The sequence below is a fragment of the Momordica charantia genome (assembly GCF_013281855.1).
Source record: "Momordica charantia cultivar OHB3-1 chromosome 6 unlocalized genomic scaffold, Mcharantia_2.0 BLBB01000006.1, whole genome shotgun sequence".
Lineage (NCBI taxonomy): Eukaryota > Viridiplantae > Streptophyta > Magnoliopsida > Cucurbitales > Cucurbitaceae > Momordica > Momordica charantia.
The window spans coordinates 18,641,042-18,712,923 of record NW_028275164.1 but is presented as its reverse complement, the minus strand read 5'-3'; the positions used below and the strand labels follow the sequence as shown (position 1 = coordinate 18,712,923).

Below are 71,882 nucleotides of genomic sequence, written 5' to 3'. Positions count from 1 at the left end.
TATTCCAAATTTTAGAATTTTACCATATTTGATTCTCAATTTGGCTATATTCCAAATCGAGATTGGGATAAAAATTCAAATTCAAGTTTTCTCTCATACAAGTTAAAATTGGTAGATTTTTAAATTTGGGTATATTCCAAATTTTAAAACTTTACCAAATTCGAATCTCAATTTGGCATATTCCAAATCGAGATTTGGATAAAAATTCAAATTCAAGCTTTTCTGTAGTTAAAATTGGTAGATTTTTAAATTTGGGCATATTCCAAATTTTACAAATTTACCAAATTCGAATCTCAACTTGGGAATATTCCAAATTTTACAACTTTATCAACTTCGAATCTCAATTTGGTCATATTCCAAATTGAGATTGGGATAAAAATTCAAATTCAAGTTTTATCTCATTCAAGTTAAAATTGGTTTAATTTTTTATTTGGGCATATTCCAAATTTTACAAGTTTTATCTCAATTTGACCATATTCCAAATCGAGATTTGGGTCAAAATTAAATACTAAAATATATTCAAAATTCATCAATAACTATGTTTGGCATAAATTTCGAAAAAGGGGCATTTGTAGAACCATAAATTTTAGATCAATCATAAATGGCTACGTGACTATCTATTTTATTTAAGGATCAATTATAAATTAACCTTAAATTAAAACTAAAGACAAATTGACAATTTGAAATATGTCACATGTCTTTCATTGGGCCCCTGGATTGAATTTAATTGTTTAATTGGGTCGTATGAGTATTGGGCATAGAATCAATTTGATTCACAAATTCATTAGATTGTATTTTGGCTCAAAACCTAAATTATCATAAGACTAGGTGAATTAATATTTAAATAAGTTTAAATTCATTTAAAGAATTGAGTTAGGTCCAAATCACCCAACCTAATATCTTTTGAAATTAAATTAGGCTTGTAACCCAAATAGAGCCCAATCCATGGGTTGAGTCCAAAATCACTCAAGCTCAAAAGCCCATTTGGTAATTGAAAAGCTCTTACTTTGATAATTCAAATTCTCAACTTTGGTAAATCAATTTAATCTCTATTCTAAGTACAGATTTTAAATTTCAAATGTTGTTTTTTTTAACATGTGTTTATACTAATTTTTTCAATATTATTAGATTGCAAAGATGAATATGGTGATTGACGACCTTAGGTCTTTTCAAAAGTGTTGGATAATTAAGGTTATAAGCTAGATTGATCATAATGCTACTTCTGCCTACGCTTTAAATTGTTCTAATCATGTTTTTGGTAATGAACCAATTACTTATGATGAAGCAATAAATTCTGATCACAGTGAAAAATGGTTTAAGGTTATGACTGAAGAAGTGGCTTCTTTGTACAGAAATGGTACTTGGGAATTAAGTGAAAAATCTACGATCATAAATTAGTTGATTGCCACTGGATATACAAGAGCCTCTTTGTGGGTCGAGCCGAATTACCTAAAATGGGTCATAAATCATGTCGAGTTGACCATTAAGGCTCTACCCGTGGATAAGAACGGTCTTCCTAAAATAATTGGGATTTCCTTGTTAACTTCGTAGTCCAGGATGATGAAGTCTGCTGGAAAGATGAATTCATGTGGAAACCCTTATAAATAGAGGGAGTCTCCTTCATTTTTAAGGATTCAAAATTTCAGAATTTAGCGAATTCACACCAAATTGAAGACTCCCTGAAGACTTGAAGATTGGAAAACCAACATGAAGACTTTGAGAACTTGAATACTTCCGAATAACATAAAACTTCAATCTAAGTTCAATAACAAATATTGCAATCTTCACATCAAGTTTAAGAGAAAGAGTTAGATGATAAAGACTAGAGATTGAACCCACTATATAACACATACAACATTGAAGTTCAACTCCATGAAAATATAATTTCTTCGAAAATCTCGTGTGAACAACAATGTTCACAGATGAAATTTGAAGAATTATAAGGAGACAAGTTCAAACAACGAAGCACATTATTAAGAACAGAGATATTAGGATGTTCTAAGTGGTTATGACACAACGAAAAGGAAACTCTTGTACCAATATGAGCAACCAGAGATTCAGGTACCAAAGAAGAATTTGGAGGGGCAGTAGATTGATTGGGTAAAGGCCATTTATGTTGGGCCTTGGTAGAGCTAGTACCTTGCTCGAAGACTTGTCCTAAACATAGAAGTGAGTAGAATAAAAAAATAATGACACAATTATTATAGACACATAGACGATGAACCGAAAACAGATTGGAAGATATAGTAGGAAAATGTAAAAGGTTTGACAAAAATTGTACCACAACTTGTTTGAGAGATTGTAAGAAATTGACCACTTCCTACACCAATATGGTCTTCCCCATAATATTCAGTAGCATTGGTGAACTGACTTAAGTCGGCAGTTACATGAGTATTGCAACCAGAATCTGCCAGGCATGAAGAATTGGAATTGTCAGCAGCAAGGTGTGCATAATTTTGACTGGCCATCATAGCAGCCAACTGAGTATGTGGATGCCTTCCTTGATAGTTATAGTTCATTCTATTAAAGCAGTCAAAAGCGGTATGGCCAACTCATTGACAAATCTGACATACAAGGTGCTAAAAAGAACAATTAGAGTTTAACTTAGCAGGCGCAACAAAAAGAGGCAATTGATTTGGGGGAAAAACCATGTCCATGAATGGAAGAACCAAAATTTGCTTGTTTATTACAATTGAATAATTTGGTCTTTCTAAAAGAACCTCGACCACGCCCTAGATTAGGACTAATGTTCTGATTACGAGATGAATGCTGATTAGCAAGAAGTGCAGTTGGTGACGAAAAGGCATCATCACGTTTGGACTGCTTGTCAATTGCAACTTCTTCTGAAACAAGAAGAACGTGAAGTTCATCAAAAGATACTGGTAAAGATCGAGTGCGTATAGAAGTTCTAAAGGTATTGTATTCAGCAGGTAGACCATTCAACGTATAAATGATTAGGTCCTCATCATCAGTAACAACAGAAACATTTGCCAACTTATCTTTAATTTCCTTGACTCGCTGAATAAAGTAATCAATAGTTTTTGTAGACTTCTTCATTACAGATTGCAAATCAGATTTAAGATTCACTACATCTATTCGTGAATTTTAAGAGTAATGCTTTACAAGAGTCTCACAAATTTCTTTCGAAGAATGACAGCCAATAACATATGATAGGGCTGTAGGCAAGAGAGTTACATTAATTAAGGTCATGAGAGCATGATCCTTAGTGATCCAGTCTTCATAAGCTAAATTTGTAGTCGGAGTTGTAGCAGATTTAAAGTTGGAAGACGAAGTTGCACGAGAAGACTCTGGTTTCTTGACAAATCCATCAATGAAACCAAATAGTTTATGAGCCTTCAAGATCAATGTTAACTGAAACTTCCAGAGAACAAAATTAGAGGAATCAAGGCGGATTGACACCAGATTGCAGATGTTGGATAAAAGAAAGATCAGAGAAGCAAGACCCTTGGTGGTAAGAGATTCCGCCATAGAAGCATTGTAAGAGAAGAAGAAGCTAAACAAGGAACACATAGGGAAGAGGGTCGATCACGTGAGTCAAAGAAGCTCTGATACCATGTAACAATCTCAATTGAGAAATAAAGTGTGTTTCCCTTGGTGGATAAAATAATGACACACGACTATTTATAAGCTACAGATTTGATAATAATAGACTATATAAACATAAATGGTTATTCTGCTCCCAGATATTTGTTACACTATTTAACAAGAAGTAGTTTTAAAAATCCAAATAGATATTATACTGTTAGGAATAAGGGGTTTAAGTATAAGAAATTGGTTTGGATGCCCTTCACACATATACATCTTTACACTTCTATATCTAGATGAAAATGTTATAATCGCACGCTTAAACTTTCAATTTGTGTAATTACCCCCACCAATTAATCTAAAAGTTTTTGTTTGAACTTTATTGTTATAATTTCGTTGATTAGTATAGAGAGATATTGACATCAACATTCGTGGAACTTACTTGTCACACTTTCTTCTAAGAGCAAGACTCCTCACATGTACATTGTGGCAATGTGAGTGTTTTTCACATGTCAATGAATCTGGTATTCCACTTTGAAACCAAATGCATTGAAATGGACTACCAGTTTGTTCGACAAAAAGTAGCTCTTAGACACCTCATTAAAAAATATATTCCATTGATATTCTAATCAACCCCTCTAGCCAAAGTTATTTTCAAAGATCTTAGAAACGAGCTTGGCATAGGCTTGCTCACTTCAATTTTCTCCATCTTTAGAAATGATCACTACAACAAATATTACATTTCATAAGATAAAAATATTATTTTCTAAAAGCTGCTATAAAAAACATCGCCAAATGCGCATTCCTTAAAAATAAAATAACAAAAGGGGCGTTAATGATTTTTTTTTTTTTTTGTGTTAGCTTTCTAGATGGGAGCACTCTACCTTTATTTCATATACGAAGAAAAGTAGACTTATATCCTCTCTAGTGATCTCTTCATCTTTATAGTTGGGATGCTTCGAGCTTCTAGGTCTTGGAAACTGCAATGGAATCACTCTCTTCTTCTCTTCTCTTTGTTGATTACTGATATATTTGCACTTTTTTTTGTGAGTATGACTTTATTTTTATCCATTAGTGAAAAGAGTTCGTGCCGTAAGCAATCTATTTGATGTTCTTTAATTTTGTTCTTAATATATTTATTCACACTTTTCATTTTTATTTGAAGTAATTGATCTCTATTTTGTCTACCACCGATCTCTTTCTACTAAAACATTTGGAAGTGTTATCTTTACGAGCTTCAATCATACTAATCATACTAAATATTTTGACGATAACTGCAAGGGCGCATTCGTCATTTGACTTATATATATAAAAAAAAAATTTTGAGGGTGGAGAGTTGGAGGTCGGTCGAATAAGCATAGGGTCAGAGACATGAGGTGGTGGAAGTGTGGTGAGGGTTATAGTGGTAGGGTTGGTCTGAACCTCCTCTTCCTTCGACTGAGCACCTAGTTGCTGCTCCGTATCTGAAATAGGGGTCAAGCATGACGTAGATGCAGCAGGGGGCTTGGCACAAGATGATAATGGAGTTCTTGGGACTTCTATTGCTATTGGCTGGTCATCCGCATCGACGAAGTCCTCCGACGAACTGTCAGTTAAAGGGAGCTACATTAACCTCTTTCGGTTTGCTTTTTGTTTGTAGCGGGGCATTTTGCTTATCATGAAAAGGCGCTAGGCAAGGCTATTAAAGTAGAGGGGTTGGGGGTTTAGCGGAGCAGTTTCAAGGATGGAGGAAGATGAAGGGGAAGATGATCGTAGGTGGTTGGTTCGGGGTCGTAGGTCTTAAATAGGAAAACTTAAAGGTTACCCCGCCCACGATTTTCCTTTCACCTTAAATTTAAATTAATTTGAATTTTAAACTTACCTCCAACCCAAATAATTACCGCTTCCCTCTAAAAAATTTACTCCTATCGCATTTTCTTAACTTGTAAGGGAAATTACCCCCTGCTACCCTGCTTGAATGCATGCCAGCTACCCCATTGCCACTGCCATGCACCTGCCGCAATCATCACTTTACTTTCTTTACCTTGCGATTTAATTTCTTGTCAATCCCGTACCCACTTGTCATTAAAAAATCAAATCAACTTTTCAGAAACTAAAATTTACCCTAAAATAAATGCGAATTAAAGTAAGGAAAATGAGAGCTTTGTAGAATGTGAAAATATAAAGACTAGCTCATTTATTCCTGGATGCTTGTGATTCCACTTTACGCAGGGGCTAGCTGGTGTGCTCCAGCATCTCTTGCCACATATTCTCCCCAATAGTACTTTAACCGCTGCCCGTTTACAGTAAACTCTCTGTCCGTTTTTGATTCCTTGACTGTTATTGCTCCATGAGCAGAAACCTTCACTATTTGAAATGGTCCTGACCACTTAGACTTTAACTTCCCAAGGAGTAACTTAAGTCATGAATTGTGGAGGAGAACTCGCTACCCTACTTCAAATTTATAGGGATGTATGTGAGTGTCATGACATTTTTTTGTTTTTCTCTTTGTAAATCTTGGCGTTTTCATATGCATCTCTCCGAAATTCTTCCAGCTGCTGAAGCTGTAGCCTCCGAATTTCCCCTGCTGCAGCATGATTGAGATTCAGTTTTTTCATTGCCCAAAAAGCTTTGTGTTCCAGCTCCAATGGTAAGTGACATGCTTTTCCAAATATCAGCTTGTATGAGGACGTTCTCAATGGAGTTTTAAATGTCGTCCTGTATGCCAACAGTGCTTCGTCTAATTTGAATGTTCAATTCTTTCTGCTGACGTTCAATACTTTTTCTAGGATGCTTTTGATCTCTCTATTCGAAATTTCTGCCTGGCCATTAGATTGAGGATGGTAGGCTGTAGCAATTTTGTGCTTGATGTTATATCTGGCTAGCAGTCTTGCCACGACTTTATTCACAAAGTGTGATCCTTCATTACTTATGATTGCTTTTGGTGTGCCGAATCTGGTGAAAATGTTTTTCAAGAGGAATTTAGTCACCACTTTAGCATCGCTCGTGGGGCACGAAATTGCTTCAACCCACTTAGATACATAGTTCACTGCCACTAAGATGAACAAATAACCGTTAGATGGGGGAAGCCCAAGAAGTCCATAACCAATATGTGAAATAACTCCACCTCTAAAATATATGTGAATGGCATTTCTTATTTCTTCGAAATATTCCCAACCCGCTGACATTCATCGCAGCTTTTGACCAGCTAGTGAGCATCCTTCAAAATTGATGGCCAAAAGTAACCACTCTGCAACACCTTGGCTGCTGTCCTCTGTCCACCGAAATGTCCCCCATAAGGAGCAGCATGACCGCTCTTCAATATCTAGGATGCTTCAGATTTGGTGACACATTTCTAAATTATATTATCCTGTCCTAATCTATATAGAAAGAGGTCATCCCAATAGTATCTACATTCATGAAAAAAACCGTATCAATTGCTGCTTTGTCCATCCTTCTGGGCGTATTCCTCCTGCTAAGAAATTTGCAATATCCGCAAACCAAAGCTCTTCCTCTTTAGCATCCTTATGAGACAAGGTGAGCAGCTGCTCATCTGGAAAGCTATCTCTGATGACTACACTTCCTTACCGTCGTCTGCTCCGACGATTCTGGACCAATGGTCAGCCACCAAGTTCTCAGATCCCTTTTTATCTTTTATTTCCACATCAAATTCCTGTAGCAACAAAATCCACCTAATCAACCTCGACTTGGCATATTTCTTGGTCAGCAAATATTTCAGCGCGGCGTGATCAGTGTGAACTATCACTTTCGCTCCCATCAGTTAGGCTCTAAACTTTTCAAAAGCGAATACCACCACAAGTAACTCTTTCTCTATAGTGTTATAGTTAATTTGAGCATTTATCAGTGTCTTGCTGGCATAATATATTGGGTGTAACACTTTATCCATCTTTTTCGCTAACACTGCTCCTACTGCAAAATCACTAGCGTCGCACATTAATTCGAACGAAAGCTTCCAATCTGGGGATTGAATAATTGGGGCGTGTGTGAGTGCATACTTCAATTTAGAGAATGCATGCAAACAGTCAATAGAAAAATCAAACACTCTATTGTTTTCTCGCAACGAATATAAAGGTTTTGCGAGTTTAGAAAAATCCTTTACAAACTGTCGATAGAACCCCGCATGGCCTAGGAAGCTTCAGACTCCCTTTACATTAGCTGGCAGTAGCAACTGCTCAATGACTTCTACCTTGGCTTTATCCACGTCCAATCCCTTTTTGGAGACTCGGTGCCGCAACAATGTGCCCTCTTGTACCATAGAATGGCACTTTTCCCAGTTGAGCACTAGGATCGTTTCTTCATAACGTTGTAGCACCCGTCGAAGATTTGATAGACATTCAACAAAGCTTGCCCCGAATACTGAAAAGTCGTCCATAAAGACTTCTACCACTGACTCGACCAGATACGAGAATATGGCCACATTCAAGAGTTCCATACAGGCATGTAAATGTTGTTTTGTGTTGGTCTTGATGTGCAATAGTGATTTGGTTGTAGCCACTCTATCCATCAAGGAAAGAGTAATACTCCTGCCCAGCTAATCTGTCCAACATTTAATCAATGAAGGGCAACGGAAAGTGGTCATTTCTTGTAGCTTTATTAAGCATCCGGTAGTCCATACATATCCTCCAACCAGTAACTGCTCGAACGGGAATTAACTCATTTTTAGCATTCTAAACCACTGTCATTGTAACGCCCAAGGAATTTCACCATTTCCAAACAGGGACCGTTACTAAGCCTACCTAAAATTTTCACATAAACAAGAGAATTTTCTTCACAACAACACGAAGCAATAAAACTACTACGCTTCTGCTGTGCTACTCTGATTCCAACACTCACGAGAGCTTGAACAATTAAAACAACAACACTAATGTTTTAAGAGAAACTCACATCCTATACAGATAAACCATTTAATACAGACTTCACATTAACCAAACCCTTCAATGAAACCTTACTAACTATAAACCATCCACTAAATGAATATTAACATCTCGAATGGCAATGAAGCAAAAGCTAATTCACGTACGATCAACTTAAACAAATGTATTCATAAATATCCTAAGTGGATTACTGTAACGCCCCGCGTTCTCTGACTCATTTATTTTAAGAGATAAATAATGTCTTTGGATTTTTCCCTAAGTTGATAACTTTAATTCTTGGATCATCTAACTTTGAAATTCTAATTTTTTGACTAAATTAGAATTAAGTTTAAATTCATTGGATTAAGATAATTTAAGTTCTCGACCTGTGTAAGAGATTTTTTCAGTTAAATCTTAAATTCAGGGGTTTTAGGATTTTCCTTCGTAAATTCTACTCTTCTTTGAATTATTATTCTTGGCTATTAGAGTTTAAGTTAGCTATTTTATTTCGGGTTTCTTGTTTTGGGCCGTTAGAACTATTTGAAAATAGAATTCTAGTTTCCTTTAACCCATGGGCTTTCCATTAGAGTTGGAAATTAGAATTTTGGGCTTTTTGCTTTAAATGCAAAATAAATAAAATAAACAAAAGAAAACCCTAGTTGGCCCTCTCTTTCCCTCTTCTTCCTCCCTCTCCCTTGTAGACGCCCCCCCCCCCCCCCCCGATTTCTTCTTCCTCTTCTTCCCCAAATCAGCCGCCGGACCCCGTGGGATTTCTTCTCCGGCGAAGCAGAACACAGCGGCGGCCCAACTCCGTGCAGCTCTCCGGTGACTCTCCGTGCAACGTGCGACGTGCAACAGTGGCATTTTCCCTCGTCGGCTGCTCGAGCAGACAGCAACTCCGACGTCGATTGGCGGTGCATCACGAGCAGCGGTGTTGAATCGCGATTCCGGCGCCATTCCACGGCTGCGCGGCGTTTCCCCCACGAATTTGCAGCAGTGTGACGTCTCCTCCACAATCGCACGACCCACGGCGCGGTGGCTCTCCGACGACCCTCCACGACCAGCCGACACACTCCACGAACCCACAACCAGCACGTGAATCAACGCTTCGGTGACCTGTTTTGTGATTCCGAAGCGAGCAAAAGTATTCCGATGCATTTTGGCATTTACCCATACCAAATTGGAGCTCGATTCGTGATACCCATCCTTGTTCGAAGCTAGATTTAAGTTACCCATTACTTTTCGGTATCAAACCAGCAAGCTCGAAGCTTCTAGAACCCGGTTTCGACAGCTCAAGCCTCCTCGGCGTCTACCCATTTCAAACCCAAGAGGTTTTATGGTGAGATAGTAGGTAACGGGTCATCTAAATTTACTTTCGAGGCAAACTAAGTGTTTCTAACATGATTTCTAATCAAGTTTGGTTTGCTTTTGGATTTAGGAACCCTTCGGCGAATTTGGTAGCGCATTAGAAGTTTGTTGTAAGTAGTTCTTACTTGGGGGATGTTTGTTGATTGAATATGTATGAATTGTGTGGTGCTTTCGGTGTGTTTATTATTTATTAATATGTAAGTTAATAGGTGTTATTGAGATGGTTTCGTGCTTAACTTTGCTATACTGGAATATCTCATGTATTTAGAGTTTGTTGGGCATCATTTGAGGACTTCTAGTTGTTATTGTTGGGTTGCATCCTTGTTGTTTCATTTGTTCCTTTCCTTTTACATATTAGGAAAATATCTGGTGTCATGATTATTGGATGTGCCTTGAGAGTTGCTGCTCGGTATGGTTGAAAGTGATTAAGCTTTGTTGTTTGAAAGTATGTCTTGGGATTGAAAATGCACGTGATAGTTTTATGTTATTTAGTTTATGTTTGCTTAGTTGGAAGCTACGGGATTATTTTCTTGTTTTGTACGATGAAGAGCATGTTGGATAATTGTGTTTTGATTAGATGTGTGAATGGCTTGTCGATGCATTTGAAAGATTGGAATTGGTGGCTTATCGAGTAATGAAAAGTAAGTAGACGAGGGGCGGGTGCGTGCGTTGATGTTTATTATTTGGTTGTCGTTGTGCTGTTTTATGATGTTTAATATTGACTTCCAAACGTTATTGTGCAGTGTAACTCTTGTTTATGTTGGTTTATGTGCCTGAGTAGTGTTGCATGTCCGTCGGTGATAATAGTCAAAATTTTGTATTGTTGAGCTGCTGAGATCTGATGTGGAATGATGTATGTTGCATGGAATGCTCGTTAAAGTGGACTTATTGTGGAGATGTTGTTGTCTGAATTTTGCATAAGATGTTTGGCGTGTCTGATGTGTTTATTTATGTCTAGCAATGCTTATTGAATACTGAAGTTGGATGATTTCTTCGAATGTTGGATATTAAATGTTTGGATGAATTGTGTTGGGCGTGTTCTTAAAAGTTTTCTGAACCGCTATGTGAAATGTATGTTATGTGAAGCATGCCATATGGTTATTTGTTGAAGCTTTTGTGTGCTCTATGTTGTGATCAGGTTGGTTGCTGTCAAACTTTGTGTTTTTGAGATCTGTGATGCATTGAAATCATACTAGTGGTTGTGTCGTGATGGGCGCTGTGGTGGTTGCTGCTATTAGGGAAGTAGTACTGAAATCTTGGTTGGAGGCTAGAAATGTTATGTGGAGTTATGAAGTGAATGGGTGAGTGTCAGGGCCTCGGGTATAAATGGTCGAGGGCTGATACGTCACTAATTTGGTATCGAGGCCTCGGGTATAAATGGTCGGGGGTCGATACGCCAATATTGGATAAAGATGAGCGTCGAGGCCTCGGGTATAAATGGTCGGGGGTCGATGCGAGAAGTCTTTCGAAAGAAGAACTATTGGGGCCTTGGGTATAAATGGTCAAGGGCCAATAGATTGTAAGACATCGAGGCCTCGGGTATAAATGGCGAGGGACGATGCAGAGTTCAAGGCCTTGAGTATAAATGGTCAAGGGCCAATAGATGGTGAAGTCATCGGGGCCTCGGGTATAAATGGTCGAGGGCCGATGGAGCAGTGTCGGGGCTCTGGGTATAAATGGTCAGGGGCCGACTCTGCTCGAAGGAGTTAACTGTGAAAGGCTAGAGTAGCTGTGATAAGTGTAGAGGTACTTGAACGTTAGGGAGACTAGAGGTTAGTACTGGAAGTTAATGTGTTCATGGTTGTGGTTGTCACTGAATTTTATAGAATGTGTCTATGTTTGAATGCATGATGTGATGAAAAGCATGACTTTGAATGTTTCATGATTTGGTTGAACATAATGTGTGTGTGTTGATCCTTTAATAAGCATGACACGTTGTTCCTTGATAAGCATGCTGTTTGTGTGTGACCCTGCAGATAAGGGCTGCTTACTGAGTACTGTGGTTGTACTCATCCCTCTTTTCCCCTCCAGTTTGCAGGTATCGAGCTAGCTCTTGGGACGATGATGGCGAGGAGGAGGCTTGATCGGAAGGACCATTAGCTATGCTGTGTACAATTAATTTCTTTTAGTTAGGATAGTTGTGGCCATTTAATGTTGTAGTTGAGTTGGTAGTGGCTGGTTTTGTTTAGTTTTATTGTCTAAAGGATGTTGTAAGGTTGCCGATTCATTATTCTTTTAGAGCATTAATTTTGTTAGCCTCTTGAACTACGGGATTGTAATCTATTTAGGATATTTATGAATACATTTGTTTAAGTTGATTGTACTTGAGTTAGCTTTTGCTTCATTGCCATTCGAGATGTTAATTTTCATTTAGTGGATGGTTTATAGTTAGTAAGGTTTCCTTGAAGGGTTTGGTTAATGTGAAGTCGGTATTAAATGGTTTATCTGTATAGGATTGAGTTTCTCTTAAAACTTTAGTGTTGTTGTTCTAATTGTTCAAGCTCTCGTGAGTGTGGGAAATCAGAGTAGCGCAGCAGAAGCGTGGTAGTTTTATTGCTTAGTGTTGTTGTGAAGAAAATTCTCTTGTTTATACGAAAATTTTAGGTAGGTTTAGTAACGGTCCCTGTTTGGAAATGGTGAAATTCCTGGGGCGTCACAATTACAATCCCGTAGTTCAAGAGGCTAACAAAATTAATGCTCTAAAAGAACAATGAATCGACAACCTTACGACATCCTTTAGACAATAAAACTAAACAAAACCAACCACTACCAACTCAACTACAACATTAAATGACCACAACTATCCTAACTAAAAGAAATTAATTGCACACAGCATAGCTAATGGTCTTTCCGATCAAGCCTCCTTCTCGCCATCACCATCCCAAGAGCTAGCTCGATACCTGCGAACTGGAGGGGAAAAAGAGGGATGAGTATAACCACAGTACTCAGTAAGCAGCCCTTATTTGAAGGGTCACGCACAAACATCATACTTATCATGGAACAACGTGTCGTGCTTATTAAAGAATCAACACACACACATCATGCTCAACCAAATCATGAAACATTCACAGTCATGCCTTTCATCACATTATGCATTCAAACATAGACACATTCTATAAACTTCGGTGACAACCACAACCAGTAACACATTAACTACCAACCTGTAGTCGCCCTAACATCTCAAGTACCTCTACGCTTATCACAGCTACTCTAGCCTTCCACAGTTAACTCCTTCGAGCAGAGTCGGCCCCTGACCATTTATACCCAGAGCCCCGACCCTGCAGCATCGGCCCTCGACCATTTATACCCGAGGCCTTGAACTCTACATCGACCCTCGACCATTTATACCCGAGGCCTCGATGTCTTACAATCTATTGGCCCTTGACCATTTATACCCAAGACCTCAATAGTTCTCCTTTCGAAAGACTCCTCGCATCGACCTCCGACCATTTATACCCGAGACCTCGACGCTCATCTTTATCAAATATTGGCGTATCGACCCCCGACCATTTATACCCGAGGCCTCGATACCCAATTAGTGACGTATCAGCCCTCGACCATTTATACCCGAGGCCCTGACACTCACCCATTCACTTCGTAACTTTCATAACTCCACATATCATTTCTAGCCTCCAACCAGGATTTCAGTACTACTTCCCTAATAACACCAACCACCACAACGCCCATCACGACACAACCACTAGTATGATTTCAATGCATCACAGATCTCAAAAACACAAAGTTTGACAACAACCAACCTGCTCACAGCATAGCACACAAAGCTTCAACAAACAACCCTATGACATTCTTCACATAACATGCTTTTCACAACATAACAAATCCTAATCACTTCCAACCATACAATATCAGTAAGTTCCTAAAGTTGCAGACAACAAACATGAATACCAGTCATATACATATCCAATATATAAAATAACCGCAAGTTACAATAACAGCATCGACCTCACAAACCTGTCCAACAATTAAAATAATAAGAGAAACATGTTTATAATGTAAAATCACCAAGAAAATTTTTGTTTAACACACATCAACGCACACACCCGCCCCCGTGCTACTTACTTTGTTATGTCCCAAAATTCTCATAAGAGTCCTACTTGCTACTACGCCATGCCTCATGCATCAACAATCTCATAACAGTCCAATATGCGGTACACCAAAATGATCATATGTAAAAGCCAATCCATCTAAAATAGTCCAACATGATCCAACAGCTCCAGCAGGCATCGTTCACAGAAAAAGCACAATCAACCACTTAACGAAAATATAATTGATAAATACCCAGCATACATCAAACACAACCGATTTCTCATAAATATTCAATACGCTTTCGAAACAACAGATTATAATACCGATATACAAATTCCATCATGAAAACCAATTAGAACATAATAGCAATTCAAGCATAGTCATCCAGGATTACCTGGCTACAATTTATTCACACAACCACATACTTTTCCCAAGATATATCAACAGTTTTATCAACAATGACGTTTACTAAATGATAACAACGATAAGCGACATGCAAGTATCACACATGGGCACACGAGCAAACAACCATATCATATCAGCACACAACAACCAAGCCCTCCAGTAAGAAACTACTTACAACAAAGTTCTAATGCGCTACCAAGTTCACCGAACGGTTCCTAAATCCAAAAGCAAACCAAACTTGATTAGAATTCATGTTAGAAACACTTAGTTTGCATCAAAAGTGAGTTTAGATGATCCGTTACCTATTATCTCACCATAAAACCTCTTGGGTAAGGAGTGAGTCGACGCCAAGGAGGCTTGAGCTTCCAAATCCGGGTCCGAGAGGCTTCGAGCTTGCTGGTTCAATACCGAAAAGAAATGGGTAACTTAGTTCTAGCTTCGAACAAGGATGGGTATCACAAATCGAGCTTCAATTTGGTATGGGTAACTGTCAAAATGCATCGGAATACTACTGCTCGCGTTGGGATGGGCTGTCGGCTTTAAATATGGCTTAATCAGGGTGTCGCGTTGTCGTTTCAGCTGTCGAAAGATGTCTGAACGCTACAAACTGAGGCAAAAAATCATCGAGACGCCATGGCTCGTCACTGCTGCACCTGTTCCACGCTCAGGCCACCGCAAACCCGACGCAATAACCCGCAAGGAAGACGTCGTCGGTCAGGCTGCCGTGGATGCTACTAGGGAGTTACGCCGACGCTACCCATGTACGAGGAAGATACCGATCGATGTTGGCACCGCTCGTGGAGAAAACCCGCCGGGGAAGACGCCGCCGTGGAGCTCGTTGTCGATGTCCGAGAAAAAAATTGCTGCTGCCGTCGAGATGTTTGTGGAGGGACGCCATGCCGGAGGTGCCGCTGTTGCTGTGCCACTTCGCCGGAGAACAAGAAGGTGCTAGCTGGGTTGCTCGAAGAAGAAGAAGAAATCTAGGGGGGGGGCTGGCGGTTGGGGAAGAAGAGAACAAGATGTTGTTAGGGTTTCTTTTTTTCTTCTTTTTCTTCTTTTTTATTTTTTATTTACTTTTATTTTTTATTTGTTTGAATTTCTTCTTCTTAAAGGAGGCCCAACTAAAACCACAATGGTCCAAACCATAAGCCCCAAAATTACACTCTAGAAATCAAATAAAACCCACAACAATCCAAAATAAAATAGTTAACTGAAACTCTAAAACCCAAGTATAATAATTCAAAGGAAAGTAGAATTTATGAAGAAAAATCCTAAAACCCCTGGATTTAAGATTTAACTAAAAAATCTCCTACACAGGTCGAGAACTTAAATTATCTTAATCCAATGAAATTAAACTTAATTCTAATTTAGCCAAAAATTAGAATTTCAAAGTTAGAAGATCCAAGAATTAAAATTATCAGCTTAGGGAAAAATCCAAAGACACTGTTTATCTCTTAGAATAAACGAGTCAGAGAACGCGGGGCGTTAAAGTCATCCCCCCATTCTTTGGAACACATTACACTGGACTCACCCATTTATTGTCTGAGATTGGATATATAATCCCAACATCCAGCCACTTAATGATCTCTTTTTTCATAATTTTTTTCATTGCAGGGTTGAGCCTCCGATGTGGTTCCTCTAAGTTCTTGCAATTTTCTTCTACGACAATCTTGTGCATGCAATAACTGGGACTTATCCCATTAATATATGTGATTGTCCAGCCTATAGCTCTTCGGTGTTCCCTCAGCACTGCCAGCAACTCTCTCTCTTTTTTTGCTATTAGATTTGTGGCAAGAATAATAGGCAACGTGTTGGATGCCTCGAGGTAAGCATACTTTAAATGTTGTGGGAGGGCTTTCAATTCCAATTCAGGTGGCTCATCAACAGATGGTTTCAACTACTTTCGGTCATTGTCCTCTAATTCCAAATTCTCGTGAACTTTGGACCATGATTTTGCTAAATCTCCTTCGCAGTCCACATAGAGGATTTCCTGGCAAATTTCATCAGCTTGCTCCAACATATTATCCAATTCATTGTTCTAATGCTCCAGCATGGTTTCTGCACTGAGCGACGCCATCACAACTTCATCTAGCACTCGCAAGACCACGCACTTCTCAACATCCGAAGGGTATTTCACGGAGTCATATACTGAAAATTTGATTTGTTGGTCATGCACATATAATGTATCAATAAACATATAATCCCTTAACTAATTTGAACAATTCAAATTCTTCCAAAAAATTTGATCCTCGTTTTACACGTTATGAGCTAGCAAGGGAACCTAATGGACCTACAGATCCGAAGCTCCAACGATGCAAGATTAATCGGTCAAACTCATTGACCGAGTTAATCTAGATTCGTTAACTACGGGTCATTCCACTAAAGACCCGCAGTTGCACTCTTCTCACTGCAGAATGTTTTCGTGTCCATGGATATACGACCATTAATGATGAGTCAATCCTTCACAAGTGTTCGTAACTCAAGTTGGGTCAAATTACCGTTTTACCCCTGAGTTACATCTTACTCCTTAAACACCACTGTTCCTCTAATGAATAACCCGATTATGGTCCAACCAATAATCGGAAGTCCCTCTCGGCCAATGAGAGGGTGGGGCCCCTTGTTCAAGTCCCGGAGTCAGCATTTAAAGGGAACACTCACCTACTTCCCTAAAGTCGAGGAGAAGTGAATTCCATCTTGTGAAGTTATGTTCCCAGCTCCCCACTCGGTCTCGTCCCCAAAATGGTAGGAATGTTGAGTCGGCGACTTGGGTCACTCTCACCCACACAGATCAAAAGACGAGCCCTCACGGGCAGGAGTCCATAACTCACTCAGGATTGAGAATGAGTTGCCTGGTCATCCTAAGAAATAACAATCTATTAGTTAACGGTGTTACATCTAAAGATTGCCTATTTCGCGGTCCGGTCTTATACAAACTCATTGTATAGGATACCCCCACTCGCATGTCTCCACACGAACGACCTGGATCGAGTCGTCTGTAACCTTTACAGAGTGGGTCGTATCCATAGTGTTGCCAGGATAAGGTACCCAGCCTTATCCATATACTATAGACCCTTTAGGTTATTCACGGGATATTATCCATTCATATATCAGGGGTATATCAAATATATACTCCGTATATCAAATATATACCCAGTATATATACTATCCCGATTACATTCAAATAACCTTGGATGTTTAGTTTATTGGATTTGGACAATGCAATGCTATGTTTCAACAACAAATTTATTGAATAAAACTTTATTGAATATACATTTGTTTTTACATAATAAAAACTACGAGTTTAGGGCAACACACCCAACAAAATAGGTCTCCATTAGATGGCGGAAACGACCCCATGAAATTTATTCCCCATACGTCAAATAATTGTACTTCCAAGATATACGTTAAGGGCATCTCTGATTTCTTGGATATGTTCCCTACTCTTTGGCATTCGTTACAGCTTTTGACAAAGTTGTCGGCATCCTTGAAGACTGAAGGCCAAAAAAAGCCACTTTGCAATACTTTAGCTGTTGTTGGTTGCCCACCGAAGTGTCCGCCTTTCGAGGCTGAATGACAATCTTTCAATATTTGGGATGCTTCAGCTTCGCTGACGCATCTTCAAATTATATTGTCTTGTCCCACCCTGTACAAGGAGGGATCATCCCAAAAGTAGAAGTTGCATTCGTGAAAGAAACGCTACATCTGCTGTCTTGTCCACCCCTCCGGCTTAATTCCGTAAGCCAGAAAATTTGCAACATTAGCAAACCAGGGTTCTTCTTCCCTTGCTTCCTTATGCGAGATTTCCGTCAGCTGCTCATCAGGGAAATTACCTCTGATCTCTATAGCATCCGAGCTCTTTTCTGCTCCTATGATCCGAGATAGATGATCTGCTACCACGTTCTCAGACCCCTTTTTATCTTTGATGTCCACATCAAATTCCTACAATAGGAGTATCCTTCAGATCAGCCTCGACTTTGCATCTTTCTTTGTGAGAAAATACTTCAAAGCAGCGTGGTGGGTATGCACTATGACTTTAGCGCCCATCAAATAGGATCTGAATTTTTCAAACGCGAAAACTACAGCCAGCAACTCCTTCTCTGTGGTGGTATAGTTTATCTGGGCTTCTACTAATGTCTCACTGGTATAATATATTGGGTGAAGCACTTTATCTTTCCTTTACACCAGCACAGCTCCAACTGCGAAGTCACTCGCGTCACACATCAGTTCAAACGAAAGCTTCCAATTAGGAGCTTGAATTATGGGAGGATGCATTAGAGCATGTTTCAATGTAGAGAATGCCTGCACACAATCTGAAGAGAAGTTAAATACTCTATCAGCTTCTAATAAGGAACAAAGAGGTCTGGCAAGTTTAGAAAAATCCTTTATAAATCGTCGATAAAATCTTGCATGTCCCAGGAAGCTACTGACTCCTCTGACTGTAGTAGGTTGTGGTAATTGCTCAATGACTTCAACCTTCGCTTGATCTACTTCCAACCCTTTTCTTGAAACCCGATGTCCCAACACTAAGCTCTCTTGCACCATAAAATGGTACTTTTCCTAGTTGAGGACTAGGTTAGTCTCCTCACAATGCTGTAGCACCTGTCGAAGGTTCGATAGGCATTTAGTTAAACTTGCTCCAAAAATTGAGAAATCGTCCATAAATACTTCTACCACGGATTCAACCAGGTCCAAGAATATAGCCATCATTCATCGCTGAAATGTGGCTGGAGCATTGCATAGACCAAAAGGCATCCTTCTGAAAGCAAAGTCCCATACGGGTATGTGAATGTTGTCTTTTGTTGATATTGAGGAGCAATAGTGATCTGATTATACCCACTGTATCCATCTAGGAAGCAGTAATACTCTTGTCCAGCTAGTCTGTCCAGCATTTGGTCAATGAATGGCTGTGGGAAATGGTCCTTCCTTGTGGCTTTATTGAGTTTTCTATAGTCCATGCATATTCTCCACCCGGTCATTATACGGGTGGGAATTAGCTCATTCTTGGCATTCTCAATCACTGTCATCCCCCCTTTTTTTTGGGACGCATTGCACTGGACTTACCCATTCACTGTCTGAGATCAGGTATATAATTCCAACATCCAGCCACTTTATAATCTCTTTCTTAACGACTTCTTTCATTGTTGGGTTAAGCCTTCGCTGCGATTTTACTGAATTCTTGCAATTATCTTCTATAACAATTTTGTGCATACAATAGCTAGGGCTAATTCCTTTTATATCAGCTATTGTCCACTCTATGGCCCTTCTATGTTCCTTTAGCACTGCCAGCAAGTCCTCTTCATTATTCTTAGGTAGATTTGCAGCAATAATTATCGGCAGGGTATGAGACATACCTAAGTATGCATACTTAAGGTATTGTGGAAGAGCTTTTAATTCTAGCTCTGGTGGTTCCTCAACAGATGGTTTAAGCTGCTTTCGAGTAACCTCTTCCATCCCTAGTTCTCGTGTGCCTTTGACCATGATCTGGCTATCTCCTTTCTGCCATCCATAAATAAAACTTTGTGATAAAATTCCTCAGCTTGCTGCAGATTATACTCCAGCTCCTGACTCTGGTGCTCAAGCATGAATTCTGAACTTAGAGCTATCATTTCAACTTCGTCTAGTACTCTCGAAAAATTCTCTCAGCTTCCTTTCTAGAACTGGCTCCATACTTCTAACTGCTAGCTCACTACTGCCCTCCTAGGATAACTATGGGCTACTAGCCATTTCGGACCCTGCAGTTCTTTGCAATATTTTTTTTTTCAAAACTGAATTATAGGGCCAAAAATTTAACATAGCTATACAATTAGGGAAATACAAGAAAGAGTGTTGCAATAAGAATTAAAATCCCTCACCCCCAAACTTAAAGTGAAGCATTGCCCTCAATGCTTAATGAATAGAGTTGGAGAACTGAGGACAAGGTTCCCCCAAACTTAGAGTTGTTGGGTGTATTGCCCTAAACTCGTCGTTTGTAATTAATGTAAAAACAAATTTAGATTCAATATAGTTTTATTCAATCAATTTGCTGTTGAATTCATAGCAATGCATTGTCTAAATCAAATAAACTAAACATCCAAGATTATTATCATGTAACCGAGACAATATATGTACTGGGTATATATTTGATATACTCTCGATATACAAGTGGATAATGTCCTGGGAATAACCTAAAGGGTCTATAGTATATGGATAAGGTTGGTTACCTTATCCTGGCAACACTATGGATACGGCCCACTTTGTAAATGTTATAGACGACTCGATCTAGGTCGTTCGTGTGGAGACATGAGAGTTAGGGTATCCTATACAATGATTTTGTATAAGACCGGACCACGAAATAGTTAATCTTTAGATGTAACGCCGTTGATTTACAGATTGCTATTGATAGGACACTAATCCCACAGCGGAAACAGATCTTGTTCTTGAATATTTTAGGAACAAAACAATAAAACAAAATACGAAAATGCAGGGGAAACTGTTCACCCTCTTACTAATGAAGAAAATATAGTGCAAGTATACACTAATTAGTCGATTTGCAGCACTAAACAAGGTCGTCTCCTCAGAGAATTTAGCTTATAACAAGTGGTTAATAATTTTGAAATACCACGAAGAACATAGTAAAGTATCATGTGATAATGCGAGTTTGTTCAAGTAAAAGAAATCATAAAATCATAAGAATAACAATAAAGCAGACTCGGTTCTAATTACTCCTGAAAGCTTTCACCACAAATACCACACAAAAAGTGGTTTGTCGAATGATTAAAGGATTCGGGAAGAGGAATTCCACAAACTGTTTTTCGTTACTTGCTACTTCGAAACACTCTTAGAACTCTAAATGCCCAAACTCTCACGGCTCTCTCCCGAGTTACCTAATAAATGTTTAACCCCACTCCCGTCGTGATTAGAACAGGCTATAAACCAATCTAAAGACGCTATAGAGTGAACCCTATCCATGTGCTTTATTTCAAAAAGAACGCAGAAAACTATAGCTAACAGAAGAAGATCCACGCACAGTGGCTCTCCCGAGCCTCCAGTAAGTATGCGCCCCGTTGGCCACACAAGTTTAGAGAGATATAGATAATGAAAGGCACACTTCTATTAAATTTAAGCACTAAGGCATTCAAAAATAGCAACAACGTAATACAGAGAGTTTCCAACCCCTCCTCAAGAGGGTTAGTTCATAATGGAGACAAGAAAATACGAGAGCTGAAGACTCCAAAAAGTCAGAACAGTCTAAGGCTCCAGCACTAATAGCTGACTACGTTCCAGCAGTACCCTATCCTAAGCGTTTACAGAAAAAGAATCAAGAGGGACAATTCAACAGGTTTCTTGAGGTGCTTAAACAAATACACATAAACATACCTCTAGTGGAAGCCTTGGAGCAGATGCCTACATATGTAAAATTTTTAAAGGATGTCCTCACTAAGAAGAGACGGTTTGGAGAATTTGAAACGGTCTACGAAGGAGTGTAGCACAATTCTGACCAGCAAAATACCACAAAAAATGAAAGATCCGGGAAGCTTTACAATCCTTGTATCAATTGGTGGTCGTAAGATTGGACAAGTACTTTGCGATCTTGGAGCAAGCATCAACTTAATGCCTTTGTCTATCAAAAGTTGGGGATGAGAGCAGTTAAGCCAACGACGGTCACCCTACAGCTCGTTGATAGATCCGTTGATAATCCAGAAGGAAAAATAGAGGATGTTTTGGTACAAGTGGGTAAATTTATATTCCCTGCTGACTTTATTGTTTGATTTTGATGCAGATGAGGAAGTACCTATCATTCTGGGAAGACCATTTCTGGCGACAGGAAAAGCTCTAGTGGATGTGCATAAAGGGGAAGTCACTATGAGGGTACAAGATCAAGAGATAAAATTTTCGGTGTACGAGTATATGAAATACCCCGCAGAAGTTGAGGAGTTTTGTGCTCAGAGTGTTGGATGAAGTTGAAAGAAAGAATGCAAGTTCAAAATTTCTACTTGAGAACAAAAATTTGGAACTGGAAGCCATGTTGCAAAAAGCTGAAGATTTCCATTATGAAGTGCTTTCTATAGATGGAGGAAAAGAAATCACAAATTCATGGTCAAGGACACACGAAGACTTAAAGCTATAAGAAGTCAATCAGAAGCAATTGAAACCGTCTGTAGAAGAGCCACCAGAACTGGAATTGAAGGCTTTACCACAACATCTTAAGTATGCGTACTTAGGAGCAGCCCACAGCTTGCCAATTATTATCACAGCCAATTTGCCTAAGAATAAAGAGGAGGAATTGCTGGCAGTACTAAAGGAGCACCGAAGAGATATAGGCTGGACCATAGCGGATATCAAAGGAATTAGCCTCAGCTACTGCATGGACAAGATTGTCCTGGAGGAAAATTGCAAGAATTCTATTGAGCATCAGAGAAGGTTAAACCCAGCGATGAAGAAAGTGGTAAAGAACGAGATACTCAAGTGGTTAGATGCTGGAATTATATACCCTATCTCAGATAGTGAATGGGTTAGCCTGGTACAATGTGTACCAAAGAAAGGGGGAATGACAGTGGTAGAGAACGCAAAGAACGAGCTCATTCCTACAAGGATAGTGACTGGTTGGAGGATTTGCATGGATCAGAGAAAGCTCAATAAGGCCACGAGGAAAGACCATTTCCCCCTGCCTTTTATTGACCAAATGTTGGACAGATTGGCTGGTCAAAACTACTACTATTTCCTTGACGGTTATAGTGGGTATAATCAGATAACCATTGCACCGCAAGATCAACACAAAACGACATTCACTTGTCCTAACGGAACGTTCGCTTTCAAGAGGATATCGTTCAGACTGTGCAATGCCCCAACCACCTTCCAAAGATGCATGATGGCTATATTCTCTGACCTGGATGAATCTATAGTGGAAGTCTTTATGGATAACTTTTCAGTATTTGGGGAAAATTTCACCACTTGTTTAGGAAATCTACAGAGAGTACTGAAACGTTGTGAGGATACCAACTTGGTATTAAATTGGGAAATTATCATTTCATGGTACAAGAGGGGATTGTGCTAGGGCATAGAGTATCAAGAAACAGATTAGAAGTTGATCAAGCAAAAGCAGAAGTGATTGAACAATTACCACAGCCCACAACAGCAAAGGGAGTCAGAAGCTTCCTATGCCATGCCAGATTCTATAGACGGTTCGTAAAGGACTTTTCTAAAATTGCTAAACCCCTTTGTGCATTATTAGAAATTAATATGGTGTTTAACTTTTCTCTTGAATGTGTGCAGGCTTTCTCGATGCTGAAACATGCTTTAACTCATGCACCCATAATTCAAACTCCTGACTGGAAGTTGCCTTTCGAACTGATGTGCGATGCAAGTGACTTCGCGATTGGTGTTGTGCTAGTTTAGAGGAAGGATAAGACAAGACGGCAAATGAAGAGGTTTTTCCAAGAATGCAACTTCTACTTTTGGGATGATCCTTACTTATATAGGGTGGGACAGGACAACATAATTAGAAGATGTGTCATTGAAGCCGAAGCATCCCATGTATTGCAAGATTGTCACTCTGCCCCTTATGGAGGACGCATTGGTGGACAAAAGGCAGCAACTAAGGTGCTACAGAGTGGATATTTTTGGCCATCAATTTTCAGGGATGCCCATAACTTAGTCAAAAGTTGTAATGAGTGCCAGCGCGTAGGAAATATTTCCAAGAAGTCTGAAATGTCGTTGACCTATATTTTGGAAATAGAACTATTTGATGTGTGGGGCATTGATTTCATTGGGCCGTTTCCACCATCCAATGGATACTTGTTTATTTTGGTAGTTGTGGACTACATATCCAAGTGGGTGGAAGCAATCTCATGCCCCACAAGTGACGCAAAAGTGATCATTAAGTTCCTTTTGAAGAACATCTTCACTCGTTTTGGTACTCTTAGAGCCCTTATCAGTGATAAAGGTATACATTTCGTGAATAAAGTTGTAGCCACTCTTCTAGCAAAGTATAATGTGAAGCACAAGATTGCCACGACCTACCACCCACAATCAAATGGTCAGGCTGAAATATTTAATAGGGAGCTAAAGAATATTCTAGAAAAAGTAGTGGGGGTCAGTCGGAAAGATTGGTCATGTAAGCTAGATGAAGCACTTTGGGCCTATAGGACAGCCTTTAAAACACCCCTTGGAACATCCTCCTACAAGTTGGTCTATGGAAAAGCTTGCCATCTGCCCCTGGAATTAGAGCACAAAGCACACTGGGCGTTGAAGAAATTGAACTTCGATTACACAGCAGCAGGGGGAGTGAGAAGGCTGCAACTCCCTGAACTCGAAGAATTTAGGAGGGATGCATATGAGAACGCGAAAATTTATAAAGAGAAAACGAAGAAATGGCACAATGCTTGGATCCACCCAAGAAATTTTGAAGAGGGTCAGCAAGTTCTTTTGTACAACTCTCGGCTAAAGTTATTTTCGGGGAAATTAAAATCCAAATGGTCAGGGTCATTCCAGATAGTTAAAGTTTCTCCCCATAGCCCAGTCAAAGTAAAGGAATTAAGTTGAGAGAAGGAATTCATGGTGAATGGGCAATGCCTGAAGCACTACTGGGGCGAGATAATGAATAAGGATGCTGGGACATGCCAGCTTGCCCTGGAATAATAGAGAAAACAATGAATCACGAATAAAGGAGAATTGTATAAATCTCTTTTAATTTTATGAGCTCCAATTTTAATCTGCTTTATTTATTTATTTATTTATTTTATTACTTTTATTTTGCAATTGGTTTTCTTTAAATGCATCTAAAATTAATAAAAATATCTTAATTATGATGGTAGGTGCGGTTATTCAAGAAGCTTTTAAAGTGCAGAGAACTTAAGTGAAAATACGACGGCGTGCAAGCGAGATTTAATGAAAGAATGGATTACAAAGGACATCTTGCACTTCAGGGACTTAAGCACGGTATCAAGTGTGAAAGGAGGCTAAATTTGAAATTTTGGAGGGAGGTACACTTTTGAAATTTCAATTTTGAAATTTCATTTTAAATGATGGACGTTAAATGGGAGATCGTGGGAGATTGTGCTGGTTAATGGCTATTTTACCTCACACCACTCGTCTTTATCCCACTATCACCTTCATTCTCACTCCGAAGCCCTAGAAGTTCCCCTCTGCTTCATCTCTGAAATTAGTCCTCAACCTCTACTTGCCTCCCTTCAAAAAATTTCGAGGATCAAATCAAAGCCGATAAAAAAACCTAGCATGGACCTTACCCTTTAAGAATCCTCATCTGAGAGCCTCGCCGACGGCGCCGAGCATTCGCCGGAGGTTGAAGCTAATCCATCGCTGCGCTCCCTAAACCCGGCTTCCGTGCCTTAGACATTTGGTTCTAAGAAGGAGGTTGAGCAGGAGGAGGTCGTTCTGCCACCCACCACTACCCCTTATCCACCCGCCGTCGTTGAAGCTGACCCACCACCACCTATAACCTCCAAGTCTTCCTAGAAATCGCCTTCTCTGACTGGACTTGCATCACGGATGAGAAACACCAAGCGGGTCGCTGCATCAGCTGCTGAGCTACCGTCGGCAAAGAAGTCCAAAGCCACCCACTCACCCGCTGCGACGAAATTCTTGCATGTGTCATCTATCGTTGCTGCGCCCAAACCCACTTCTCCAAAGCCCTCCACTATCTCCAAAGGGAAGCTCCCGGTTATCGGTTCAGAACCTGAGCACTCAGTTCCTCCTAGCCGTCGAAAGCCTAAGCTAGTCGCCTCTCAGGATGCCACTTTAAGGCGCTTCCAGTCCCATTCAGCGATGGACGCATACGAGAAGCTGAGGAAGAAGGACTTCTTCTTTGAAAAGGGTTTCGAATTAAACCCCATGCTTGCCTTCATCCAAGAAGTGATTCAACGGAACCACTGGGAGTATTTATGTGTACCTCCAGGTTTCATCATCCCACGTCTAGTTAAGAAGTTTTATGTCAATGTCATTCCAAGCAATCTGGGCCGCACGACAATGAGAGAAGTGAAGGTCCTTTGGATCCTAGAGCGCATCAACGAAGCAGTTCACCTTTCATCCATTACCAACGCTAAGGGGAACAAGATGTTGGAGCAACCGTCACCCACGCAGCAAAACCACTCCTGTTTGTCATGGCGCACCCTAGCGCATCTTGGAGTGTTGTTCCTCACGGAGCCAATTCCCTCCCCTCCAACTTCATCACCCCTAAGGTCAATGTCTTGTTATACTTCCTGAAGAGCCGCATCTTGCCCACAACGCACGATTCATCCATCACAAAAGACAAGGTGCTTCTTTTGGCTTGTCTGATGGAGGGCAAACCGCTGGATTTAGGGCAACTTATTTTCAACGAGATAGCACAGTGTGTGATTACGCTTGTTTACATGCGTAAAAAGAAGGTTTTAGATGCTGTTTTTACTATGTTTCAGCTTTGTTTCGGATTTTTCTCGATCGTTTGAGTTCCAATTCATGCAAAATTCATATACTATGGTTTGTGGATGGCTTATATTGTATTTATGACATTTTAGGACCATTTGGGAGTGCAAATTAATCAAAAGAAGCAAAAAGACGAAAAAGTATCATGGGAGGCGCCAGGCGCCTGGGAAGCCTGCAGAAAAACAGGTTTTCTTCCAACTTTGCCCTTAATGAAACGCGTCTTCCAATGCGTTTTGGTGGTTCCAACCGATGCATACGTGTAGAAGAAGTGTTCCACTATCAGTTTGAGCACGATTTGGTCAGTCAAAAGAGTTGGAAATGGGTGATTCACCATCGTTTTAGGACCTACCTAACCAATTCTGCACAGTTATAAATTCCAGCAACTTCTCCACCAAAATCATCAAGCCTTGCTTCCTTCTCTTGATCATTTTTAGTGTTTCTTTGTTGCTTTCTAAGTACTTTTGAATTGCTTTCATTAGTTGCTTTTGGTTTTTAAATCCCGAGTACTTTACATTCTTTTATTGAGCTTTGTTTTGTTTCCATTTGTACTTAGTTATTTTCTACTTATTCAAATATATAAAAATCTAGCACTTTGCTTATTCTCTCTTTGCCTTTACTTTATTTTTAGTTAAGAGAGTTGTGTTTTTGGAGGAAAGAGCACGTGACACTCTCCCTTGCTTGAAAGAGAAGGGCGAAGCTCTCAATCCCGATAAAAACTCTCCGTTAGTTAACTTTTGTTTTTCACACATGCATTCCACATTCAACCATTTTACTTGCTGTATTTTCTTCAATATGTCTTTCTAAATTCCCGTCTCTAGCCCGGTTATGGATAGTTAGCCTTTTATGTCTAAAAAGGGTTGCTAAGAAGTAGTGTTTTTACTTTCCATTCATTGCTCAACATGTTTTCCCAAAAAGTTAGGATTTAGAGAAGGCCACTGTAAGTCTTAACAAGTCAATACTGAAAAGGTTGCTTATTTGCATTGTTGAGTGGTTAAACCGAGGAGAGGAGCGCCTTAGACATAAGGGTTCCGCTTAAGTAGCCTAGACATAGGACCTTAACCCGAGGTTGCGACTATTTCCATCCTAAAACTAAGATATCTCTCATAATAGACATATTAGGGAATGTCTTAGGACTTTGAACTTGCTTAGACATAAGTCAAGTGAGAAGCGTAGTCGTTGGTTTCTAAAGTAAAATGCATATTGTCCTTAGCATGTCCTTGATTCTTTGATGGCTAACTTGAAGTAATTCGGGCTAGGTTTTATTATTATAAGTCCAAATCCCAAATCCAAACCATTATTTGTGACCACTTCCCATTTTACAAGAATCACTCATTCCAACATTCACTATTCTTTAAAACTTTAGAGTTTGGAAATTGTTTAGAAGTCCTTGAGGATCGATACTTGGATACTCCGTCCATTTTATATTACTCTGACAGGTGTGCGCTTGCATCTACATAATTGTTACCACGCTTAGCGCGTGCGTTCAGCATAAACGCCCAGTCAGTGTGCCACAAAACGTTTGGGCAAACATTTTTTCCCTAACTTGATCTCAAAGTTGTGTGTGCAGGCAAACGTCCCGGTGGTCCCAAATGAAAAGGTCATAGCAGAGAAAAAAGTGTGGGATAAGTCGTTGATGGAGAGGCTAATGATTAACGAAACCAGGACCAGAAGTGTTGTGCCTATAGGAGCCATCAATGATTGGCTGACCAAGCTCGCATCTCCAATGAGATTGGAGAATTGAAGGACATGTTGCCGCTTTAATGCTGCAGCTTACTACCAGAGATGCGGAGCTGAAAGTTCCCATCGACAAGCTCACCCACGCGAATGCTCTATGCCCATCCATATAGAATCACACACTGGAATCATTGTTGGAGCATAGCTCCAATAGTACTGCCGAAAATGTTGGCCAGTCGAAGAGCTCTGAACGGAATGGGAGCAGCAGCTACTCCTTCTGACCTGCTGGGGACTCATCAATCTTCTTTCCGGAAGCCATTTAGCACCAACCACTCTTCACAAATCGAGACTTTACCTTCTCCTTTTACATTCAGTTTTTACATTCAGTTTTTATTGTCATAGTTAATCTGTCATTTCATGCCTTCAGTTTTATTTCATGCTTGTCTTTATTGTTTTCTTTTGTTCTAGGCTAGATTGTTAGTTTCGGGGGTAATATTCCCTCCCTCTTACTATGATCGACTGCTTTCAACCTATCAATGGAAGCTTCATTGACTACCCTCTTATCCTTAAACACTCGATTTGCTTCTTTTACCTTTAGTCCAGAGAGGATACACAGCTCCGTGATCAGATTCGGGAAAAACAAATTTTTGTGCTTCCTTTTCTCCACAATAATCTGGCCTACGTTTATGCTAAGGCCTTCCATTATGCAGAACAGCAGTAGAACTCTTTCCTTGGTGATGGATGCATCGTGCGTAGTTGGCATGAGTTTGCTCTTGAGAAGGTGGTGCCATACGTTTGCTTCCGGCTTTAGGTATGCAGGAAGGAAGGTTCAAGCTCCCCTTGTTGGCAGCTGTCATCGAGCTCCATCTACTCCTATGCAATTTAGGCCTTTATTGAGCTGCTCCTCAGATGGAGCAACCAACATTTTATTAAAGGTATCATGGGAGTAATTAGGCAGACTATATACCTCATTGATGGCTTTGGCATTCCAACAAACATTCTTACCCTTTACCATTACTCCAGAAGGATCATGAGGGTTGAGGTTGGAATAGAGTTCTTGTACAATCTGGATGACTGCAGGCTTGAGCTTGGCACAGAAAGACTGCCACTTGTGTTTGTTGACAGCACTGACAACAAACTTTGGCATTGGCGACTCAGATGGGAAGCCCCTCTCGCCCAGCAGGTTTCTCTCCTTCAATTCCTTAAATCGTTCGAATGCTGCAGCATCAACGAACCTTTCCTACTCTGGCTCTCATGCAGCAACCTTTTCTTTTCCTTTCCTTTTCGCTGGGGAATCTTCTTTATGCTTCTCCTTTGCTGCTTCGCCCTTTGCTTTCTTTTTCTTGCCAGCTGTCTGCTTGGGCGATGTCTTTCTTTTTCTCGGCGATTTTCTTGTAGCAGCTGAGATTGCTTTCTCTTCTTCTTTGTCACTCTGGACTTTGTCTTCTTCTTCCTTTACAACCTTGGCTCCACTAGATTCACCCTTGTTGAAACCCCATTCTCTGAAACCCATAAGGTCTCTCTCATTTTCTGATAGAGTCCAAACAAAATCTTCCACTACCTGCACTGTTTCAGGGGAGAAGGCTGGAACTTCATCTTCGTTTCTTTCTTCAGGCTGGACTTCTTCGTTATCCACTGGTCTCTCTTCTTTTGCGATTTCTTCATCTGGCGAAACTCTATTCCCCTCTTCAGTGGGCTTTGGCAGAGGCTTCGCCTTGGTAGGCTTTCGCCCTCTTTTCGTCGACTTTTTCTCCTTTTGGGGAGAAGGAACTTCCTCACGCTGCAACTGTTCTTCGGGGTGCTGCTCTGGCGGAGGTGGAGACTTTTCAGGGGCTTTCTCTGGTGATTTTTCAGGTGATGGCGATGAGGTAAGGCTTGGGGGAGGTACTACCTTCTTACCTTTCATTGGTCTTGTCTTTACTCTAGGCATGGCGACATAATGATGTTGTAGGAATGGCACTGCTGGAGGGGAACAAGAGCTTTAGTGGGGTTAGGGCAGAAGAGCGACTTAGAAAGATGATGCAGAGATATGGTCTTTAGGGTTTCGAGATAGGGATAAAAAAATTATACTTAACGTCTCTCTCTTGAATAAGCCTGACACGATATCCTTTCATAATTGGCTTGCTTCTTTTCAACTTTCCCATTTAACCACGTTCGTCCTTATCAGTTTTTTTTTTTATTTCAAAAAGTCTCCCCCTTTTGTCTTTCTAAAAAGGAATTAATAAATAAATCAGATATAAAGAAGGATGTGGCTGGGGCAATTTCGACACTTTCTGGCTCTCTGTTATTCTCTGACAGCTTGTCTCCCGAAAGGCTAAACTGATTTTCTCTCTCTTCTAACGGCTATTCTCTCTTCATAATTAAACTTCGGTACTTCGACAGTTGCAAACCATGCTCTAGCACTACCAGAGTTGCCCTCATCACTACTGATCACTTCAATTCCTGAACTTCTCTTTTTCTTACACTACTGCCTCACAATTTGGTTTCCCTGCTCAAAATAAACAAAAAAAAAAACTTCAAACTACACTTAACAGAATTCATAAAAACAAATAAAGTTCAAATTCAACTCGCTACTAAATAAGGGGAAATAAGAGAATAGCTAGTTAAGAATTCTTCCCCTTTTATTCCCTTTTTCTCTTTCTTCAGGTTGACTTGAGTTGATGAGACTCCACCTGTCTCACCAACTCTCCTCTCCAGTAATGCTTCAATCTTTGCCCATTCACAGTGAACTCCTTTTCAGTATTGTCCTCTCTAATGGTTATAGCCCCATGGGGATATACATGCACCACCGTAAAAGGGCTTGACCACCTTGATTTCAGTTTTCCTGGAAACAGCTTGAGCCTTAAGTTAAATAGTAAAACTCCTTGTCCTAATTTGAATACTCGTTGTTTTATCTTCCTGTCGTGCCACACTTTGGTCTTTTCCTTGTATATCTTTGTATTTTCATAGGCCTCTCTTCTGAATTCATTCCAGAAGTTGGAATTTTCTCATTTCTCTTGTTGCTAATAGATTCATGTTTAGCTACTTGACTGCTCAGAATGCTCGTTGTTCTAATTCTAATGGTAAGTGACAAGCTTTTCCAAAGACTAGCTTATATGGAGAGGTTCCTATTGGGGTCTTGTAAGCTGTCCTATAGGCCCACAGTGCGTCATCTAGTTTAAAAGACCAATCTCTTCTGCTGGTATTCACCATTTTCTCTAGTATGCCTTTGATTTCTTTGTTTGACACTTCTACTTGTCCATTTGTCCGAGGATGATATGCTGTGGATACCTTGTGCTTAATGTTATATCTTACAAACAGGCCCGCCATGACCCTATTAACAAAATGGGTGCCTTCATCTCTGACAAGAGCTTTAGGGGTTTCAAATTTGGTGAAGATATTTTTGTGGAGAAACATTAAGACAGTTTTTGAATCACAATTTATACATGTTAGAGCTTACTTAGATACGTAGTCCACTTCTAGAAGGATATAGAGGTCGTTACCGTTTAATGGTGGGCAAGGTCCCATGAAGTTGAAGGGATGTGAATCCCGGAGCGGAAACAGATTTTCATTGCTGATTTTCGGGATACAAAATCGAATTTTAAGGAAGAAAAATACAGGGGAGAAAACACACCTTTGAAGAACGTTTCTTCAGTAAGTTCCCCTCAAACACCACCACCGGATCTTCCTCGCTATCCTCTTGGGTCTCGGGATCGTGCTTGTGGTAGCACCTTGATAGAAGAGAGGGAGAGATTGAGAGAATTTTGAGAGAAGAGGTGGGAGTTTTCTTTTCTGTGTTTTGTTCTGTAACCTCTTCTTCTCTTCTCCAACACCGTTGAAGAAGAAGAAGAGGGATGACGTGGGGTAACTTTCCACGTCACAAAACCTCTCACTCCCCTGCAATTTTGCAGGGGAGTTAATATTAATAATAATATTAATATTAATATTAATATTAATATTAATATATGTAATATATAATAATAATTAAAAATATATATATAATAATTAATATATATATATATAATTAATTAATCAAATTAATTAATATAATTAATTATTAATCCAATTAATAATTAATAAATATATATATACATAAATAATTAACACTTAATTATTTATTATAAAATTAGAATGATATTTTAAAACATTTCTCTCGTATAACCTATAGTTTTAATGTACATCTTATGCACATTATTTTTAACCTATAGTTTTAATATGAATCTTATTCATATTAATTCTATTTGAATCTCATTCAAATAATTTCTCTCATAATATATAGTTTTAATTTACAATTAACTATATATTATAATGTATCAATATACGTATAATCCCTTAAGTAATTTGAACAATTCAAATTCTTCCAAAAACTTGATCCTCGTTTTACCCGTTATGAGCTAGCAAGGGGACCTAATGAACCTACAATTCCGAAGCTCCAACGATGCAAGATTAATCGGTCAAACTCATTGACCGAGTTAATTTAGATTAGTTAACTACGGGTCATTCCACTAAAGACCCGCAGTTACACACTTCTCACTACAGAATGTTTTCGTGTCCATGGATATACGACCATTAATGACGAGTCAATCCTTCACGAGTGTTCGTAACTCAAGTTGGGTCAAATTACCATTTTACCCCTGAGTTACATCTTACTCCTTAAGCACCACTACTCCTCTAATGAAAAACCCGGTTATGGTCCAACCAATAACCGGAAGTCCCTCTCGGCCAATGAGAGGGTGGGGCCCCTTGTTCAAGTCCCGGAGTCAGCATTTTTAAGGGAACGCTCATCTACTCCCCTAAAGTCGGGGAGGAGTGAATTCCATCTTGTGAAGTTATTTTCCCAGCTCCTCACTCGGTCTCGTCCCCAAAATGGTAGGAATTTTGAGTCGTCGACTCGGGCCACTCTCACCCATACAGATCAGAAGACGAGCCCTCACGGGCAGGAGTCCATAACTCACTCAATATTGAGAATGAGTTGCCTGGTCATCTTAAGAAATAGCAACCTATTAGTTAACGGTGTTACATCTAAAGATTACCTATTTCGTGGTCCGGTCTTATACAAACTCATTGTATAGGATACCCCTGAAGGGATGTGAATCCCGGAGCGGAAACAGATTTTCGTTGCTGATTTTCGGGATACAAAATCGAGTTTTAAAGAAGAAAATACAGGGGAAATTCCATACCTTTGAAGAACGTTTCTTCAGTGAATTCCCCTCGAACACCACCACCGGATCTTCCTCGCTATCCTCTTGGGTCTCGGGATCGTACTTGTGGTAGCACCTTGATCGAAGAGAGGGAGAAATTGAGAGAATTTTGTGAGAAATCGTTGGGAGATCCTATTCTTTTCTGTTCTGTAAAACCTTTGTTTCACCTTCTCCAACAGTTAGAGAAGAAGAAGAAAGGTGACGTCGGGTAACTCCCCACGTCACAACACCTCCCACTCCCCTGCAATTTTGCAGGGGAGTTAATATTAATAATAATATTAATATATATATATAATATATAATAATAATTAAAATATATATAATAATTAATATATATATAATTAATTAATCAAATTAATTAATATAATTAATTATTAATCCAATTAATAATTAATAAATATATATATACATAAATAATTACCCGTTATGAGCTAGCAAGGGGACCTAATGAACCTACAGTTCCGAAGCTCCAATGATGCAAGATTAATCGGTCAAACTCATTGACCGAGTTAATCTAGATTTGTTAACTACGGGTCATTCCACTAAAGACCCGCAGTTGCACTCTTCTCACTGCAGAATGTTTTCGTGTCCATGGATATACGACCATTAATGACGAGTCAATCCTTCACGAGTGTTCGTAACTCAAGTTGGGTCAAATTACCATTTTATCCCTGAGTTACATATTACTCCTTAAGCACCACTGCTCCTCTAATGAAAAACCCGGTTATGGTCCAACCAATAACCGGAAGTCCTTCTCGGCCAATGACAGGGTGGGGCCCCTTGTTCAAGTCCCAGAGTCAGCATTTAAGGGAACACTCATCCACTCCCCTAAAGTCGGGGAGGAGCGAATTCCATCTTATGAAGTTATGTTCCCAGCTCCCCACTCGGTCTCGTCCCCAAAATGATAGAAATGTTGAGTCGGTGACCGGGCCACTCTCACCCATACAAATCAAAGAACGAGCCCTCACGGGCAGGAGTCCATAACTCACTCAGGATTGAGAATGAGTTGTCTGGTCATCCTAAGAAATGGCAATCTATTAGTTAACGGTGTTACATTTAAAGATTGTTTATTTCGCGGTCCGGTCTTATACAAACTCATTGTTTAGGATACCCCCACTCGCATGTCTCCACACGAACGACCTGGATCGAGTCGTCTGTAACCTTTACAGAGCGGGCCGTATCCATAGTGTTGCCAGGATAAGGTACCCAGCCTTATCCATATACTATAGACCCTTTAGGTTATTCACGGGACATTATCCATTCATATATCAGGGGTATATCAAATATATACCCCGTATATCAACTATATACCCAGTATATATATTGTCCCGATTACATCAAAAATAACCTTGGATGTTTAGTTTATTGGATTTTGGACAATGCAAAGCTATGATTCAACAACAAATTTATTAAATAAAACTTTATTAAATAGACATTTGTTTTTACAAAATACAAACTACGAGTTTAGGGCAACACACCTAACAACCCCCACTCGCATGTCTCCACACGAACGACCTGGATCGAGTTGTCTGTAACCTTTACAGAGTGGGCCGTATCCATAGTGTTGTTAGGATAAGGTATTCAACCTTATCCATATACTATAGACCCTTTAGGTTATTCACGGGACATTATCCATTCATATATCAAGGGTATATCAAATATATATCCCGTATATCAACTATATACCCAGTATATATATGTCCCGATTACATCATAAATAACCTTGGATGTTTAGTTTAATGGATTTTGGACAATGCAAAGCTATGATTCAACAACAAATTTATTGAATAAAACTTTATTAAATAGACATGTGTTTTTACAAAATACAAACTACGAGTTTAGGGCAACACACCCAACAGAAGTCTATCCCCCAGACATCAAAAAGTTCTACTTCCAAGATAAAGTTCAAGGGCATCTCAGACCTATTGGAAATGTTCCCCACTCTTTGACATTTATCGCAGCTTTTTGCATATGAGTATGCATCTTGGAAGATTGGCAGCTAGTAATACCCGCTTTGAAAGATCTTTGAAGCTGTTTTTTGTATCCTAAGATGGCCACCATAAGGAGCAGAATGGCAATGCTCCAACACTGTCAATGCTTCAGTGTTGTCCACACATCTACGCATAATTTGATCCTTGCACAACTTATACAAATAAGGTTCATCCCAGTAATAAAATCTACTGTCATTGAGGAACCTCTTTAACTGTTGCTTCTTCATTTCTGATGGTAAGATGTCACTAGCTATATAGTTGGCCATATCTGCAAACCATGGTTCGAGATCCCTTTTCTTCTCTATCACAGCTAGCAATTGTTCATCAGGGAATGTGTCTTGTATGATATCATGTCCTTCCACGAGTCCTTCAAATTCCACTTTGGATAAATGATCAGCTACCTGATTCTTTGACCCTTTCTTATCTCTGATTTCTAGGTCAAACTCTTACAGCAGTAGCACCCATCTTATCAGCCTTGGCTTGGCATCCTTCTTTGCTAGCAAATACTTGATGGCTGCATGGTCTCTGTACACAATCACCTTTGTTCCAATCAGATAGGCTATGAATTTATCAAAAGCAAACACCATTGCTAGAAGCTCCTTCTCGGTGGTGGTGTAATTGAGCTGAGCCTCCACTAACGTCTTGCTAGCATAGTAGATAAGATGAATAAGCTTGCCCTTCCTCTGTCCCAGCATAACACCCACTGCGTAGTCACTGGCGTCGCACATGACTTCAAATGGCTTACTCCAATCCGATCAGTCATTATGGGAGTCTGGATAAAACCTTCCTTTAAGGTTGTGAAAGCCTGCAAACAATCAGAAGAAAAGTAAAAAATTCTTTCATTTTCCAACAGAGTGCATAAGGGTTTAGAAATCTTTTAGAAATCCTTGATGAATCTTCTGTAAAACCCTGCATGCCTAAGAAAACATCGATTTCCCTTGATTGATGTAGGTGGTGGCAACTTCTCTATTACTTCAATCTTGGCTCTGTCCACTTCTATTCCCTTCTTGGATACTTTGTGGCCCAACACTATCCTTTCCTTCACCGTAAAGTGACATTTCTCCCAGTTGAGAACCAAATTAGTCTCCTCTTATCTCTTCAACACCTGCTCCAAATTGCTTAGACATTCATTGAAGTCCTTTCCAAAGACTGAAAAATCATCCATGAAGACCTCAACCACAGTTTCTATTAAGTCTGAGAAAATTGCCATCATACACCTCTGTAACGTTGCTGGAGCATTGCACAATCAAAAGGACATTCTTCTAAATGCAAATGTACCATATGGGCAGGTGAAAATGGTCTTTTGCTGGTCTTGAGGGGCTATGGTAATTTGGTTGTAACCACTATACCCATCCAAGAAACAATAATACTCTTGCTCAGCCAAGCGATCTAACATTTGATCAATGAATGGTAGTGGGAAATGGTTCTTCTTGGTTGCGTTATTCAATTTCTTGTAATCCATACAAATTCACCAACATGTTACTGTTCTTGTAGGAATCAACTCGTTGTTGTCGTTTTGGCACCACTATAATTCCTCCTTTTTTGGGCACACATTGGACTAGGTTCACCCAATCACTGTCTACTATAGGGTAAATTATCCCAGCATCAAGCCACTTGATGATTTCTTTCTTGACTACTTCCTTCATGGTAGGATTAAGTCTTCTGTAGTGTTCAATTGAGTTTTTACAACTCTCTTCTAAATTGATTTTTGCATACAGTAGCTTGGGTTAATCCCTTTGATGTCTGCTATTGACCAACCAATGTCCCTCTTATGATTCTTCAACATTGCTAGAAGTCGAGATTCTTTTTCTTCAGCCAAGTCAACTACAATAATGATTGGCAGTGTCTCAGCTTCTCCCAAATAAGCATACTTCAGGTGAGTTGGTAGAATTTTCAATTCCAACTTAGGAGCTTTTTCCACATAAGGTTGTAGCGGTGTTTGCTCTCTATCTTTTAATTCTAGTCATTCAAATGCCCTATTGAACACTATCTCCTCTTGTGTTCCTCTTTCACTAGTTTTGATCAACTTTGCTTCCTTCTTCTTTGCTTCAAAGATTATGCGTAGCTCCTCTTCCAGCTGGTCTAGTAGCTCCTCAGTTTGCATCTCCTGCGTAAGTAAATAATCTACTATCCTTAACAGAGAACATTCTTCCACATCGGCTGGGAACTTAATAGCATTAAAAACAGAAAATGTCACCTGTTGGTCATTTACTCTCATCGTTAATTCCTCATTTTACACATCTATTAAAGCTCTGCCAGTGCAAAGGAAAGGCCTTCCTAAGATGATTGGAATTTCTTTGTCAGCTTCGTAGTCCAATATGATAAAGTCACCTGGGAAGATAAATTTGTCCACCTGCACTAAAACATCTTCTATCTTACCCTCTGGATGTGTGATTGACCTATCAGCCAACTGTAGGGTTATCGTGGTGGGTCGCGCCTTCCCAATTATTAACTTCTTAGACAATGATAAGGGCATCAAGTTTATGCTTGCAGCCAAATCACATAGAGCATTTCCCACATTTTTGCCTTCTATTGACACAGGGATAGCGAAACTCCCTAGATCTCCCACTTTTTTAGAAGGCTTACCTGTTAAGATGGCATTGCATTCCTTTGTTAAAGCCACTATTTCAAATTCCCTTAGCCTTCTCTTCTTGGCCAGAATATCCTTGAGGAATTTAACATAATTAGGCATCTGTTCAAGTGCTTCTACTAGAGGTATATTGATATGAAGTTGTTTCAGCACCTCTAAAAAACGATCAAATTGTAAATCTTGAGTTTTCTTCTGGAGCCTCTGAGGGTATAGAGGTGGTGATCTGTATTCCACAGGCACTTTTACCTTTTTATGCACTTGAGTCTCTATAGATACCTCTTTCGCTGGTTCTGCTTCTGCAGCTCTTTTTCTCTGTTTATCTCAGGTTCAGGTTGCCTTTCTATCTCCTAGTGCACTGTTGGTCCTTAATGTAGTTCATGCTTCTGCGATGCTACAGTACGGTTAACTTTATCTTCATCTATTGGCATATTCTCTGCAGTATCCTCTTCTATATTTTCTAACTGCGGTTCTGCATGATGTTCCATTTTGTCTGTTTGCACCTGCACAGGATATGGTGGTGGTAGTGCTTTCCCACACTGTAGGGTCAAGGCCTAACACTGTTCCTTCCCTTCCCTTTTTGGATTTTTAGTGTGACTCGGTAAAGTACCCTGGGTCTGTTCTTTAACTTGTTTGCCATTTGTCCCAGTTGAACTTCCAAGTTTCTAAACACAGCAGCTTGGCTTTGAATCAGTGCATCATTTCTGGTCATGTATTCTCTCATCATAGTTTCCATGGAATTGGAAGAATTGGCTGCTGGCCTTGTTCCTTGTTGCTGGTTCGGCATCAGTAGTCCTGGTTGCTGGGCAACTTTTTGCTGATATTGGGAAGTGTTCTGGTTCACCGGTTCCCTTAGTTTCCTCCCCAACTAAAATTGGGGTGTTGTCTCCATCTTGGGTTATAGGTGTTTGAGTAAGGATTGTTTCTGTTTGGGTTTCCTAGATAGAAGACAGAGGCTGGATTTCTTGAGCAAGAGTCATAATGGTGCTCACCCTCACAGTAAGAGCAAGAGATGGCCATCACTTTACTTACTCCAGGGCTATTCGATGATGTTGTGGCGGTGTTCATGTTCTTTACCATGTTGGTTAGGTTGGCGATTTGATCATTCAGTGCAGCCATTGCCTCATTATCATTAGCCTCATGATTGTTCCTCTCATTTACTGCTTTAGAATCTGACTAGTGGTAGTTATTAGCATAAATCCTCTCCAATATGTCAACTGCCTCTACATACGACTTAGATAACATGCTCCATTAGCAGATGCATCAACTATTAGTCGTGGTGCTTCATTCAGCCCATTGTAGAAGGTCTCTATTTGGATACACGTTGGAAAACCGTGGTGGGGACATCTCCTTAAAAGTTCCTTAAACCTTTCTCACGATTTGCTCACAGATTCACCATGCCTCTGCTGGAAATAATTAATGTCTCCTTGATACTTGGCATTCTTGCTTGGGGGAAAATATTTCATTAAAAAACTTCTCAGCAAGATCATTCCAAGATGTAATGGACTCAGCTGGCATAGAGTTCAACCAGTCTCTTGTCTTGTCGCTCAGCAAATATGGAAACAATTTCAAACGCAATGCTTCCTTAGAGACTTCTTGCATATTGAATGAGTCACTTACTTCCAGAAAATACCTCAAGTGCAGATGAGGGTCCTCAGATGGATTTCCAAAAAATTGCCCCACTGTTTGAAGCATCTGGAACATAATCGATTTTAATTCAAACCTCTCAGCTTCTATCGCTGGACCTGCTATAACTGGATGAAAACCATGAATTGCAGGTGCAGCATAGGCTCTGATAACCCTTTCTCCGTCATCTACCAACAGAATGACGTTAAGAGGGGGAGCAGCTGCTAGTACAACTACTTCTCCCTCGTTAATTCCTTCAACTACAGGGTTGGGGAGCCTTGGTAATTGATCCATTGGGTTAGCTTCCACTTGCTGTCTACGTTGCTCTCTTCTTCTCCCATGAAATGTACGTTCAATCTCGTTGTCAAGCAGATATTCTAGCCCTTGCAAATAATGCACTCACCTTCAAAATCCACCCAATAGTAATTAAAAGAAATTCTTCTAGCACAAACTTTCTCAAGCAAAAATATAAAGTGTACATTGTAAACAATTCCTCGGCAACGGCGCCAAAAACTTGTTGAACGATATCGTGTCCCTTATGTGCAAGTGTACACGTCCTTGTAGCAAGTAATAAAAAGTTCGATTCCACAAGGAATGCTCACTAAACACTTTAATAAAAGCTCAAGAAAGCTAAAACATAAACGCAAAATGTTGGGTAGTAAATACAACACGGGTAATATAGAAAATAACAGCTGCAATGCACAGTGAATATTATAACCTTGCACCTAAATTAAATTTAAGTAGATTTTTAACAAAAACAGTAAACAATGGAAATGGTTAACTAATTTTTCTTTAACGGGGTAAGGGGGAAATTTGAATGTGACTTTTTCTGGGCTGCTGAAACAATGCTATAGCATTAACAATGTGAATACTAACCAAACAGACATGGAGCCTTTCCAGGCATCCCAAATTTCCTGCTATTAGGGTTTTTAGACAAACTTAACAGCATTTAGAAGCAATTTATAGCTATGCTAGATGAGCCATATTCCTAAGTACTCACTCTCTAGCGCGAGTAGATTCTAGCATAAATTGAAGTTTAACACTCCCTATTATAGTTTTCCAAGAGCTAACAAGGAGATATTACAACGATGGTGATCAAGCATGCTGAAAATAACTTTAAACACAACTTCAACTCAATACTCATTCATCATTAACACTAAAAGCACAGTATACAGCCCAAGAGAAGAGTTCATAACATTTCCCCCTTTCAAGTGGCTTAGCTATACATAGTCATAGGGAAAGCAAAAAGACAACAAGAAGAACTACAATGGGAAATAGACGCAAGAGTGAAAAGAAGGAGCTGAAAGTTCAGCTCATTGCGTACTTCTCTCTCTCTTCTGCTTCAGCAACTGCTTCGGATCTCCACTCTTCCTCCTGTCTTCTTCGAACTGAAAGTTGGGAGGTTTTCTTGAAGTGAGGGTTGATTGATGTAAAAAGTGTGTGGAGATTTCCTTTGATGTTGGCTTTTATACCCCCATTTGTTTTTAGGGCATCAAACAACATCTGTCGCCTCATCTCTCACTTCCAGGTGATTTCTTCATTTACTGTGGTAACTCCCAGATTAAAGCTTTGTCGATGTAACTATCAACCTGCTGCTTTATGCTCTTTTCTGATTCCAATGCTGTACCATAGTTGATGCTGCAACAAAGTGCACAAAATTAGAACTTATAACAAAATTCGCAAGGTTAAGATCTATGTGAGTTTCTCGCCCCAATAACTATGTTTTGAAGAGTTCTCATACAGTAAGCTTGAGAACGTCCCCCCTACCCCCCCCCCCCGAAGGTAGGGGTTTAGTTCATAACGTGTTTATGCAAGGATATGCACAACAGTGTATTTCAGATTGCAGCTCGAACTCGGCCTCCGGACCGATCTGAATACTTAGGCGGACCTGCACAAAAAGGGTGAGCACTCCGACGATCAAGTCAGTATAGGTCGGATTCCCAGTTTATTTCGAGGTCAGAAACCATCGTACCTGATCGTGGAGTGAGGTCCTCTACTTATGGGTGGTAGTCTCGCTAATCTCGCGACGGTTACACCCGGTAATCTCGGGACCGTCGGTTAGACCCGGTAATCTCGGGATCGACGGTTACACCCGATAATCACGCCGCTGACAGTAGCTCACATCGGCCCCTACCGAGCTTCCCGGTAGGTCAGACCTCGGCCAGGTTCACCTCGGCCCTCATACTTAGCATCTGTCAACGCTAGTGGCGGTGATCTCGGCGGTCGGAGCTGGGCATGACTCATGAGTCATCTTGGAGCACCAATAGGGGTCTTCCACGTGTCCAGGGTATTCTCTTCCCCAAACATTGGCCCCCTCTCTGTCTGGTCCGATCTCGACCTGGCAGAGAAGTTCATTCGACTTGCTTTGGACGCGTGGCGACTTCCTATTCGTGGGAAAATATAGTCGTTGCGGTAGATTTATCGTCGGAATATTCAAATATTCCGACGTTTCGGATCTTAGGGAGGATCCTAGCCGCTCGTTGATGACACGTGTACGGTGGGAAAATTTTTCCGACCAGCTATAAATACCCCCAATCCCTCAGGTCATACCTTACGTTCCCTGAATTCTTGGAGTTCGATCTGGAGGTAGCTCGAACCCTTGGTAGGTCGGTCTCTTCCCTCACTTTCTCTTTCGAACGTAGTTGCCATGTCGTCCTCTTTTAGCAGCAACTTAGGATCCGATGAGGATTTGGCTCGTAGGTTAGAGTCCGAGCTCGAGGAGATAGAAAACTTTAGGTTCTCCGATGACGGGGAGGATAGTGATGCCTCCACCTCGGGTCAGGGTTTGGAATACCCTTCTAGGCTACCTGAGCACTACCTCGGATCCCTTCGTAGGGGGTTCGCTATCCCTGAGAACATCCTTCTTAGGATTCCGGAGGAGGGGGAGAGAGCTGACAATCCTCCAGAGGGATGGGTCACTCTCTACTTCAAAATGTTTGAGTACGGCCTCAGACTTCCCCTTCACCCTTTCGTCCACGAGTTTCTTTTCCGAACAGGGCTGGCTCCGGCTCAAGTGGCCCCCAATGGGTGGGGTGTCATTTTCGCTTTGGCCATCCTTTTTTGGCTACGAGCTCGGGATAGTGAAGAGGCCGAGCTGTTGGACGTAGACCAGCTCCTCGCGTGCTTTGAAGCGAAAAGAATACCTAAGAAGCCTGGTCGGTTCTATATGTGCGCAAGGAAAGGCGCAGGCGGTATAGTTAAGGGGCCGACCTCCATCAAGGGATAGGTGAGGAAGTGGTTCTACGCTTCTGGGGAATGGCTTGCAAAGGACGAGTCAGGTCGTTCCTTCTTTGACGTTCCCACTAGGTTTGGGAACCTAGGTACGGAGTAGTTCTTACTTTTGGTGATAACTTTCTTTCTTGTTATTCAGGTCTGACTAAAATTTTGTCTTTGTGCAGTTTCAATCCGACCAGTCCCCGAGCTTACGCAAGCCTCCTTCGACACGCTGAAATACTACAAGGAGCGTTTTCCGAGGGGTAGGAAGGTCGGAACCTTGGTGACCGACAAGCTGCTGCTTGAGTCCGGGCTGCTAGACTACAACCCCGCAGTTCGTCCCATTGAATCCTCAAGGCCGAACTCCGAACTTGGTATGCCGAGCTTGCTTCCCTCCTTTTTCCTCTAACCTTGTGCTGACCCCTGTTTTTATTTTGCAGCCATGGTTTGCGGATTTGCAAGCAACGTGAAGCGCAAGTCCAAGGGCCGAGCCCATGCTCTTGAGGCCGCCCAGAGTTCGAAACCTGCCACTCCCGCTGTGGTAGGGCCAGCCTCGGAAGATCCAACCCAGTGATCGAGCTGGAGTCTTCTGGGGGTCCCTCGAGGGAGAAGCGCCCCAGGGATCAGACCGAGGCGGTGGACGCCTTGCCTTCGGGCGAGGAGGTGAGGGAGGAAGTCCCTCTGAAGCGAAGGAGGAAGAAGAAGAAGACAACCTCCCCCTTGGAGGTTGGAGCTCGTGGGGTCTTGCCTGCTTCCTCCACCATGAAGGATGAGCTACTGAAGGCTCACTCTGAGGTGGAAACTTTGAAGGCCGAGGTGGAGACCAAGGCCGAGCTGCTGAAGAAGGAAGAGGACAGACGCAAGGCCCAGCTCCGAGCTGCCCATGCTATCACCAGGGGCTTGGAGAAGGAGAAGTTCCAACTCCTCAAGGAGAAGGACGGCATTTTCCAGGCGCTTGAAGCGAAGGAGGAGGAGCTGAAGCGTGCGACTGCCGAGCTGGAGACGGTGAAGGAGCGTTTCAGCAATGGAGCCCTATTGGAGGAATCGTTTAGGCAACATCCTGACTTCGATGGATTTGCCAAAGACTTCTCTGACGCGGGCTTCAAGTTTCTCATGAAGGGCATTGCTTCCGACATGCCTGACCTTCAGATCGATCTCGGTGGTCTGAAGAAGAAGTATGCTGAGCAGTGGGCGTCTGGGCCTAGTGGCACCCCTGGCCCCAAGCGTTGGTGGATAAGTACGTCAGAGATCTGGACTCTGACTACTCCGACCTCGAAGAGGATCAGGTCGGCACCACTCAAGAGGGCGCTCCTCAAGCAGGCGCTTAGGCGACCACCCTTCAAGAGGCTTTTCGCTGTCTTTCTTCTCTTCTCTTTTGTTTTTTGTTTGTAAGTGTCAGGGCAGAGCTGCAAGGTCTATAAGCCTTGGCTCTGCTCCCCATTCAATAAAGAAGCTCCCATTTGTTTTTACTTTGTTGTTGGCAACATCTTTCCTTTCTTTGCTTTTTCTTTGAACTGCAGCCAATGTCACCTCGCACCTCTTACTTTTGAGGTCGCGCCTTCAATTAAAATAATTTGAAAGTTCACCCTTAACTTAAAACGTTAAAAGGCTAAAATCCTAAGTCCGTAGCTGTTCTTCATATCGTACATCGTACCCTCAGGTTCAGAGGCTTGATCATTTTGAACTTTTCACATCGTCCCTTTACCTTGAAGGTTTGAATTTTAAGTTCATCAGTGGTTTTGGCATCGCACCTCGTACCCTTAGGTTTTGAAGGGTTGAATTTTAACCGACTGCTGGAATGTGATCGCGTGGGAGTCCGTGGCCCCCATTTAATTTCTGGTCGAGCTCGGAATCAGGAAATTAAATCATCACATTTATTCCGATCATAATTCTTGTGAAACAGTTTTTACAGATCCATTGAATACCCTTTTGGCATTTCAAGGATAATAACGCTTCAGGTGCTCCGCGTTCCACGGGTGCGCGAGGACGTCTCCGTTCAGATCGGCCAATACGTACGTCCCAGGTCGGATTATGCCCTTGACCTCAAACGGGCCCTCTCAGGTCGGATCAAGGGCACCCACATGGGTTTGGACCCTCCTTAAGACCAGATGTCCGACCTAAAAGGTCCGAGGTCGAACGCGGGCGTTGTAATGTCTGGCCATTCTGCCCTGATATCCGCCAGGCGTAGCTGGGTCATTGCTCTTCTTTCTTCCAACAAGTCGAGGTTGAGGAGCAGCTCTTCCGCATTTGCCGTAGGCTCGTAATGCTCTACTCTATCAGATGGCATGCCGATCTCAACCGGGACTACAGCTTCGGAGCCGAAGGCCAGGGAGAACAGGGTCTCACCCGTCGATTCCCTTTGGGTGGTCCGGTACGACCATAGAACCTCTGGTAGCTCCTCGGCCCACCTGCCTTTCTTGGAGTCCAGTCTAAGCTTGATGCCTCGCTTGATGATCTTGTTGACTGCCTCCACCTGCCCATTTGCTTACGGATGTGCGAGGGACGAGCTAAGGTGACTTATGTCAAGCTTGCTGCAAAAGTCTTTGAACTTGGCGTTGTCAAACTGCTTCCCATTGTCCGTCAAAATGGCCTGCGGTATACCAAAGCGACATATGATATTTGTCCATACGAAGGACGTGACTCTGGATTCCGTTATGTGGGAGAGCGTCTCGGCCTCGGCCCACTTTGTGAAGTAATCCACAGCAACCACAGCAAACTTGGTCTGGCCCTTGCCCAAAGGGAAAGGACCAATGATATCTACCCCCCACTGCGCGAATGGCCACGGGGCCGAGATGGGGGTGAGCAGCTCGGGAGGTTGGTGGAATATGGTTCCGTAGCGTTGGCAATTGTCGCAAGTTCTAACGAACTTCTTGGCGTACTGTCTGAGGGTCGGCCAATAGTATCCTTGTCGGATCACTTTGGCTGACAGCGACCGGGCGCCTCAGTGATTGCCGCACACCTTCGTGGATTTCTCTGAGGATGTACAGGCCCTCTTCAGGGGTTAGGCATCTCAATAAGGGCAGGGAAAAGTCGCGTCGGTACAACGCTCCACCTCGGACCACGAACCGAGCTGCTCGTCTTGCCAACTTTCTGCGCTCCTTGGGGTCTTGTGGTGAGTTGCCTCTAATGAAGTCCGCAATCAGGTCCATCCATGAGGACTCTGGAGTGCCGATCTCCATCAGATCTGGCTCTGAGATCGAGGGATTATCTAAGATCTCGACGAGGACCGACCTGGCCAGGTCGGTCTCGTACGTCGATGCTAACTTGGCTAAGGCGTCAGCATTAGAATTTTCTGCTCGGGGAACCCGGCGTACTTCGTAAGTTCGAAAGTGGGCGAGGTACGATCTGACCTTGCCCAAATACTGCTCCATTCGGGAGTCTTTGGCTTGGTACTCTTCCTTGATCTGGCTCACAACCAGCTGGGAGTCGCTGAAGACCTTAACACAAGAGGCCCCCAATGCTCTAGCGATTCGCAGGCCGGCAATAAATGCTTCATACTCAGCCTCGTTGTTGGAAGTCTGGAAGCCGAACCGCAAGGCATACTCAAATCGCTCGCCTCCTGGTCCGAGCAAGAGGACCCCGGCCCCACACCCCTTCTCATTGGAGGATCCGTCGACATAGATTGTCCACGGTAGGTCGGACTCGCTCAGCTCGGAAGGTGGTGTGAGCTCGACTATGAAATCTGCCGCTGCTTGTCCTTTCAACGCAGTTCTGGGTTCGAACTGGATGTCGTACTCACTTAGCTCCATTGCCCACTTCATCAGGCGTCCAGAAGCTTCTGGCTTATGGAAGATGTTTTTTAGGGACAAGTTAGTGAGCACCACCACAGTATGGGCTTGGAAGTATGGTCTAAGTCGTCGGGCCGAGGTGACTAAAGCATGAGCCAACTTTTCCATTTGAGGGTATCTGGTCTCGGCTTCGGTCATAGCCTTGCTTGTGTAGTAGACTGAGTTTTGTGACTGGGCGTTTATGCTGAACGCACGCGCTAAGCGTGGTAACAATTATATAGATGCAAGCGCACACCTGTCAGAGTAATATAAAATGGATGGAGTATCCAAGTATCGATCCTCAAGGACTTCTAAACAATTTCCAAACTCTAAAGTTTTAAAGAATAGTGAATGTTGGAATGAGTGATTCTTGTAAAATGGGAAGTGGTCACAAATAATGGTTTGGATTTGGGATTTGGACTTCGAATAATAAAACCTAGCCCGATTTACTTCAAGTTAGCCAACAAAGAATCAAGGACATGCTAAGGATAATATGCATTATACTTTAGAAACTAACGACTACGCTTCTCACTTTACTTATGTCTAAGCAAGTTCAAAGTCCTAAGACATTCCCTAATATGTCTATTATGAGATATATCTTAGTTTTAGGATGGAAATAGTCGCAACCTCGGGTTAAGGTCCTATGTCTAGGCTACTTAAGCGGAACCCTTATGTCTAAGGCGCTCCTCTCCTCGGTTTAACCACTCGACAATGCAAATAAGCAACCTTTTCAGTATTGACTTGTTAAGACTTACAGTGGCCTTCTCTAAATCCTAACTTTTTGGGAAAACATGTTGAGCAATGAATGGAAAGCAAAAACACTACTTCTTAGCAACCCTTTTTAGACATAAAAGGCTAACTATCCATAACCGGGCTAGAGACGGGAATTTAGAAAGACATATTGAAGAAAATACAGCAAGTAAAACGGTTGAATGTGGAATGCATGTGTGACAAACAAAAGTTAACTAACGGAGAGTTTTTATCGGGATTGAGAGCTTCGCCCTTCTCTTTCAAGCAAGGGAGAGTGTCATGTGCTCTTTCCTCCAAAAACACAACTCTCTTAACTAAAAATAAAGTAAAGGCAAAGGGAAGATAAGCAAAGTGCTAGATTTTTATATATTTGAATAAGTAGAAAATAACTAAGTACAAATGGAAACAAAACAAAGCTCAATAAAAGAATGTAAAGTGCTCGGGATTTAAAAACCAAAAGCAACTAATGAAAGCAACTCAAAAGTACTTAGAAAGCAACAAAGAAACACTAAAAATGATCAAGAGAAGGAAGCAAGGCTTGATGATTTTGGTGGAGAAGTTGCTGGAATTTATAACTGTGCAGAATTGGTTAGGTAGGTCCTAAAACGATGGTGAATCACCCATTTCCAACTCTTTTGACTGACCAAATCGTTCTCAAACTGATAGTGGAACACTTCTTCTACACGTATGCATCGGTTGGAACCACCAAAACGCATTGGAAGACGCGTTTCATTAAGGGCAAAGTTGGAAGAAAACCAGTTTTTCTGCAAGCTTCCCAGGCGCCTGGCGCCTCCCATGTAGGTTTTTCCGTCTTTTTGCTTCTTTTGATTAATTTGCACTCCCAAATGGTCCTAAAATGTCATAAATATAATATAAGCCAACCACAAACCATAATATATAAATTTTGCATGAATTGGAACTCAAACGATCGAGAAAAATCCGAAACAAAGCTGAAACATTGTAAAAACAGCATCTAAAACCTTCTTTTTACGCATGTAAACAAGCGTAATCATTTTGCCGCGCTTCCTCTTGCCTGATTAGGGCCGAGCTGACGGCGCTGTCAGACACTACTAAGTACAATTGGAGCTTGTCCCCCGGCATGGGCTTGGCGAGCAAAGGTGCCGAACAGAGGTAGCTTTTCAACTGCTGAAATGCTTGCTCGCACTCCGCTGTCCATTCAAACGGCCCTTTCCTTCGTAGGACTTTGAAGAAAGGAAGGCACTTATCTGTCGATCTTGAAACAAACCGGTTCAGGGCCGCAATCCTGCCATTGAGGCACTGAAGCTGTTTTAGCGTCTTAGGTGCCTCCATCTCGAGCACGGCTTTAATCTTTTCGGGGTTGGCCTCGATTCCCCGGTTGTTCACCATGAAGCCAAGGAATTTTCCCGAAGAGACTCCAAAGGCACATTTAGCTGGGTTGAGCTTCATTTGATATGTCCTCAGAACCTCGAAGGCTTCGGTCAGATCGGAGAGATGCGACTTAGACTGCTTGCTCTTGACAAGCATGTCGTCCACATACACTTCCATATTCCGGCCGATCTGCTTGGCGAACATTTTGTTCACCATTCTCTGGTAGGTCGCTCCTGCGTTTTTTAACCCGAAGGGCATGACCTTGTAACAGTACAGACCTTGGTCTGTTATGAATGCGGTATGACCTTGATCTGGGACATGCATCTTGATTTGGTTGTACCTAGAGTAGGCGTCCATGAAGGTGAGTAGTTCGTGCCGGGCTGTGGCGTCCACGAGCTGATCAATCCTCGGCAGTGGGAAGTAATCTTTCGGGCATGCCTTATTTAAGTTCGTAAAATCTACGCACATTCTCCACTTTCCGTTAGATTTTTTCACTAATACAACATTGGAGAGCCACTCGGGATACGAAATTTCTCTTATGTATTCAGCTTTCAAAAGTTTGCTAACTTCCTCAACAATTACATCACTCCGCTCCTTGTTTATAGGTCTTCTTTTTTGCTTTACAGGTCGGAATGACGGATCTATGCTGAGGCGATGCGTCATAATTTTTGGGTCAATGCCAGGCATGTCCTCATGGGACCACGCAAAGACATCCGAGTTGGATCTGAGGAAGTGGATTAGCTCCTCTCTGTCGGTGGCCCCCAGCTTGGTTCCTATGCTTACTTGCTTCTCGGGACTAAGCAGAGGAACAAGCTCGAGCTCCTCAGTGGGTGCGGCAAACTCCCTCCTAGGCAGGTCGGCCTCGAACTCGAGCGTCCCATCCCTACTGGTGAGAGTTTCAAGGGCGCAGACCGATGAGCCTTTGAGTGCGGAGGCATTGCACTCCCTTGAAGCGGTCTGTTCTCCTCGGACCGTGCCCACGCCATTGGGGGTGGAATACTTCAAAACTTGATGAAGTGTCGAGGGAATGGCCCGAAATGAGTGGATGATGGGTCTCCCAAAGATGGCGTTATAGGCCGATCTACCGTCAATCACCACGAACTCGGCCATTTGGGTGACCCGAGTTTGGTCCTGCCCAAGCGTGACCGGCAAGTCGATGCAACCCTCTGGGACGACTGATTCTCCGGAGAACCCAACCAGCGGTGTCGGGCTTTTCTTCAATTGCGTCCTCGTCCATCCCAGGGCGAGGTAGGTCGGTAAGGACAGGATGTTAGCAGATGCGCCTCCGTCTACCAGCACCCTCCTGACCACCACATGATCAATCATGGGAGCGATCACAAATGCATCATTGTGGGGCAGGTGAACCTCTTCCAAGTCTGCACCGTCGAAGGTGATTGAGCAGGTCGGCCTCTGCTCCCTGATGATACACACCTCGCGCCTGGCTGCACGAGCTAACTCCTTTCTTTTATGTCCGGACTGACCCCCGCTTGGCCCTCCGAAAATGGTATTGATGACCGCAGGTCGGTCAGTGCGCCGGGGCGGCGTCCTCGAACGCTTCCGCTCTTCCTTTTTCTCTGTCGAGCTGGTCCTGGGCTTTCCCACAAATTTCTTGAAGTAGCCATCTTGAATTAGATCCTCAATTTGGCGCTTCAACTCCCAGCAGTCTGACGTGTTATGGCCGTGCTCCCGATGGAAGCGGCAATACTTTTCCTTGCTGCGCCTCTCCGGGGCTCCCCGAAGCTTCTCAGGACGTTTGAGTAGTTTTTCCATTCCAGACTCCTCGATGTTCGTTAGGATCACGGAAATTGGAATCGTGGTCGGGGTGAAGCGTTCGTAAGGTCGGCTCCTGGTAGGTCCGTTCTCCGGCCTCCGATACTTAGCTCGGCCGCTGGAAAAGGATCCCTTGTCCTTGGACTTGGGATCTGTCTTGTCTATATCTTTTCCATTTCTGCCCCGACTGATCTTTCGTTCTGGTCGGTCGGTTTTGGTTCGAAGGAGCTCCTGTCCATGGATGACTTTCTTCGCTTTCTGAAGCACCTCGGCGAAGGTGGCCGGGGCCTCCTCTCCAAGTTTCACCGTGAGGGCCTCGTCGGCTAGACCGGTGAGAAAATAGCACGTGGCCGAGTCATCGGAGCAGTGTGCGACCTTCAACTGCTCCTCCTGGAATCTGGTGACATATTCTCGCAGCGTCTCACCCTCCTTCTGTCTGATGGTGGCGAGATGGGTCGCTGTCTTTTTGTCATAATGCCGAGAAGAGAACTGGGCGAGGAACTCCCTTCTCAGCTGAGAGTAGGTCGAGATCGACCTGGCTGGCAGTCTCCAATACCACAATCGCGCGCTGCCAGTAAGCGCGATCTGAAAGGCGCGGCATTTGATTGCGTCTGATGCCGCTTGGAAATCCATGAGGCCTTCAAAGACCTCAACATAATCCTTGGGGTCTTTCGACCCATCATAAGGTTTCACAGTAGGAGCTTTGAACTTCGGAGGGATCGGTGCTTCCAAAACGTCCGAGGTGAAGGGCGATTCTCCCAAGTTGTCATCCTTCAGTGGACCTTCTTTCTGCTCACATTTGGCCTTTAAGGCCTCCACCTGAGCGTCCAGCTGGCCCCTCAGCTGGTCGAACTCCTCCCTTGTAATCATTACTGCAGGAGTTACTGGGTTGCGAGAGGATTCAGCCTGCTGGTTGCAGCTCCGGTGTGAGCGGGATGGTGACTGTCCTTTTCGGAGAGATGAGCCTCTCTTTCTGTTGAGGTGTTCACGAAGGTCTCCTCTCTGGCGAGTGTGCCCCTCGCTCTCGTTGTCTTCGGGATGTTCCTCCTCGACTGGGCCGAGGTGGGAACCCCTTTGCTCCCGCATGTCAATGCGCGTCATTCGATTTTCAGACCGGGACCCTGCGCCTGCAGTTAGTATCATCTCCTTATACATTTCCTCCATGGACCGCATTTGTGTCCGCATTGCCTCCATTTCTCTCTGGAGTGCGTCAAAGTTCTCACTTGGTAGAGCCGGGGCTGGACCCCGGGCGCCCCTCTTAGAGGTCCCACCTCGGCCACAGGTGGCCTTGGATGTCCTTGGGTGCGCAGGTGGTAGGAAGGCGCGGTGATTGGTGCCGACCTGCGGAGGGGTTCTGTTGCTAGGCCGTCGTGACCTTGCCCCTCTACCACTGCTGCTCCGTCTTCCCTCTGGTGGGCATCGCTGGCAGCTAGAGTCCTTCGATCTGCTGTATTGGTCCAGTTTGCTCGTTGAACCATTTTTGCTCGCGTATTGGTTTAAAAGGATTGGGATGACTTAGATTGTCGTCCCCACAGACGGCGCCAAATGTTTATGCAAGGATATGCACAACAGTGTATTTCAGATTGCAGCTCGAACTCGGCCTCCGGACCGATCTGAATACTTGGGCGGACCTGCACAAAAAGGGTGAGCACTCCGACGATCAAGTCAGTATAGGTCGGATTCCCAGTTTAGTTCGAGGTCAGAAATCATCGTACCTGATCGTGGAGTGAGGTCCTCTACTTATGGGTGGTAGTCTCGCTAATCTCGCGACGGTTACACCCGGTAATCTCGGGACCGTCGGTTACACCCGGTAATCTCGGGACCGTCGGTTACACCCGGTAATCTCGGGACCGTCGGTTACACCCGGTAATCTCGGGACCGACGGTTACACCCGATAATCACACCGCTGACAGTAGCTCACATCGGCCCCTACCGAGCTTCCCGGTAGGTCGGACCTCAGCCAGGTTCACCTCGGCCCTCATACTTAGCATCTGTCAACGCTAGTGGCGGTGATCTCGGCGGTCCGAGCTGGGCATGACTCATGAGTCATCTTGGAGCACCAATAGGGGCCTTCCACGTGTCCAGGGTATTCTCTTCCCCAAACATAACGAAAAGTAGAAAAAGAATAGAAAAGTCAGAAGAAGGATTCATTGTTGATGGAGATAGTAGAGAATAAAAAGTTTACTTAGGTGTACAGTGTGACCCACAAGCAAGATATGTACTCTCCAGCTCCTTCTTCGATGAAAACAGCTTTTGTCAACGGGGGATGTTCCCTCAAATCGATGCTACTCAAAAATGGATCAAGAATATCATCCCCCTTTTTGGCTAGGACATCATTTCCTTATATACCGGGTCCTTAAAAATTAGGGCACCCTTTGGATGTTGTACGAACATAGTAACATTTTAAGCTTAATGAGTTACTGCGCTGTTATACGTTGTGGGGCATCGTGGCGACTTATAGGCTCCCGCCTAGCAGCTTTTTTTTCCATACTCCATCATAATTCCCAAAATCTTGGCAGCAGTCCTCTCATCCTCAGCTAAATTCAGTCATTCCTGCAATAACCATCTACCATTAAGCATTTAACACTAAAAACCGAGAAAATTAGGAATTACATCAACTTGGGGTCCACTTGATGTATTTTCACTTTTTCTTAGGTTTATTGATAAGGACCCTCACCCTTTCACACAACAGATGCCCCAAATAGCCTATTAAACACTCTCTAATTGAGAGTCATCAACGGACTAGTGAGCAGTATCATAAACTTCTGTGCGTGTTGAGATCTGAGGTTGTTAAAGGCGGAGGAGCAGCGAAATTGATCAAACAAGAGGGGAAAACAATGAATGAGATTGTGGTGGAGTCGACAGCCCAAGAGACGATGCTAGTGCATCTGCGGTAGCTAGGTTTTTTATATACTGCTTAAATAAAAAGGTAACTTTTATTATGTTTGTTCCTATGCTTCAATGTGGATTTAAACTCAGGCAAGATTTAAACTCAGACAAGTAGGTGACGGTGATGTAAAGATTTTTCTTCTTATTTAAATATTTTATTTTAAAATACTATCTTTTCCATTAAGATTTATTTTATTTTAAATTCTCACCTCGCCATTTTTTTTTAAAACATAGTTCAACTGACAAGTTAATTAATTTTCAATCATATTTTAATGAACGTTTTAAACTCTCAATACAAGCATTACGGCGGGAGCACCAATGATGTCTTGGCAAATTTACGGTGTCAAAATCATCGATGCTACTTGGAATGAGAAAGTGTGGGAAATTGGGATCACAAGAGATGATAAATGGGGTCAAAAGGGATGATAAATGAGGCAAGTTGACGGTGGAGATGATGATAAAATAATTGATGGAACAGGAAAAGGGAGTGAATCCAGAGATCCATGGAGAAACTTTCGAAATTGACAAATGAAAAGATTGTCAAAGGTGGGCGTTTTTTGAAAACTAGGAACTTCTCGTGGAACTACATTCAACTTTAATTTACTAATTCAAATAATCTCCATATATATATACATGATTTCATTTCGACATTTTCATTGCAATGACATTTCCATAACTATATTAGTTATATATTTAGATAGGATGGTTAAAATTGATCAATTATATGCTAATTAAGCTACAAAAAGTCTTATTTACTAATTCAAACAATTTGTATCAATATCCACAATTTTTTGTGATTTATTATGAAATATCTGTTTGGGGAAGAGAATACCCTGGGCACGTGGAAGGCCCCTATTGGTGCTCCAAGATGACTCATGAGTCATGCCCAGCTCGGATCGCCGAGATCACCACCACTAGCGTTGACAGATGCTAAGTATGAGGGCCGAGGTGAACCTGGCCGAGGTCCGACCTACCGGGAAGCTCGGTAGGGGCCGATGTGAGCTACTGTCAGCGGCGTGATTATCGGGTGTAACCGTCGGTCCCGAGATTACCGGGTGTAACCGTCGCGAGATTAGCGAGACTACCACCCATAAGTAGAGGACCTCACTCCACGATCAGGTACGATGATTTCTGACCTCGAACTAAACTAGGAATCCGACCTGTACTGACTTGATCGTCGGAGTGCTCACCTTTTTGTGTAGGTCCGCCCAAGTATCCAGAACGGTCTGGAGGACGAGTTCGAGCTGCAATCTGAAATACACTGTTGTGCATACCCTTGCATAAACATTAGGCGCCGTCTGTGGTAACGACAATCTAAGTCATCCCAATCCTTTTAAACCAATACGCGAGCGAAAATGGTTCAACCAGCAAACTCGACCAATACGGCAGATCGAAGGACTCTAGCTGCCAGCGATGCCCACCAGAGGGAGGACGGAGCAGCAGTGGTAGAGGGGCAAGGTCACGACGGCCTAGCAACAGAACCCCTCCGCAGGTCGGCAGGAATCACCGCGCCTGTCTTACCACCTGCGCACTCAAGGACATCCAAGGCCACCCGTGGCCGAGGTGGGACCTCTAAGAGGGGCGCCCGGGGTCCAGCCCCGGCTCCACCAAATGAGAACCTTGACGCACTCCAGAGAGAAATGGAGGCAATGCGCACACAAATGCGGTCCATGGAGGAAATGTATAAGGAGATGATACTAACTGCAGGCGAAGGGTCCCGGTCTGAAAATCGAATGATGCGCATTGACATGCGGAAGCAAAGGGGTTCCCACCTCGGCCCAGTCGAGGAGGAACATCCCGAAGACAACGAGAGCGAGGGGCACACTCGCCAGAGAGGAGACCTTCGTGAACACCTCAACAGAAAGAGAGGATCATCTCTCCGAAAAGGACAGTCACCATCCCGCTCACACCGGAGCTCCAACCAGCAGGCTGAATCCTCTCGCAACCCAGTAACTCCTGCAGGAATGATTAAAAGGGAGGAGTTCGACCAGCTGAGGGGCCAGCTCGACGCTCAGGTGGAGGCCTTAAAGGCCAAATGTGAGCAGAAAGAAGGTCCACTGAAGGATGGCGACTTGGGAGAATCGCTCTCCACCTCGGACGTTTTGGAAGCACCGATCCCTCCGAAGTTCAAAGCTCCTACTGTGAAACCTTATGATGGGTCGAAAGACCCCAAGGATTATGTTGAGGTCTTTGAAGGCCTCATGGATTTCCAAGCGGCATCAGACGCAATCAAATGCCGCGCCTTTCAGATCGCGCTTACTGGCAGCGCGCGATTGTGGTATCGGAGACTGCCAGCCAGGTCGATCTCGACCTACTCTCAGCTGAGAAGGGAGTTTCTCGCCCAGTTCTCTTCTCGGCATTATGACAAAAAGACAGCGACCCATCTCGCCACCATCAGATAGAAGGAGGGTGAGACGCTGCGAGAATATGTCACCAGATTCCAAGAGGAGCAGTTGAAGGTCGCACACTGCTCCGATGACTCGGCCATGTGCTATTTTCTCACCGGTCTAGCCGACGAGGCCCTCACGGTGAAACTTGGAGAGGAGGCCTCGGCCACCTTCGCCGAGGTGCTTCAGAAAGCGAAGAAAGTCATCGATGGACAGGAGCTCCTTCGAACCAAAACCGGCCGACCAGAACGAAAGATCAGCCGGGGCAGAAATGGAAAAGATATAGAAAAGACAGATCCCAAGTCCAAGGACAAGGGATCCTTTTCCAGCGGCTGAGCTGAGTATCGGAGGGCGGAGAACGGACCTACCAGGAGCCGACCTTACGAACGCTTCACCCCGACCACGATTCCAATTTCCGAGATCCTAACGAACATCGAGGAGTCTGGAATGGAAAAACTACTCAAACGTCCTGAGAAGCTTCGGGTAGCCCCGGAGAGGCGCAGCAAGGAAAAGTATTGCCGCTTCCATCGGGAGCACGGCCATAACACGTCGGACTGCTGGGAGTTGAAGCCCTGGGATGGACGAGGACGCAATTGAAGAAAAGCCCGACACAGCTGGTTGGGTTCTCCGGAGAATCAGTCGTCCCAGAGGGCTGCATCGACTTGCCGGTCACGCTTGGGCAGGACCAAACTCGGGTCCCCAAATGGCCGAGTTCGTGGTGATTGACGGTAGATCGGCCTATAACGCCATCTTTGGGAGACCCATCATCCACTCATTTCGGGCCATTCCCTCGACACTTCATCAAGTTTTGAAGTATTCCACCCCCAATGGCGTGGGCACGGTCCGAGGAGAACAGACCGCTTCAAGGGAGTGCTATGCCTCCGCACTCAAAGGCTCATCGGTCTGCGCTCTTGAAACTCTCACCAGTAGGGATGGGACGCTCGAGTTCGAGGCCGACCTGCCGAGGAGGGAGTTTGCCGTACTCACTGAGGAGCTCGAGCTTGTTCCTCTGCTTAGTCCCGAGAAGCAAGTAAGCATAGGAACCAAGCTGGGGGCCACCGACAGAGAGGAGCTAACCCACTTCCTCAGATCCAACTCGGATGTCTTTGCGTGGTCCCATGAGGACATGTCTGGCATTGACCCGAAAATTATGACGCATCGCCTCAGCATAGATCCGTCATTCCGACCTGTAAAGCAAAAAAGAAGACCTATAAACAAGGAGCGGAGTGATGTAATTGTTGAGGAAGTTAGCAAACTTTTGAAAGCTGAATACATAAGAGAAATTTCGTATCCCGAGTGGCTCTCCAATGTTGTATTAGTGAAAAAATCTAACGGAAAGTGGAGAATGTGCGTAGATTTTACGAACTTAATAAGGCATGCCCGAAAGATTACTTCCCACTGCCGAGGATTGATCAGCTCGTGGACGCCACAGCCGGGCACGAACTACTCACCTTCATGGACGCCTACTCTGGGTACAACCAAATCAAGATGCATGTCCCAGATCAAGGTCATACCGCATTCATAACAGACCAAGGTCTGTACTGTTACAAGGTCATGCCCTTCGGGTTAAAAAACGCAGGAGCGACCTACCAGAGAATGGTGAACAAAATGTTCGCCAAGCAGATCGGCCGGAATATGGAAGTGTATGTGGACGACATGCTTGTCAAGAGCAAGCAGTCTAAGTCGCATCTCTCCGATCTGACCGAAGCCTTCGAGGTTCTGAGGACATATCAAATGAAGCTCAACCCAGCTAAATGTGCCTTTGGAGTCTCTTCGGGAAAATTCCTTGGCTTCATGGTGAACAATCGGGGAATCGAGGCCAACCCCGAAAAGATTAAAGCCGTGCTCGAGATGGAGGCACCTAAGACGCCGAAACAGCTTCAGTGCCTCAATGGCAGGATTGCGGCCCTGAACCGGTTTGTTTCAAGATCGACAGATAAGTGCCTTCCTTTCTTCAAAGTCCTACGGAGGAAAGGGCCGTTTGAATGGACAGCGGAGTGCGAGCAAGCATTTCAGCAGTTGAAAAGCTACCTCTGTTCGGCACCTTTGCTCGCCAAGCCCATGCCGGGGGACAAGCTCCAATTGTACTTAGCAGTGTCTGACAGCGCCGTCAGCTTGGCCCTAATCAGGCAAGAGGAAGCGCGGCAAAACCCGGTCTACTACACAAGCAAGGCTATGACCGAAGCCGAGACCAGATACCCGCAAATGGAAAAGTTGGCTCTTCCTTTAGTCACCTCGGCCCGACGGCTTAGACCATACTTCCAAGCCCATACTGTGGTGCTGTTCACTAACTTGTCCCTAAAAAACATCTTCCATAAGCCAGAAGCTTCTGGATGCCTGATGAAGTGGGCAATGGAGTTAAGTGAGTACTACATCCAGTTCGAACCCAGAACTGCATTGAAAGGACAAGCAGCGGCAGATTTCATAGCCGAGCTCACACCACCTTCCGAGCTGAGCGAGTCCGACCTACCGTGGACAATCTATGTCGACGGATCCTCCAATGAGAAGGGGTGCGGGGCCGGGGTCCTCTTGCTCGGACCAGGAGGCGAGCGATTTGAGTATGCCTTGCGGTTCGGCTTCCGGACTTCTAACAACGAGGCTGAGTATGAAGCATTTATTGCCGGCCTGCGAATCGCTAGAGCATTGGGGGCTTCTTGTGTTAAGGTCTTCAGCGACTCCCAACTGGTTATGAGCCAGATCAAGGAAGAGTACCAAGCCAAAGACTCCCGAATGGCGAAGTATTTGGGCAAGGTCAGATCGTACCTCGCCCAGTTTCGAACTTACGAAGTACGCCGGGTTCCCCGAGCAGAAAATTCTAATGCTGACGCCTTAGCCAAGTTAGCATCGGCGTACGAGACCGACCTGGCCAGGTCGGTCCCCGTCGAGATCTTAGATAATCCCTCGATCTCAGAGCCAGATCTGATGGAGATCGACGCTCCAGAGTCCTCATGGATGGACCCGATTGCGGACTTCATTAGGGGCAACTCACCACAAGACCCCAAGGAGCGCAGAAAGTTGGCAAGGCGAGCAGCTCGGTTCGTGGTCCGAGGTGGAGCGTTGTACCGACGCGACTTTTCCCTGCCCTTATTGAGATGCCTAACCCCTGAAGAGGGCATGTACGTCCTCAGAGAAATCCACGAAGGAGTGTGCGGCAATCACTCAGGCGCCCGGTCGCTGTCAGCCAAAGTGATCCGACAAGGATACTATTGGCCGACCCTCAGTTAGGACGCCAAGAAGTTTGTTAGAACTTGCGACAATTGCCAACGCTACGGAACCATAATCCACCAACCTCCCGAGCTGCTCACCCCCATCTCGGCCCCGTGGCCATTCGCGCAGTGGGGGGTAGATATCATTGGTCCTTTCCCTTTGGGCAAGGGCCAGACCAAGTTCGCTGTGGTTGCTGTGGATTACTTCACAAAGTGGGCTGAGGCCGAGGCGCTCTCTCACATAACGGAATCCAGAGTCACGTCCTTCGTATGGACAAATATCATATGTCGCTTTGGTATACCGTAGGCCATTGTGACGGACAATGGGAAGCAGTTTGACAACGCCAAGTTCAAAGACTTTTGCAGCAAGCTTGGCATAAGTCACCTTAGCTCGTCCCCCGCACATCCGCAAGCAAATGGGCAGGTGGAGGCAGTCAACAAGATCATCAAGCGAGGCATCAAGCTTAGACTGGACTCCAAGAAAGGCAGGTGGGCCGAGGAGCTACCAGAGGTTCTATGGTCGTACCGGACCACCCAAAGGGAATCGACGGGTGAGACCCCGTTCTCCCTGGCCTTCGGCTCCGAAGCTGTAGTCCCGGTTGAGATCGGCATGCCATCTGACAGAGTAGAGCATTACGAGCCTACGGCAAATGCAGAAGAGCTGCTCCTCAACCTCGACTTGTTGGAAGAAAGAAGAGCAATGGCCCAGCTACGCCTGGCGGAATATCAGGGCAGAATGGCCAGACATTACAACGCCCGCGTTCGACCTCGGACCTTTCAGGTCGGACATCTGGTCTTAAGGAGGGTCCAAACCCATGTGGGTGCCCTTGATCCGACCTGGGAGGGCCCGTTTGAGGTCAAGGGCATAATCCGACCTGGGACGTACGTATTGGCCGATCTGAAAGGAGACGTCCTCGCGCACCCGTGGAACGCGGAGCACCTGAAGCGTTATTATCCTTGAAATGCCAAAAGGGTATTCAATGGATCTGTAAAAACTGTTTCACAAGAATTATGATCGGAATAAATGTGATGATTTAATTTCATGATTCCGAGCTCGACCAGAAATTAAATGGGGGCCACGGACTCCCACGCGATCACATTCCAGCAGTCGGTTAAAATTCAACCCTCCAAAACCTAAGGGTACGAGGTGCGATGCCAAAACCACTGATGAACTTAAAATTCAAACCTTCAAGGTAAAGGGACGATGTGAAAAGTTCAAAATGATCAAGCCTCTGAACCTGAGGGTACGATGTACGATATGAAGAACAGCTACGGACTTAGGATTTTAGCCTTTTAACGTTTTTAAGTTAAGGGTGCGATGTTAAAAAATCCAGAGTTGCTGCAATGCATTGAAAGCTAGACAAAGATTCAAATTCAAACTTTCAAATTATTTTAATATACCGCCTGCGCCTTTCCTTGCGCACATATAGAACCGACCAGGCTTCTTAGCTATCCTTTTCGCTTCGAAGCACGCGAGGAGCTGGTCTACGTCCAACAGCTCGGCTTCTTCACTATCCCGAGCTCGTAGCCAAAAAAGGATGGCCAAAGGAAAATGACACCCCACCCATTGGGGGCCACTTGAGCCGGAGCCAGCCCTGTTCGGAAAAGAAACTCTTGGACGAAAGGGTGAAGGGGAAGTCTGAGGCTGTACTCAAACATTTTGAAGTAGAGAGTGACCCATCCCTCTGGAGGATTGTCAGCTCTCTCCCCCTCCTCCGGAATCCTAAGAAGGATGTTCTCAGGGATAGCGAACCTCCTACGAAGGGATCCGAGGTAGTGCTGAGGTAGCCTAGAAGGGTATTCCAAACCCTGACCCGAGGTGGCACTATCCTCCCCGTCATCGGAGAACCTAAAGTTTTCTATCTCCTCGAGCTCGGACTCTAACCTACGAGCCAAATCCTCATCGGATCCTAAGTTGCTGCTAAAAGAGGACGACATGGCAACTACGTTCGAAAGAGAAAGTGAGGGAAGAGACTGACCTACCAAGGGTTCGAGCTACCTTCAGATTGAACTCCAAGAATTCAGGGAACGTAAGGTATGACCTGAGGGATTGGGGGTATTTATAGCTTGTCAGAAAAATTTCCCCACCGTACACGTGTCATCAACGAGCGGCTAGGATCCTCCCTAAGATCCGAAACGTCGGAATATTTGAATATTCCGACGATAAATCTACCGCAACGACTATATTTTCCTACGAATAGGAAGTCGCCACGCGTCCAAAGCAAGTCGAATGAACTTCTCTGCCAGGTCGAGATCGGACCAGACAGAGAGGGGGCCAATGTTTGGGGAAGAGAATACCCTGGACACGTGGAATGCCCCTATTGGTGCTCCAAGATAACTCATGAGTCATGCCCAGCTCGGACCGCCGAGATCACCACCACTAGCGTTGACAGATGCTAAGTATGAGGGCCGAGGTGAACCTGGCCGAGGTCCGACCTACTGGGAAGCTCGGTAGGGGCCGATGTGAGCTACTGTCAGCGGCGTGATTATCGGGTGTAACCGTCGGTCCCGAGATTACCGGGTGTAACCGACGGTCCCGAGATTACCGGGTGTAACCGTCGCGAGATTAGCGAGACTACCACCCATAAGTAGAGGACCTCACTCCACGATCAGGTACGATGATTTCTGACCTCGAACTAAACTAGGAATCCGACCTATACTGACTTGATCGTCGGAGTGCTCACCTTTTTGTGCAGGTCCGCCCAAGTATCCAGAACGGTCCGGAGGACGAGTTCGAGCTGCAATCTGAAATACACTGTTGTGCATACCCTTGCATAAACAATATCCATTAATATCGACATGTTCGCACAATCAGGACCTTGACATTTCCATTGACATCAACATTTCAAACCTTGGGTGCTCATAGACGTATTTTCTTTTTGAAAAAAATATATATATAATTTTTACCCCAAAAAATTGTATCCAATTTTCACCTAAAATATTCTTTTATTATTATTTTATTTTTTCCTTTTGGGCAGACTCACTTTTAGTTCCTTAAAGTTTGGGGTTGGTGTTAATTTAGTCCATGAAATTTTAAAATTGATACTTTTGTGTTTTAGATTTCACAAATGATTCTAAATGGTTTGGAGACTATTTTAGTTAGTTAATTAACCTTAAAATGATGTGTTAGTTAAGTTACTCACTCTACTCAGATGATAAGATAAAATAACATTAATTTATTAATATTTTTGGGTATTGGACTCTTGTTTCCTTCCCACTCCTCTCTCCGCTTGAAACGTTGCGATGTGGGATTTATGAACCCTTTTTTCGTGTCTTTTCTTTTTTGTTCTTTTCAATTTATTTTCAATTTTTTATAGTATTGTGTTTGTAGAACTTCGGAGCTTTCCTTTTTTCTCTCTGAATGAAAAATTTGTTCAATCTGATTTAGTTTTCACTAATTTACCCACTAATTCCATCAATAAATTATTCTAAATAAGTTACAGTAGTTAATGTAAAAATCTTCAAAAACTCGCTAATTTCAATTAAATCACTCTTTGCACAAAATTGAATTTTGATTAATGCAAAAAATTGACTGTTTAGTAATGTATGATCAAATGACAACATTAGACAGGTGCAAAGATTGCCCACCTGGTTAAATCAAGAATGAGAAAGAAATGGGTACAAAACGAAAGAAAAAAAAAACGGCACCAAAGGTGAGTAGTTCTCATTCATCTAAAAGTGTTCTCAATACGATAGTATATGTAGTCATTAAAGGGTGTACAGAGGAATCTGCTACACAACCGACCAAAACTGACCAAACCAATGGCGTTCAATCAATTTTTACCCCATCATTGGGGTCAGCCAGTGGTCACGGTAAATCTATCCAAATCAACTAATCGACTTACATGAACTTTCAAATTCATGAAGGTCGATCTTAAACTTAGATTATGTTTGAGAGTGGTTTTAACATTTTGCTATTGTCAAAATCAACCCTCTTCCTATTTATCATGTTTGACAAATTAAAATTTTGATTTTAAGAAAGTTTAAGATCACTTTAAATGGATTTTCAAGGCATCACTTGAATAGTGATTTTGAAAAATCAATTATATTTAAATCTATCTGTGAATCACTCATTCTAGCTCATAGACCAAATTCAGATAGATTCACTCATTCTAGCTCATAGACCAAATTCATGAAGGCAATCACAAGAAACCCAGATGAAAATCAACATGATTTCAGTGAAAGAGAAACAGGATAATGATTTGTCAGGGAGATATATATATATATATATATATATTTGAAAGTCATTAAGGACAGATTTAAGAAAAAGGGGGGCACAAGCCCGGTCGTTTACTAATAATAGTAGCGGATGTGATAGTTAGTAATCAAAACTCAGAGAGAAATAGAGGAGACCATTTCATACCCGGTAATATTTCTAGGATGAGATGTAGATCTCTTGTTTTTGGTAAGAATAGTCCCACTTCCAGCCTTTGTTGCGGCCGGTAAGGTGGAACAAAGGCGAAAATGAGATATTTCTACTGTCTAGATTGAAAAATAAAAATCACAACAAATAAAAAAACAAATATAACTCCATTGCTCTTGTTGACATGTTCATAATATTGTTTCCAAGTCACCAAACCAGTAGAAGGAATAAATTGGAAAATGAGAGTATATTCTAACTTGTAGATGTAGATGGAGTTCTTTGTCTACATCCTTCTGTAATAGACCTCTTTTGATTCAAGCTGATGGAAGATCTTTTTCCTCTTTTATGCAACAAGAGAACACGATCTCTCCCCAGAAGTAAAGGTTCAAAACGTGAGTTTTGTAACATATTATTAAGATAGCATCGGGGTTGGGGTCGAGATGAACGTATGAACTATTGAACTCTGAAGCAGAGTGGAAACCAAGAAGTAGGAGGCAGCTTCTTCACCTTGATAGCCACATGGAAATCCCTAAGAATGGAAGCATAATGGCCAACCCATAGTTCACAAAAGTATCAGCATCTTCAATTTGTTCCATCTTATCATGTAAACTTCTCCATATACTTGTTAAAGCACCGTGTTCGTGGTCGTCCTGCATCACACGTCGTTTACCCTCTCTCTTTTTTTTTAAATCAATAAGATAGAATAGAAACAAAGTTACCCTTGTGCTTGTTTTACTAATATGATCTGGATCGTCTGAACAAATCAATGTTCTTTCATTGTGGTGTGACATTAGTTTGGCCTTGCTGGAGCCCTTTCTTGAGACAAGTTTGTAAGCTGAATCGGTATGAACTGTTTCCATAACCGAGCCAAAAAAGTTTGTCACAGGAATCTAGAGAGAAGAGAAAGGGACAAACTAGTAACAATTCCTCCGGAATGAACAACAAACAAAATTAGAAAGTGATTGATATTATTTCAGTTACTAAAATCAAGATCTATTATGGTTAATCCTGAAAATATATCGGACTGCATACTCATCCATGAGGGAAACAACATGGTTACAAATCAGAGTACACAAAAGGAAAGAGATAGGAATATTAAAAGTGAAGTTAGAAATATTACGATGAATAATGTTTTGCTCCTTGCTGACAATATCCTGAGTTTTAATGTTAACTAAAAGTGTGTATCATAGCCCTCACCACACAGACTTTCAGCGGAAACAAACAATAATTTCACGGACACAGCTTTGTAAATGTAACTAAAATGTCAATCTCATTTTGTCCTCAACTTTTAACATTTGATATATAAACTCTCAAAATATGTATTTTAATTTTTAATCCCAGAATTATAAAAGAAAAATGTGGCTTGGAATCTGTATTAATTTACTAATAATATGAGCGTATATCAGAGTCACATAGGTTGGTTAAGATAAGAGTATTGAGTGGGTGGATATTGTAGTACAAAAGAATGAATCAAAATGATTAATCTTTTAACCTGAATATAGGTTGGTTAAGAAAAGAGTATTGAGCGGGTGGATATTGTAGTACAAAAGAATGAATCAAAATGATTAATCTTTTAACCCGAATACATATCAACGTGTTATCATGGGCATGTATTAAAGCCACGTGGATTGATTACCGTAAATATTCGATAGATGGATATTAGCTCCTACTATAAAAGCAAGTATTAAAATGATTATTTTTCTAAACTTCGACGACTAAAATAAACATTTTGAACCCTAACATTTGAGGATAAACGAGGCAAAGATTTATCAAGGCCAGTTAAAACCAACTATAAATCAGAGCTTAGAGCAACAAACATGGTAACATAAAACAGTAATGTATTCGTGACCATAAAGAAGCAGATCAACTGGGAGAGTGAAAGTCAAATACTTTAGATGCTAAATGTACCTTCTCCAATTTACGTTGGTATAGATCTGTTTTATAATATGCGGTTGACATCAACAAACTTGGATTATATGACCTGAAAAGACTGCAAATTGCCACCAGAAGGAATCAAAGACCGGTTTGCACAGAGATAACTTTAAACAGAGTAAAATCAAAATACACTGTAGAGTTGTATATTTGAATATTATAAAACATAATATTTATGTTTCTGTATTTAAAGGAAAGTGTACAACAGTTTTCGTATGAAATACAAGTAAACTATAAAGAATAAGGAAAGAAGAGTAAAATTGATGAATACACAGAATAAATGGATATGAAAGTAAATACTCCAACGAAGAAAATAAGGCGTGGATGCAGTATTGAGCTAAAGTATTTCTGCATTTGCTAAAAAACTTTTAAAAATACTTCAAAATTCCCCTCATGATGGGCTATTTATGTTGATTAACCCAACCTTCGATCTTAGTTCTTCAATTTATCCTTGAAAGTGTCTAATTGAATATTTTCTCACATGTTATAACTTCTCTAGACAACCCAAAAATTCCACAACTTTCGGAGAAAAGAAAAGGTGAACCAGATCTTTTTCACCACTAGAAACAAAAGACATTAGGAAAGGTTAATCATCCAAACCGGACGTTGGATATTATGCAACATATTAAGACTTTCACAAACAATTTAACTTTTTTTTTTTAAACAATTTTCTTTCCAAATTGTGGAGCACAAACCTTTTTTCCAGACACTTATGCTGTCAATCAATTTAAGATATCAAGATTTTACTGTGCAACCGCCTTCAGATTCCAAAAGCTATATGGTATATCCTCTCGTCGTTCCCTTCCAATAACACCTGATTTTTCAGAAGGTTCAAAATTCTCTTCAACTCACTTTTCTCTTCTTCCTTCAAACTCTTGCAGTATATTTCAAGTCCAACCATTTGTATTCGAATCCTATATTCCACTAACACAAATTAGAATGGAATTTTGGCTCCACCATCCAATAAAATCTTGGAAACTTGACAGCCAACCGTAACTCATCACCCAAATATCTTCTCAAAATTTAGACCACCTGTCCATTTCCAATTTTTATCACATAATTGTTTAACGCCAGCTCCTTTAATTTTAAAAATTTCCCCCAAAACTTCTTCCTCCCCCTCTTCCCCTCTTCCCCAGTTACAAATGACTGGTGAACCAATCTACATTATTCTTACAATAAATACCCACACTTTATCATTGTTAACCAGTCTCAGATAGGACCCTCCATTACCCCATCAATGCTTCATTCCTTTACCTAAAATTTCCAGCACTGGATCCCCCATTTTAAGTAGCCAAGAAACCACCTTCCAATTTACCAAATTACTCAACTTTCCTCTGCCATTTCCTCTTCACATAAAGTTTCTCACCTTTCTTTCAAGGAGTATCAAGCGTAAGATGGACAAAAATAGGTAGGAAGATTAGCTAGAACCAATTGAAACAAAGTTAATCTCCCCCCTTTCATAATGGAAGCTTCGTCCAGTTGTTCAACTTTATATCAAGTATCAACTTTCACTATTACCTGTTGATTGATATCAACTTTCTATCAACGTGCTTACTTAAAGTTACCTAAGCAATCCTCCCCCCTCAATTGCAGAGGAGAACAAATACCTCATGAATTTGTTGTCAATGAGTAAGCATCAAGGAGGAAATGGGTGAAACCTAAATTTTCACTTTTAAACACTGAAGTTGTCGATTCTATTGAAAATACATGGAAACAAATAGACTTTCCTAATTTTTGGCACAATTAGGACCTAGAGATGATTAGGGGTGTACACGGGTTGGGTTGGGTCGGTTTAGAAAAGTTATATTGCCCAACCCGAAATTTTGAGTTCATTGGTTCCCTAATGAACCGAATGCTTAACTCAACCCAACCCTCAAATTTTCGGTTCGGTTCGGGTTGGGTCTTTGGGTCGCAATTTTTGAAGATTTGCGAATAAAAGAGAAGTGAATTGGAGACAAATCACATGATTTTGAAATGTGGAGTGGAGACACCAAGAGATATATGGAGTGAAGACACCGAAACGGCGAAGCAGATTTAAAGTTGGATACCTTAAATGAGGAAGATCTGGTGTGGAAATTGCTTACGATGTGTAAATTTGAAGTGGAAACACCAAGATGAGGCAGATCTTGAGACGCTGGCGTTAAGGTTGGAACATCGGTAAGCAGATTTGAAATTGACACATTGGAAGATGAGACAAATCTAAGGGGTAGATGCTGACCAGTCAGAAGTGAAAATGTGATGGTGAGGAGGAGAGACGGAAACAGACAGAAGAGAAGAGGAAGGAGGGTGGGGTTGCGAAGAAACTAGAGAGAGAAATGGGTGGGAGAAGGAGAGAGAAGACATGGGGGGAGGGAGACTGACGACGCAACGAAGGGATGAGGGTGAAATGAAAACCCTAAAAACTAAATAGTATATATATATATTTTTAATTATTATGTAAATTTCAGTTCGGTTCGGGTTGAATCGAAAAAAAATTTTACTGGACCCATGAATTGAACCAAATTTTTAGTTCTGCCAAAAATCAACCTAACCCAACCCAATTTCTTTTTTAACCCAACCCAACCCTTACGGTTCGGGTTGGTTCTTCGGGTTGTCGGTTTTTTGAACACCCATAAAGATGATAGCGTTTGGTAAAGTTAAGAGAATAGGGATATAACAAGCTTACCTGATTAATGAAGTATTATCATACATATTTAATCTCTCAAAGAAGGCTAGCGTGTAATAGGTGAAACGGTCAACTACAGAAACACCAACCTGTTAATTAAGAGGAAGACAAAAATAGTAACAATCTGAGGAAACAACAATATATGGTAAAAACAAAATCTGGGAGCCACAATATTAAGCAACATATACAATGATGTCAGGGCACACTTACATCAGGGTCCAAGTGATGTGAATATGAGTTCTCTCCTTTCTTACTACTTCCAATGGCTAGAACACCTGGGGAATGAAGCTGCATAAAGTAAGGACCCCTAGTTAAGTACTGAAAATTGTTGTAGTTTTACATCAACAAAGTTGATTAGCCACCCCATCACCAAAACGTTTTGAATGGTTAATTTAAAATTCAGTCATCTCTTCGATCCACTTTATGAAACATGCTATGGCATTAAAAATTTTCATTATGAATGCTCCAATTTTACTCATTCACAGACAGCTTTATGCCACAATGAAGAAAATGCAGATTGAAGATAATAGTTTGCAGAAGCAAGCTAAACTTAGAAGTAAAATTAGCAATATACTAAAAAAAATATCAAGAAGAGAACACTCAATTCCATTTGTACAATAAGGTATGTAAAATGTGCCTATGGCTGCTTTTTATGTCCCAATACCACTCAAATTTCCTGACAAATTCATGAGGTCGGTCATGAATTACTATCAAACCACAATCTAGGTCAAGAAACTCAAACACTATCCTTAGGAGTTATGAAACCCAGGTTGGATGATTTTCACACCTTTACCAACCATTTTTTCCGAGGTAAAAGATGCTCTCTTCTCTCTCCTCCTTTCTCTTCCCCCTCGGGTCCCCATGTGCTCCTCACCCCACGCACCATCGAGCTTCCAACGTTAAGACTACACCTCAGACCTTTTCAACAATGGACTCCCGCTGATATCTGAAAATGGAAAACAAGACTTTCTTGTGTGGTTTTGGTCAAAGAAAGAGGGGTAGGGTGATCCGGATCCAAGAGTCCCACCTACAAAGAAAGTTTCTTTTACCTTAGTTGAAGAAATAGGAATAGTGTGGATTGTAGATACATTGATGATTTACTTCTTTTCCAAAGGCGTAAAAGTTCTTTCGAAAAAATGCATTACTCAAATGGTTTCTTGTGGGCGTTGAAAACTACAAACATGATAGGAAGTTTCATTGAAATAACTAAGGTCGAACTCTCGGGTAAAAAAAAATATTGTGATTCCAGTTCGAGAAAACATCAAGGGCCAGAAGGACTTTAAATGTTTTTTTTAGTGAAAGAAAAAATTTCATTGATGTATGAAATTACAAAAGCGTCAAAAGAGGGATTACATGAAGCACTTCCAAGGAAGTGTAGCTATAGTGATGAAACATAGGGGAGGATTTACACCAAGTAATGACCGTAAAGACTATAGCTTCAAAAAAACTATCAAAGGGGAGAGTCTTGTCGTTGAAGATGCGTTGGTTTCTCTTCCTCCAAGTAATCCAAAAGAATGCTCGCATAAAATTCTGCCAGAGTAATGCTTTCTCCTTTCTAAAAGGATGTCCTGTTAGTGTAGCTTCAAGAAGGAGAGGGGGATCCGCCGACAAGACAGTGGACCATCCAAAAGTATTAAGGATGTGGTTCCAAAAATTAGAAGCAAAGTGACATGAAACAAAGAGGTGTTGTTGGGTCTCATGGCTTGATTGACACATCACACACCAATGGGGAGAGAGAGGCATGTAAGGCATTCTTCTTTGTAGTTTGTCACCGGTGTTTAGGGCTTGATGGCTAAGTTCCCATAGGAAAAATTTCACCTTTTTTGGATATGTGTCCCTCCAAACGCCTTCATAAAGATGCTTGGAAGAATTCAGGCAAGGCTGCATGAGGTCCTTTATGAGAGAGTGAGTGGAGAACAAGCCGTTTGGTTCAAGCTTCCAAGTTAAAATGTCAACCTTTGTGGATAGATGTACAGCAGAAAGCATGCGTGAGAGGGCTGCCCATTCTGAAATTTCAGCATCCTTAAGATTCCTTCTCAATCTCAAATTCCAGCAGTTGTTATCTACGGCAGACCAAAGATCCCTAACAGCAGCATCCTTTTTCATGGATAAGGCAAAGAGAAGAGGCAAGTGGCATTCCAAGGGTTTGTTGACCAGCCACGAGACCGTCCAAAAAGGGGTGGAGCTGCCATTGCCAATTTTATATGCCAGCCTATCAAAAACAAATTTCTGGGTCTTGAGAATCAATTTCCAGGGCCCTTTTTCGAATGAGAGGGTGGTTGAGTTGGGTTTGTGGGACCATGAAGAGATCCCATATTTAGAGTCAATCACCTCGCGCCACAAAGCCGTCCTTTCTTTTGTATATCTCCAAATCCATTTGGCTAAAAGGGCCTTGTTTTTCTGTTTCAAGTTGGGTAGACCCAATCCCTCTTCCGAAATCAGCTGTTGTGCAGTATCCCATTTGACCAAGTTCAATCCCAAAGATTCTTTGGTGCCTCTCCAAAGAAAGTTTCTAATGTAGCTTTCTAAGGTGTTGGCAACTTTAGATGGTAAAGGGAATAATGAAAGGTAGTAGGTAGGGAGATTTGCTAGTGTGGCCTGTATTAGTGTGTGTCTACCACCTTTGGAGATGAAGGAGTTTTTCCAAGACAGAAGTCTTTTCTTAACTTTCTCAACCGTTGGATCCCAGAAAGAGAGGGTTTTAGGCTTACCATGTAAGGGCAAACCAAGGTAAAGGATAGGCCAAGATCCCTTTTTGCAATTGTACTTGGATGCTAGGGTAGTATGCTCACTGTCAATTAGATTAACTCCTATAATTTCAGATTTCTGATGGTTGATTTTAAGCCCAGATGCCTCTTCAAACAGCCTGCTGATATTGAAGAAATTGTTGAGGGAGTTTTCATCGTATATAGAGAAAAGGATAGTGTCGTTGGCAAACTGTAGGTGATGTATGTTCAAGGAATTGTTTCCAAGGTCGAAACCCTTTATAAGGTTGTAGCGTGCTGTATGAGACATAAGACGACTGAAGACATCAACAATCATAATAAAGAGAAAGGGTGATAAAGGGTCACCTTGCCTCAAGCCTCTAGAAGCAATAATTTTTCCTCTCGGGCGGCCATTGATAATGATGGAGAAGTTTGTTGATGAAACACAACCCTGAATCCATTTCCTCCATGTATGACCAAACCTTTTAGCCTCAAGGACTGCATCAAGAAAATCCCAGTCAACACTATCAAAGGTCTTTTCTATATCCAGCTTCACAACCACACCTTTCTTTTGGCATCTTTCCCAATCTTCAATGAGGCTCATTGGCAATCAAAGATGCATCCAGAATTTGTCTCCCAACCACGAATGCAGATTGTGCATTAGTGATTGTGTGTGGCAGCAATCGTTTTAGTCTTTCCGAAAGAACCCGAGCAATGATCTTATAAAGGCAAGAAATGAGGCTAATCGGCGTGAAATCTCCTACATTTTTAGTTTCAATCTTCTTTGGGATCAGGCAAATGTAGGTTTCGTTGAGACTTGCATTAATAATCTCATTCTTAAAAAAATCTTGGAACATTCTCAAGATATCGAGGATGTTCCAAAACTTTTTGTAGAATTCAGCAGTGTAGTCATCCGGACCAAGGAACTTGTTGGTACCTAATTCCTTGACAGCATGCCAGATCTCTTCTTCGGTAAAAGGTTGCTCTATCTTTGTGCTTTGTTGATGGGTGATAGGGCTCCAATCCAAGGGGTGTGGCAAGAATATCTGACCCTCTTTCTTGGTGTATAACCTGTCAAAAAAGGAAATAAATTCTTTCTCAATGTCATTTTCTTCAAAAAGGCTGGTGCTAGTGGTGGAGAGAATTTCCGTAATAGTACTCCTTCGTCTCTTCGATGCCACAATGCGATGGAAGTAAGATGTATTGTTG

The 71,882-nt window shown here is 42.3% G+C and overlaps 3 protein-coding genes across 4 annotated transcripts in view; all 3 read right to left on the bottom strand.

Annotated features, from left to right (window-relative positions):
* Window positions 1-17,915: 17,915 nt before the first annotated feature.
* LOC148210851 (uncharacterized) lies at window positions 17,916-19,697 on the bottom strand. The gene is made up of 3 exons (XM_088125219.1): window positions 19,281-19,697; window positions 18,402-18,518; window positions 17,916-18,158 (listed from the first exon to the last, which is right to left on the bottom strand). Exons 1-3 carry the CDS (start codon window positions 19,695-19,697, stop codon window positions 17,916-17,918), a joined length of 777 nt encoding a protein of 258 aa, XP_087981345.1.
* A 17,999-nt stretch (window positions 19,698-37,696) lies between these two features.
* Window positions 37,697-39,970, bottom strand: LOC111024970 (uncharacterized). Its single transcript, XM_022302798.1, has 5 exons — window positions 39,485-39,970; window positions 39,083-39,226; window positions 38,661-38,918; window positions 38,461-38,553; window positions 37,697-38,365 (listed from the first exon to the last, which is right to left on the bottom strand). The coding sequence occupies exons 1-5, from the start codon at window positions 39,968-39,970 to the stop codon at window positions 37,697-37,699; spliced, it is 1,650 nt and encodes a 549-aa protein (XP_022158490.1).
* A 23,549-nt stretch (window positions 39,971-63,519) lies between these two features.
* Window positions 63,520-71,882, bottom strand: part of LOC111024963 (Peptidase C13 family) — a 22,686-nt gene continuing 14,323 nt past the window's right edge. The window contains exons 7-11 of one of the 2 annotated variants that reach the window (XM_022302790.2): window positions 68,179-68,256; window positions 67,969-68,057; window positions 65,280-65,361; window positions 64,091-64,261; window positions 63,520-64,021 (exon numbers count right to left, since the gene is read on the bottom strand). In XM_022302790.2, the coding sequence (XP_022158482.1) occupies window positions 63,875-64,021; window positions 64,091-64,261; window positions 65,280-65,361; window positions 67,969-68,057; window positions 68,179-68,256 (567 nt within the window). In that variant the 3' untranslated portion in view covers window positions 63,520-63,874. Of the gene's footprint in view, window positions 64,262-65,279; window positions 65,362-67,968; window positions 68,058-68,178; window positions 68,257-71,882 lie in introns of both variants that reach the window. The other variant, XM_022302789.2, reaches the window with a different exon arrangement.

What these genes read in the sequence shown, in the direction of transcription:
- LOC148210851 (XM_088125219.1), bottom strand. Translation starts at nt 19,697, where the DNA reads ATGGTCAAAGGCACACGAGAACTAGGGATGGAAGAGGTTACTCGAAAG. An exon ending in TGATCTCAGACAGTGAATGG is followed by an intron (nt 18,519 to 19,280) that starts GTAAGTCCAGTG and finishes GATTGTGTGCAG; the next exon opens with GCATTCTCTACATTGAAACA. An exon ending in TCGCAGTTGGAGCTGTGCTG is followed by an intron (nt 18,159 to 18,401) that starts GTGTAAAGGAAA and finishes CTCCTATTGTAG; the next exon opens with GAATTTGATGTGGACATCAA.
- LOC111024970 (XM_022302798.1), bottom strand. Translation starts at nt 39,970, where the DNA reads ATGGATCAATTACCAAGGCTCCCCAACCCTGTAGTTGAAGGAATTAAC. An exon ending in CATCATCGAATAGCCCTGGA is followed by an intron (nt 38,919 to 39,082) that starts GTAAGTAAAGTG and finishes CCCCAATTTTAG; the next exon opens with TTGGGGAGGAAACTAAGGGA. An exon ending in TGCCAATAGATGAAGATAAA is followed by an intron (nt 38,366 to 38,460) that starts GTTAACCGTACT and finishes TGAGATAAACAG; the next exon opens with AGAAAAAGAGCTGCAGAAGC.